We start from the raw sequence: 71,189 nt of genomic DNA, 5'->3' as shown, positions 1-71,189 counted from the left end.
GATTCGATTAATGGGATTAGGTATGAGAACGATGATCTCGATGATATTGATATTCTATGGACAATTACTTAGAAGTACATTTTGTGATAGAACCCTTCCTATCTGATAGAAAAGGATCCCATGATCCTGAACCAATCTTACCTCGGATCGCAAATCCCAAGTTTGTCTATGAACAACAGATCAAATTGTATTAGTGTCTATAATTAATTTCTTCTATGTAATACTAATCGATAGGACCTCATTGATTTTTTTTTCAAATATGAAAAAAGAATTAATTTTTTTCTTTTAAAGTTACCCTTTGAGTAAAGAGTCTCGAATATATTTTCAATAAATATATTAAAGATATAGTAAATATTAATATGGTCAATTTTATTGTTAATTAATAGAGAAAGTGATAATGTATAGCCTCTCTCAAAACAATAGCCGAAAAAATGTATATTTTTTTATATATACATATTCTGTATGTTATATACAAAAATTATACAAATATAAATAGTTTGTGATAAGGATTAAAAGTGATAATACCCCTAATAAATATTAAAAAGTGAATATTTTAATAAGTATGAAAAAACCAAAAAAATCAATTAGAGTGAACTCGTGGGAATATTCATTTAACTCACCTAGGTATATACGTCATTGCCAATTAGTTATTGATAATAGTCGGCACGAGAAAGACAAAACTTATAAAAGAAATTAATTAAAAATATGATGATGTATAAAAATGTGAAAACCATTTGCTAATAATATATTTGAGGAAGATCGAGTTGGATTAATCACTATGATGTTGAAAAAGAGGTTCCATCATCTTCAACTATATATGGTCCCTTCTCGCTTGGCATCTATATTGAACACACAATTAACTTTTCCAACTAATATTTGCCTTATCCTAAAGAAAAATAACATCATATTCTTCGAAAATAGGAGTCACATATTATCATAGTCAATTTAATAATTAAGTTTCTAATTTATTGTAATTAAATTTATTATTTCTCTTAATAATGTAATTAATATAAGAAATTATTTAGCTCTTTAAATAATAAAATTGCAGTGTCAAAGTATTGTCATACTTTTTACGTAAATATTAACGAAGGGATGGCGGCGAAGTGGGAACTGCCAGAGAATATATCTTATTCGTATATATCCGCATCATCTTTTGTAATCCACAGAAAACAACTAAAGAACGCAGTTCATCCTTAATTAGAGATTTCGAATTCAAGTTCTAATTAGGAATAAATCGCTTTTGATTGCAAGCGTTTTATTGCCTAAAATAAAAGAATTCAGTCTGAATCCAAATTAATTAACTTTAAATTGAGTATCAGACAATAAAAAAAGCAATTTAATGCATAAAGAATTTTACGCTCATATAGGATCTGGAAAAGAATCGTACCTCAAGGATTGTAGTGTAAATAGTCTACTTTTATATAGGGATAGGCGTTCTAGCAGTTCAGATTGAATATGAGAATTTCGGTTTGAATTTTTTATTTCTGGATTGAAGAGATGACAATCCAAATCCAATCTAAATAAATTTGGATTAGATCGGATTTTTTAAGTTCGGTTTCGGATTAATCGGTTTGGATATTATGGATTTTCGATTTTGAACGTATAAGTTGAGACGTGTCTATTTAACAAAAACAAATATACAAATGAAATACTCATGTTAAATTGCCTGAAAAGTTCCTCATTCTTGTCGCAATCATCCAAATAAAGTATTCAAATAATGAAAATTATTTTTAGAAAAATACAACAAAGACATTAATACGGCTGATAAGAAGTAACAATAGTAAAATTATGTTCAAATAGAAAGTATTCTGATAGTAAATTAGTAATTAATATTAAAAGTATAAGATAATATCCAATGAGTACGGTGTTGAACTTATTATTATTGACTTATGGATAATCGACCAAATATAACATATAAAAATTTCAAATTCTCGGATATCCAAAATCCAAAAATTTTAAAAGTTAAATCCAAAATTAAATCCGTAATTCGAAAATCCAAACCAAACATTTACAAAATTCGAATTTCAGTTTTGATTTTAAATTTGCCCAAACTACGTTCACCTCTATTTTTATACAGATATTAACGATTGCTTTCACGACTCGAACTCAAATACAACTTTACTACTGCTCCGTGGCCCTGCATGGGGCACATAATACGGCTGAGGAGGGCAGGAGGCTATGAGGTGGTGCTACAGTTTCCACGTGGACTTCTCCTATGCCATGCAATGCAATTTCATATATCTTCCACGAGAGCGCCACATACACTACATGCTCACGCAAGACTTGAGATCTTATCTTTGGATTTCCTTTCATTCATCTTTTTATTAACTTTTTAATTTAATAAAAATGATTTATACTATTTATAGCTTGTTTGGCCCAAGCTTCTAAAATTAATTTTCGAAAAGTATTTTTTCATAAGTATTTTTTAAAAAGGTATCTTTACAATAATAACAACAATTCAGTAATAATTTCACTAGTAAAATTTAAGAAGGATAGAATGTACGTAGATCTTACCTCTACTCCTGAAGGTAAAGAGGTTGTCTTCCGAAGACCCTCGGCTCAAAGACAAAAGATATGTAACAACAACAACAAAAAATATACAAATAAGATGAGCACCGTAAGTGACAACAAATAAGTGGGAAGGACAATAATTATGGCAATAATAAAAATTATTACTGAATTATAAAATAAAAGTAAAAAATAATAAACAAAAAATAGAAAGTGTGATGGAACAATAACCGCTAGCAGTCCTATATAAACACTATCAGACTAGCCAGAATAATGAGGAAAAATGCTCAACTACCCCTAACCTACAATCCTAATGCTCGACCTCCACACTTCCCTATCCATGGTCATGTCCTCAGAAATCTGAAGCTGCGTCATGTCCTACTTGATCACCTCGCCCCAATGTTTCTTAGGCCACCCTCTGCCTCTCCTCGTACCTGTCAAAGCCAACCGTTCACACCTTCTAACCAGGGCATCTAGGCTCCTCCTCCGCACATGCCCGAACCATCTAAGCCTCGCTTCTCGCATCTTGTCGTCCATGGGAGCCACGTCCACCTTCTCCTGAATATTTTCATTCCTCATCTTATCCAGTCTAGTGTGTCTGCACATCCATCTCAACATCCTCATTTCGATTACTTTCATAAAAAATCTTTTTAAAAAGTACCTTTAATGAAAAGTATTTTATATTTGTTTAATTAATTTACAAATTATTTTTGATCAGTAATTAGTGTTTGGCTAATCTTTTTAAAAATGCTTCTGATTAAGTATATTTTTCTCAATAAAAAAATATTGTGAGAAGTTACTTTTTTTTGCTTCTCAAAAGCTATTTCTACTTCTACTAATTATTTATTTTTCTTTCTAAAAGATTGATCAAACACCTTGACATTGGAAAAAAACCCTTTTGACCAAAAAAGATACTTTTAGCCGAATTCTTTTTAGACAAACAGGCAGTGGCAGACCCACTTTTATCCAATGTCAACTGACACTCCTTCATCGGAAAAAATCCACTGTATAGCTCGAAATTAGCTCGGTAACTTTTATTTGTTATGTATATATTACTATATGTTGACTCCCCTTAATTTCTTTGTGTTCTTTATATTTTGACACTCTTTAACAAAAATTTTAGCTCCGCCACTGCAAACACGCTATCAGTATTTGCAATATATATGTGCTTCGCTTAGCTTTTTAATAAAACATGAGTTAGCTTGATAATCTTGAATTTGTCTGTGTAAAGAGTGAATAGTGAACCATGGGCGCTATCCAATGTCAAATAACGCCAATGGTTCAAAATTATTCTGCAATTGTTGGCTGTTGAACCAAGTTTCTATGTATATTACGAGGAAAAGATCGTCTATAACCAACTACCATTCGAACAGAAGAAAATAACCTACAAATATGTCATACCTTTTTTTTTATTGATCTTTTATATAATATTTTACCAATCTCTTAAAAAAGAAAGAGATGAAACTTCTTGAATATGTGTATTTATAACTTTAATATAACATTTGTAATGAGCCAAAAAAAATAGATGAAGCCAATTTTGTTTTTCTCATCCGGTGTTCGGTAACCGCATTGGAGCTCGATTATATTCGGATTCGCGTTGCATAGGGTCCTATTCGGGGAGAAGCGTTCTCTACCAAGAATTTTTTCATACCGAGGGCTCGAACTCGAGGCATCTGGTTAAGAGAAAAGGTCTCATCCACTGCACCATATCTTTTGGCGGTGACGAAGCCAAAATTGACCATGCATGTTATGATGGGTTCATTTGTTCAGTTTCACAGTTGAAGCCTCCCCTTCTCCACCAGTAAACTAAGTAAATTGAAAGGAAACTCAACTGAACAAGTTCAGATAAGGAAGCCATCACTTTCGGCAGGTAAGATTGACTTACGAGAAAAGCTTTTTTCCACGTAAGTTTTTTAAAAAGGAATAATTTAATTCTAAACAAAGAAGAATGTGTTGAGAGCATTAATGGCAGTAAGTTAATTACTGTGTTTCCTCAGTGGCCACAAAGATTAAAAAAAATTATAAATAAAAAAGCCAATATGAATTTGCCACTTATAACTTCTTTGGATGGTTATTCGGGAGAAGGTGCATGTTGCACCCATTGATGACAAGATGTGTGAAGCGAGTCTCAGATGGTTCGGGCATGTTCAGAGGATAAGCTCGGATGCTCCGGTGAGGAGGTGTGAGCGGCTGGTTGTGGAGGGCACGAAAAAAGTAGAGAGCGGCTTAAGAAATATTGGGGAGAGGTGATCAGACAGAATATGACGAGGTTTCAGATTTCCGAGGACATGACACTTGATAGGGAGATGTGTGATCGAATATTAGGGTTGTAGGTTAGAAGGTACTTGAGTCTTGCCTTACTTCGTACCATTGTGAGACTAGTCTGGTAGGATTTTGTCTAAGATAGCTAGTGACAATGTTGTGTCTTACTATTTCGCTTTTTAGTGCCGGACCTATTTAGTAGCTATTGTTTTTTGCTTTGCATCTTTCTTCTGGATTTCATGTTGTTCCTATTTTTCCTATGATTTCTATGGTGATACTGATATTGTCTCCTTTTGTCTTTTTGTTTTCTTGAGCCGAGAGTCTTTAGGAATCAATCTCTTTACTCCTTCGGGATAGGGGTAAGGTCTGCGTACACATTACCCTCCCTAGACCTCACTATTGGAATTTTACTGGGTTATTGTTGTTGTTGTTGTTGTTGTTGTTGTTGTAGCTTGTTTGGATGGTTAATGTATCAATAATATTATATTATATTGTACTGCATTATTTTGAGGTCGATAGGAAATAGAGTCCATCTATAAGGGGTGCTCTTAGGGTCTACTAAGGTAAAGCACAGTAATTTAAATAATTATTGTACCCCTAGTATTCTCTATATAAGTACATTACTGTATACAATAAAGAAAGATATTCTGCGGTATTTTCTCACGCCTAGTCTTATCTTAAAGCTAGACTAGGGTTTAGACTGTGGAATAGAGGGTTGCTCTAACACACCCTGACAACCATCACTGACCAGTGATTCCAGTCGCGGTTCGTTTCAGATTTTTGCTTCCGCTTCACGAAGAATAAGTAAGTTCTCGTTTCATAATTTACACGTCATCTAATGCGTTTAGATTAACTTGTTCCTTCATATGCATACAATAATTTGATAAATTGTATTGTTTGTTATCGTTTCCCATGATGTCATGCATCAATAATATGAAGAATAAACTTGCAAAAGTACCAAGAAAAAGTAAGATACGAGGTTGAATTATTAGACAAAAATGTAGGATAAAAGAAAAAATAGAATTATTTAATAATAAGAAGGGCAAGATAAGAGGGGGGAAAAATAACGACGCGATCACACCAAATCGATCGTTTTATAAAGTGACAGCTTTTTGTTGTTTCATAACGACAAATTTAATGATACGACACAATAAAATTTAGGTAACAATCAAAACAAATATTATATTTAACATACAATACGATAAAAAATAATATGTAACAACCATCCAAACAGTTGGTGACACGTTTGAAAAGCTAACAAATTACAAAGAACTCATATTACAAATACTTCTTGCTTAATTTTACTATCTTAATACCTATTTATTTATTTATTTATTTATTTTCTCGTCAATGTATGCCTCACATGCTAGTAATTTGGGTTTTACGCATAATTTACTAATTTTTCCAACGTGTCCTCCACCGGGGGCCTTTCTGCTATATTTATTTGCAATATTGTTATTTTCCCTTCTTCTTTTTTCCCTTCTTATTACTATATTTTTTTTATTTCTCGTCCGGTATCCGGTACTCACATTGGGGTGCGACTAATCCGGATTCGCTCCGAGAAGTCCCACATTGGGGGTAATGCGTTTCCTAATAAAGACGACTCATACCCGGAGGCTTGAACTCGAGACCTCTGGTTAAAGATAAAAGAGTACTTACCACTCCACCACAAACCTTGTTGGTTTTTATTACTATACTTTTATTGCAATTTGCACATTGTACAACAAATTAATTAGTTGGCCATGTCGAATTTCCAGTTTCTAAGGGCTGCTCCATTGTCTTTTTCAAATACCTTTTCAAAGGGAGGCCTACCACCTTTTATTTGTCTTGGTTTATAGGCTAATTCCAAAACCACATTGGGCCACAAAATATATGTCTCTAGATTTACTTGTACGATAGTCAAAAATTTAGGATTAAATTCACAATTATAATAACTAAAAATCATTGATTACATCTCTTATCCTTCCTATTAATCACAAAATGGAGGTTTTGATTCTCAACATAATCCCTTTTCGACGTTTAATAGTATATAATCCTAACATTCAGAGGAGGATTTAGGGGAGGAATGGTGTTCATCCGAACCAGAGGCGGAGCTAGAGTGTCCCGAGCGGGTGCGGTCGAATCTAATAGTTTTGGTTCGAACACTATATTTATCTTGGGAAATTCATTGAATATATATTAAGTTATTAATTTAGAACCCAGTAGCTTAAAATCATTAAATCATTAAAATTCTGATCCCATAAACTTAAAATCCTGACTCCGCCTCTGATCCGAACCACCTTTACCGGAAAATTACAATGTACATAATTCGGTTGCACCTCTATATATTATATTTTGAATTCCCTTGACATAACCTTAAAGCATAGCTTAATGGTCAAGGTGGTTCAAAAATATTTGTTAATAAGTTACTGGCTCAATTCCTATTGGCAGTAGTTTCTTCTAATTTTTTAATTTTTTTTTTTTAAATTCCTTAGTGAAAATTCTGCCGTCGCGACTAACATTACGAGTAAACTAATGTTTTATCGAGTAATACAAAGGTATAGCAAAAGGCTTGCATCAATTCTCCCAACTAATATGTTCTATGTTATAAGTTTCCTGTAACAAAAATTCACTAATAACTAATTCATATTCGCATCACGTAAAATCACTAGATAGATAAAACGTTTCATACCAAGAGATATTGTTTGTTATTATTAAGGAATAATTAAAGAAAGTCCATTTAATTATAACTCGTTAATTAATAAGCCTGACAAATAGGATAATGTGGAACTAGAATAACATCGAATTACACTAACAGTTTGTTATGTATCGTTTTACATGTACCGTATAGTATAATATTGTATTATATTGTATCGTTTTGATGTATATAATGTTTGGATAAATTTTATTATTTGCAGTCGTTTCATGGTGTCAACTATCATACACTAACAATGCGACAATATAGAAGAAGAAAAAAAGATACGAAGTAGAATTATTATATAAAATATAGGGTAAATGATAATATATATATATATATATATATATATATATATATATATATATATATTGAAGGATTGTATATAGGTATTCGTAACACGTAGCGGAAGACAATAACAATCCTAGGCAGATTCTTTTGTGTTTAAAATTTATTTACATGTCAAAGATCGGATTTAAGACGTACCTAGTGAAGAGAGTCTCGTTTCAAAATTCTTCGATAGTGCGAAGACTCTATGCGTATCCATACCGAGATCGATCCTTGCTATCAACTCTTTGATCAACGAAACCCGTGAACAAATTGAACGAAATATTGTGTTGAAATTTTTCTCAAAAATCTCAACTCAATGTTAGAAGAACAAGAAACACTTTTCTTGTAATTGTATTTTCTCTTTTTGTTCCATCACCCTTTATATAGCATCATCTATAAACTTTTTTCCTATTTGATTGAGGTAATGATTTACTTAGGATAAAAGTTTATTCCAAAAATAAACTTATCGAAAAATTAGAATCTCATCTCAATGGGAAGATGCCGACACGTCCTTATGGACTTTCACGTGAATGATGCTAGCGTCCAATTCCAAATTGGACTTTTGGTAAAATTACCAATCCCATTTCTTATGGGTTTGAAGTCAACTTTCATGTCAATCCAATTAAGATTTTGGATTGATCAAATTAAATTTTTCATTAATATTATATATAAATATTTGTTATATATATGTCATACATATATTTCAACCAAGAGATATAATTTAATTTTCTATTTAAAATAGAAAACTTCAATTTGTTCACAATATTAATTATATCCTCTGTGCTAGCAAAGAATATAATAATATTTCACTTGGACTAACAACTAAATGAATTTGACTAATTAAATTCCTTAATTTAATTATAAAATAATAAGTTAATTAATCCTTTAGCAAAGATCAGAACACTCGTTAGTGTGTGATCCCATAGGTTCAATACTAAGCCGGTAGTAAATTGACCACATCAATATACTAATCAAGGGTGGCGTCTAGGAACACTCCTTAACGACCGGATAGCATGAAGTATACAATTTACTCTCAAGAACCAGTAGAAGAATAATGTAGTAATTCCTTCTGTGCTTATAGCTCTGGATCACCCTAGGATATGGTTCAACTGTCAAATCCTAATAGGCGACCAACTATGTGTTCATGTCAAATATAATCGACCATTGAATGACCTAAGAAACTTTTTTTCTTCTTTCATTCAATTGCCCTGGCCAAGGTCTTAATTTGGTCGTTTATAATTCATGACAACATGGAGCTTAAACTCATTACCAAGAGTTGACAGATTCCATCTTGATCAATCACTAATTCTACAAGTATTTACTCGTACCCAATATCCTTTCAACTATCGCCCTAGGGCCATAGGTGTCTAGTATCAAAGCACAACAAATAACTTGTCAATTACTATGACGATCTCAGGTCAAAGGAAATTCTTACATCACATTCTTCAAGAGAATATCCTATTGACAGTTTATGGTAATTCTAACCATTAGGAATTATCCAATGAGTCGGTTCAATGATCATATCTCTATATGCATCATCTATCTATGTGATTTAGTTAATGAGATCAACTAATATTTATCCCATAAAGACGATCACATAAATATTGACCTAACCGGATTACTAATGTCCAAATTAATAATCCTATGATCAAGAACAAATTTAGATTAAATTGTAAGAGACTTTGCTCTCATTATCATGATCTCTATCACGATGATAAGTCTCAAAATTTAATCAAGGACCTTATCAAATTAATCAAACAATTAATAATAACTATGATAAAAGAATACCATATATTTTTATATCGAATAACGTTCGCATATATATATATATATATATATATATATATATATATATATATATATATATATATATATATATATATATATATATATATATATATATATATATATATATATATATATATATATATATATATATATATATATATATATATATATATATATATATATATATATATAGTTGTTACATTGGGTCTAGCTCTAGAGTCCAAATGAGCTAGCGATTATAAATAACTATACTTGATTAAATAAAACTTTTGACAATTTGACCAAAAAATAATAAGGAAGGATAAAAGGAGAGGAAAAAAAATAAGATGACGACGCGACCACATTAAATCAGTCATTTCATTAAATGACACTACTCATCATTACGTAACAACATATTTAACAATACGATACAATAAAATTTAACAACAAATTTTTTGTGTTGTATATTTAGTCTACACGAGACTAAAATGTAGGGTTTAATTTATTTTTTTTATGACCTATTTCATTTGCTTATGTATAAATTAAAACAACTCAAAATACTTGATCAAATTACGTTACAATATCATAAATTAACAAGTAGACGTGAATTTAAAGTTAAATAATACTACATTTAAGAAGGTTATCACACAAATATTAGTAGCAAACTTAAGAAAATGTTAAATAAATAGCACTGTGAATATTTTTCTTTTTGGAAAAGAGAAAGATCTGGTTGACAGTGGATTAGTGGGCATAGCAACTTGAAGTTTTATAATTCATTTTTCTCTTCTTGAAATTCACAAATAAAATATATTAAACATATTTCATATTATTATTTTATATAAGTTCTACCAATAGTAGGACCACCAAGGGGTTGGGGTAGAATATATCTTCCATGAAAGAATCAATGTTGTTTATCAAATTGGCATCCAACTACTTTTAAATATCAAAAATTAAAATTTCTTCTGACTTCTTCCTGAAGAAAACAAATTATTAACAAAAAAAACAACAAATAATATGATATTTTCTCCCTCCCTCTATTTTGGAAGTCTTACTTAATTCATACTATTAATCTTTTGCTATTTCAATTGAAGAAGTCTATAGAATCCATGCTTATCTCTAAGTATTATTTTACTAATATATATATATATATATGTCAACTTGACTATTGAAATAAAATTTCGAAACGTGATATCATTGTTTTATGAATGATGGCGATGAAGTTTAATTTTTAATGTCTTAGAGTAAATTTCTCATATTTAATAGGAGTATTATCACTTTTAGCTCGCGGCAGAAACTATTTATATTCGGTAGCCAAAAAAGTGCACAAAATTTATATAACATACATAATGTACATATATATAAAAATATATTTTTCGGCTATTAAGAGCGGCTATAATATCATTTTTTCTATTTTTTATTTTGTTATACATGGGTAATTTATGACACCGTAACTTTAAGATTAATTTAATTGAATTGGTCGGTAGTTAATTATAAATAATCAAAGTGGTTGAACTTTAATTAGTGCGTCACCACATCACTGGCAGGTTATTATTATGATATTAATGGGAAAGCTGGCATTTTGGGCAATATATTTTTTATAGTCAACCTATTTATTTCTAAAAATGTTGGCTGATTATGAATCTTGATTTTTTTAATAATTGTGTTAATCATTAGTCTCATGGCAAAGTGGAGTTGGCGGCTGGCCTGATGAAACAATGACAATAGCCAAACATATCTTTTAATTATACACGTTATATATTTCATTTTTAAATGTGATTTTTCTCGTCGTTCTTTTTAATTGAGATCATGCAAAACATAAGTTAGACAAGCGGTACATTAAAATCAGAACACCAAATTAATCGTGAGAAAAAATTATTATAACTATAAAAACTATAATAACATTCGTCGTGAACAGACGCTTCAGTTAATTTTTTATATTGCTTCAATTCAATAATTAAGAAAATATGTTTAAAAGGTTGCTGAAGTGTTTTTAATTATGAATTGTGCGAGAATTTTTATGGAAGTCTTTTCGGAATTCATTAAGGGATTATTAATTATAGTATTATAATCCTGGTATAATTAGTCTAAAACCACACGGCTCATACACTCATGGAAAAATGAGTAGAAATGACACTAGGTAGCCACTTTAATAAAGGGCTGCTATTTAAAAATTAGCCAGTCCGTTTTAAATTTCAGTTTTTTTAGTTCAATTTTTCAGGACAAAAATGTTCTGAATTGTCCTAAAGTTAAGTTTTTTAGTTTGAAATTTCAGGACAAAATAAGTACTGGCTAATTTTTAAATAGCATCCCTGAGAATGACTATCTGTGCACTTGACCCGAAAAGCCGCTCTCAAAATATTTGTATATATAAAATACAAATTTTATACGCTTTTTCGACTACCAAATATATTTCGTTTCTAGCGCGAGCTAAAAGAGAAAACCCCCTTATTTTAAGAGCGACTATACAACGACATTTTCGCTTATTTTTAGCTTTCCATCCCTTGGAACAACCCTTCAAAATGAAGTTGGGTTAATCAACTTGATTTGCTCGAAAGGTGAAGTTTCTAAATATGTGACAACTTGGGTGTTAGAACTAGCAATTTGGAAAACAATCAAAGGACTCCAATGGGTACTTGACCCTTTATTATTTTACGCAAAAGATTGTTAGTTGTAAGTAATAATCAAACATATTTAACTATATCATAATCGACCATCTCACTTAATTTTGATTAAGAAATATTTTTTGAACGAAATTTACTATAAGAAAGTTTTTGTTTGTATGTACAAATAATAATAATTCCAAGAGATTGACCTCAACAGTCAAGAGGTCATAATCAAAACTGTATTCTCGACAGTTTAAATTTTAATGATATCGTGATTATTGCTTAGTTGCCAAATAACTGGAAAATTTTGAGAAAATGACATTATATAGTCACTTTTAAAATAATAGCCGAAAAATATATAATTTTTGTATATATATATATTAATCTCTATGTACGTGCCTCGCATGTAATTCTCTGACACTAAGAAAATAAAAACGTAAAAATAAAAATGTTACACAAGAGAGTAAATATTAAAAGTGTGTAACAATAACTTCTCAAATAGATGAATCACCTAGTCATAACATCACTAGAAATAATATTTATAAATTCTAAAAAAACTTGATAAAACTCCTAAAAAATAATTTGATAAAAAAAAGACAACAAAAAAGGGAGGTGATTGTATAATGTAAAGTCCTCAAGCGAGACAGTATGATCTATTATTTCGTATAAGGGTGTACATAGGCCGGGTTGGTTCGGATTTGACAATTATCAAACCAAACTAATTGTATCGGGTTATTAAATCTAAAGACCAAACCAAACCAATAAAATTCGGGTTTTTCAATCTCGATTTTTCTCGGATTTTCTCAGATTTTCGGGTTTTTTCGGGGGTTTTCCGATAAAATCATTGTAGAACAAAACGTATAATATTTGCTCAAAATATTTCTTTAATCCTAGTAAGATACAACTATATAAAGTATTTTCTAAGAAAATAATACAAAATATGAGATGTGTCATGGCATTATCCTAAAATATTCAACAATAAAGATAATAAAATTATGTAATAATTAAATATTGCTAATTGAAAAGTCATAATAAAAATAAACATAATCTAAAAGTACTAAGTCATGGTAAAATAAATAGACTAATAAGGGAATATTAATTACATGGCTAAACACTAAAGAAAAAGAAAAATAGATTATGCATTTTTATCTAAATTGTTGCAAAATAAAAAATAGATATTTAATAAATTCACGTTCGTAATATTGAATTGAATGTCTTTTGTTAACATTAGTATTGATTTGATTTTGGTTTGAACTTTTATTAGCATTAGTTAACTAACTAATATTAATGGCTATAAAATTTATTGAAGCATTCAAAAGTTCTAAGTCCAACCTTGAAATAATACCTTAAAAGATAAAATTATGAAAAATTTTAAAAAATATTTATAAATTACATCACAATAAGTATATTTATATATTAAATATATCTAAAATTTCTATATATGTAATGTCGGGTTGGTTTGGTTTCAATTTGACTTTCTTTAGTTAAAATCAAACCAAACCAATTATGATCGATTTTTTTTTTTCCCAACACCAAATTATAGTCGGATTTTTTTTCTCGGTTCCACACTTCATGGAAATCTCACTAAATTCTTCTCTCTATGTCCTCCCTTGATCAATTCTCTTCCGTACTCAAATTATATATCATATCTGAATAATTAGCCTAAAAAGACTATATTTTATCTCAGACAAATAATGTACAAAGTGTGAATGACCGACAAATTTTTTAGAACTTGCCTAAACTTAAGACATTTAGGAGACATTAAAAATTAATTCAATCAAAATAAATCTGAAGATGCACTTAAGAAAAAGTCTAAAGAATGCACGACATAGTTTTATCACCATATACACGTAGCATCAAATATGCATATACACAAGATATATATAGTAGCAACTAATACTTATCAGATGAAATTAATAATTGGACAACCAAAATATTAAATAAATCTCTACAGAAGCTACTCTAAAGGAAAATAAAAGAAAATTTAGAAGAATTTATGCACTAAATATTTATTCCTTGGCTAAAGTTCATACCTGCAATTTTTATTGCAAAAATCCTATCAAAATTTATATAAAGAACTTAACACATTCCTACTCAAATTCTATGGCCACGCAAGTTGATCCTATCAATTTTAGACTCCTATATATTTTGTATGTTATATATAAAAATTATATAAATTTGACACACTTTTTCGGCTATCGAATGTAAATAGTTTCTGGCGCGGCCTAAAAGTGATAATATAGGCCAATCTTTTCTAACCTTGAGGAAAACGTCTAAATTTGTTCCTACGCTATCTGAAATTGCTTAACTTTAAGCTCATTACACTTTTAGTCCGTTCATATCCTTGGTGTTAACAAATTACATCATATTTTGTCTGGCTATTAATGAATTTCAGTTTTAGCCATATTATAGTTTAAAAGTACCTTCACGTTAAAACTCCAATAATAGTTAAAGGAATATTTTGTTTCCGTCTAATATCGAGATAATTCAAAATTGTAGTCTCACGTCCTTGAACTGTAATGATATCTTAGCTATTGCTATTTGCAACTTAGTTGGACCTTATTTACTCATTGATTTGTGGGGGAAGTGCACGGTTAGCCACTAATAATATATGTATTCACTTTTAAGCTACTGTTTAGAATGTTTTTAATCTTTAGCCACTGCTTTAATAAATTATACCTGCTCGGACGAAAACATCCTTCTGCTCATAAAAGTTCAGGACCAAGTGTCCTTAACTTTTGAACTTGCAACTCTAAGTTCAGGATTTCAGGACTGCATGTCCTTAAATTTTGAACTTGCAACTCTAAGTTCAGGACTTCAGGACTACATGTACTTAACTTTTGAACTTGGAACTCGAAGTTCAGGACCACCTGTCCTTAATTTCTGTGTTGTAACTCTAAGTTAAGGACTACTTGTCCTTAACTTTTGAACTTGTAAGTCTAAGTTCAGGACCTATTATCTTTAACTTTTGAGCTTGTTAGTCTAAGTTGAGGACCAAGTGTCCTTAACTTTTAAACTTGTAACTGTAAGTTCAGGACCAAGTGTCCTTTACTTTTGAGTTTGTTAGTCTAAGTTCACGACCTATTGTCCTTAACTTTTGAGCTTGTTAGTCTAAGTTCAGGACTTCATGCCCTATTGTCCTTAACTTTTGAACTTGTAACTGTAAATTCAGGACCTATTGTCCTTAACTTCATTTTGAAATTTAGGAAACTTCTCGTTCTTAATTAAGATCTCTTGTTTACCTTATTTCTTTTTTTAATTGCTACTAATTAAGACTTTACTTTAGAGTCTGTTCTAGACCAAAGAAAACATAAAATACAAACCAAGTAGCAAACCAGGTAGAAAAGCTTGAGATTTCTTAAGAATGCAGTATCTCTCATTTGGTCAATATTGAATGTATAGTCTGTCACCTAATCCCCAAGAAAGAGAGAGAGAGAGAGGGAATTGGGTTGGCTAGTGAGATAAGCTCACCCGGTCGATCTCGAGGAGGAGAAAAGGAACAAAGAGCAAGCACTTTTGACACTGAAGCGAAGAAGATGTGCTGGGCCAAGGCGGGGTCAAGAGATAGAAGAAAAGGTAACACCGTCTTTTCATATTAATATTAATAGATCAGTGACTAATTTTGCTTAGCATTAAAAATGGTGGATAAAAAGTAAATATCATGTTAAAAAGTGGCTACCTCACGCAATTTTTGTAAAAATAGCACGGGCTAGCCAGTTTTTGGACTGGTCACTCAAAAATAGTCAGCGTTTGCAAAATTATTGAAAAATAGCCATTATTTTGCTGCAACACGGAAAGTTCCATCATAATATACTGGAGTTCCAGTATAATACACTGGTCCAGCATAATATGTTGGAACTCCAATACACGGAAAGTTCCAGCATATACTGGAAATTGAAGCACCTATGTGTGAACTTCCAGCATATTATGCTGGACCGGTGTATTATACTGGAACTCCGGTATATTATGCTGGAAGTCCAGTATATTATACTGGAGTTCCAGTATACTTATGCTGGAACTCCAGTATATTATACTAGAGGATTTTTCGGATTTTGGTCTCATATATTCCGTTGCTATTAATGGATTTCCAATGCGATATAGGTAATTTAACGCGTCTAAATTTTGCTAGAAAAAATGTTCAAATTTACCCATCAACTATTGTTTATGGTTTAAAATTAGGGATACCTTCATGTTGGAACTCTATTAATGCTTAAGGATTTTTTTTTATTTTTTTCTAATATCAAGATAATATATAGAAGTTTAATGAGGACTAATACAGCAAATTTGACCTCCCTCCCGAAATAAACGGGACCGTATACCTCTCTGATGAATTAACCCAAATAGCCCGCCCACTAATCTCTCAAAATAAAATAATCAGCGGGTGTATAATTCATGTGTAATATATATATTATATCGTATAATCAATATATAATCTGTGTATACCGGCTAGCAAAAGTAAATAATAATTTTGGCCGGCTATTTATATTATAATTCCTCCATCTCTCCAATTAACAGAGTTGGACTACAACTCAAACAATTGGACTTAAAATAAAAAGGCCCAAATTCCATCATTTCGGGTAAAAATAGCATAGGCTAATTAGTTTTCGGATTGGTAATTGTAAAAATAGTCACATTTGTAAAATTATTGAAAAATAATCACTATTTTGGTGCAATACGAAAAGTTCCGGCATAATATAATATACTGGAGATTGGAGCACCTGTGTATGAATTTTCAGCATATTATGTTGGACCAGTATATTATACTGAAACTCTAGTATATTATGCTGGAACATTTTTCGGATTTTGAATAATATTTTCGTTTAGATTTATCTTTACATAAAAAGTGACTAAATTTTGATTACTTTTAAAACTGTGACTATATTTTAATTACCGCCTGTAAATCTGGCTATTTTTGAATTTCACCCTCATTTATGTAATAATAAGAAGAAAAAAAAAGGGCCCTAAAACTCAGCCCAGTTCACCAAACAAAACCGAATTCTGCAAATCCCCGTTCTCATTCGATCCGATCAACAGTTTCAATCTTCAATTCTCTCCTTTTATCAAAGGTACATTTTTTCACCTTAATTCCAATTTCAATCAATTTTACGGTAAATACTATTGTTAATCATAATTTAATTTACCCATTTTTTAAAAAATAATTCTAATTTATTGGTGCTTTTTGGGTAGAGATCAGAAAGATGGATAGTGAAATTAAGAATATCAAGAAGTGGAACATAATGTATCCAATTTATATAAATTCAAAGAAGACAATAGCTGAAGGAAGGAGAATTTGCGTGACAAAAGCTTGTGAAAACCCTACTGTTACTGAGATTAGTGATTGCTGCAATTACCTCAAAATCCCTTGTGCTATCGAGGTTTGTTTCTTCGTCGATCTTTCGGTTGTTTCATTTATTATATAATTTGTATGATTATGTGTATGGGTATATGTATGTTTTATTGAGATGTGTAATCATCTCATCTAAAAGGTTAAGCTGTTAGAGAGAGCATATTTTTATTTATTGAATTATATCTTCGACGTGTTTGAGTGGATACTTGGTTGTATGTGGATAATTGGGCAACAGAAGATATATATAACAATCACTCAACTATGCCTTGATCATGAGATAATTGGGTCGGTGATATGAATCCTCTGTATTTATCTGCCCTAAGCAGACTTATTTTGTTGGATTACTAAAATAATTCATCTTTTAAGGCAAATTAGAGTTCCCACTTCCCTAGACTATTTAAATCTCGCAGTTCTACATACGGACACCTAATAGACCAATATGAACGAATGTAAGTGTAATAATAACAACTTAATCTTAATTGCAACTAGTTTAATAATTCATAATCACTTATATGAATTATTTGGTTTTTGGTGTTACAAGTTTTATTTCATTAGGGCAACAGAAGAGGGGGGGGGGGGTTGTTCAGGTAATGGAATTTAAATAACAGCTGGAATTAACGGACTCTTACTTAGTTTACCAAATCTCCCCAACCCCAGTAAAGACGTTCATCACCGGATGATTGGCTGGGTGAAAATTTACTTGTGGAAGCAAATTTCTGAATAGGATTTACTAGCATTTTTCAGTCTAATGCTCCCATGGAAAAGATGGTAAGCTGTTTAAAAACAAAGTATTCTTGTTACTTATGAGAAAGAAGTTAATTGTGGTGATGTGTCGAGCACCCTTGGTCTATAAGGATGAAATGTGCCATTAAGAAAAAGATGGCAATTGTGAACAATACTGTTTTATTAATGTTTTTTAAACTTTTGAATCAGCAAACTTATAAGATTGAGAAAGAATTTGTTTGTAATTATATTCTTGATTGGTTGTAACAGCTCGATAAGGCATATCCTCGAGATTTCATGCAAAGAGGAAGAGTGAGAGTTTTGTTGAAGAAGGAAGATGGAACCCCTTACAATCCTGCCATTTCTTCCCGTAAGTTTTTTTTTTTTTTTTGGGCCATTGTTCTGTCCTCTTATCTTGTTAAAAACTTTGGCAAAGCATTATAGTTTCACAATATGTTGAGTGACTTCATGCTACTTTTAGCTTTCTTTAAGCTTTAACAATGTGTTTGACATGGAGTGGTTTGTGGTTTTCTATGCTCTTAAATTGTGGAAGAAAGTCTTATGGATAAAAAAGCTAAATATTTCAAACATTAATGATAATTGGGAAGTGACCATCATTAATCTATGGCCTAAAAGTGTTCTATACCATTCTTGTGAAGCTATATCCACCATTCACAATTGATGTTATCTTTGGCAACTCTATATAGAAAGTCGTAGGCTATGATTTTGTAGGAGGGTCTTGGAAACAACTTGAATAGGAGTATATGTTTTCTCTTCCATGTGTTCATTAAGGATTGGAATTTGGAGTTGGGGTGTATTCATTTTCTATAAGGCCCTCTTTGGGAAATGCTTATCAAGATTTGGTTGATGGATTCCTTTCTTCTTTGGCCCCGGAAAGTTGGAATAGAAATGGTTGTTTGTCCAGGTTAAGTTTATTTAATTACAAGAAAAATAGTGAGGAATGTAAACTCCAAGTTTTTACAAACCCAAACAGAAGAAATTAGATCCTCGGTATGATTGATTTTCCTTTGCATGAGGATAAACATGGCCGTGAAGTGTATCTGGGGGAAGACATATTGTGAGAAGTCCATATAAGTAGGAGGATGAACAAAAGTGTGTCGTGAGTATATATCAGGATTTGTGTCATTGGATTTCCATGAAGTTGAGGATAGTAAACAGGGTCTAGTTTCAGTAAAATTTCTAGTGTATCAGTACTTAACTAAAGGACAAGCTCAATCAGTCCACGACAACCTAGCATCATAATTTTTCCTCTTCAGAGAATGGAGACAGTGGTTTTGATGTCCTTGTTCTGCAGAAAACGCTGGGTTAACTAGAAACTATGCTGCAGGTATTGGTATGTGATATGAGAAATAGAAGTGGGGAAATAGAGGTGTATCCGAACCCAAATAGATAAGGGCCTGTTTAATTCATATGAAACCTACTGCAAATACGGCTGCGCCATTTGAGATTTTATTGATCTTTTCTACTGCAGTTTGTGTATCTATCAATTGCGGACATTAGCAGCATAACAAGAAATTTGTTGGACTGTTTTTCCCTGCCAGAAATTGGGAAATGCTTTCTTAATTTTTGGCTTAAGATTCTAAATTGGCTGTGAAGGAGCTTCTGTGATACTGGTGTAATTCGGGTCTCAGGCATTAAAAGTATTTCAATGTGAAAGCATGAGAAAGATATAATAACCTTTATCCTTGGGGAGTATCCCAGCAACTCCTACTTGTATAAATTCAATTGAGAGCCACATGCACTTCTTGTACATGTTCTTTTTTCTTCTTTATTTTTTTCCTTGACATCAACTTGGTTTCTTATTCATGAATCTTTTTGGCTTATCTAAAATAATTGACATCCTCTAGTTATGTGAGGCATTGCGCACGTATGGAGGTTGTTTTTAATTATGACAGATGTCATCGTGTTCTGAAAGAAATCGAGTAACATCACTAACACGGTTGTGCTCGTCAGAAAAAGTACATGTGATACAGTTAGCTTTTATTGATGTTTGTGGTATTTAAGGATATCCAGTAATTTGTTTTTGTTAAAGCTAATTTCAACCAGCTTTAATACTTGTATTGTTGTATATTGCAGGGAAACAGCTGATGATCCATGTTGCAGAGTTGGTCCGGAGACATCCTAATAGGACTAAGAAGCAGGAGCCTGCATCCTCTTCTGCAGCTGGTTCTTCAAAATCTGGGAAGGGGGGTAAAAAGAAGAGATAGTTTCAGGAGGTAATGTTTCAATTTCTTCAGACCGTTTGAATATCTTAGATCTGTTTTTTTCTCGGAATGTTGTAGTTCTTTCTTCGACTTGATTTTGCGAGATGTTGCAAAGACTTGCAAAGTAAGAAGAAGAAGAAGAAGGGACAAATGAGCTATCCAAGAATGTGTCAAATGTACTTGTACCATCGATTGAGAATTTTGAGACATTTTTGTTGGTTTTTTTGCCGAACTTAGCCATATGATGATTGTTAATATTTGTGTTAGATTACAACTATGCTTTAATCCCAAATTAGTTGGGGAATGACAATATGCGTCTATCTCAAACTAGTTGGTACTGATGATTTGAATGCTCATTATACCTTGGCCTACTGGTTTCTCAAACTAGTTGGCACCGATGATCTGAGTTAGGGGTGGCAAACGGCGCGGGTCGGGTTGGATATAGACGTGTTGAAATGTGTAATGCAAAAAACGGGTGAAATTTAAAAATAGCCAGATTTATAAGTGGTTGTTCAAAAATAGCTCAATTTTAAAAGTAGTCGAAATTTAGCCACTTTTCATGTAAAGATAAATCTGAACGAAACACTGTTCAAAATCCGGAAAAATACTCCAACATAATATATTGGAGTTTCAGTATAATATAGGAAAAATTTCACATTAGACCAAGTGGGCTCCCTACTTTTCAATTTTATAGCCCATATTTCAATTTACAACCAACAAACCCAAAAATAATAGGTTAAGATCCAATTCCAATAGGTTCTCATAAAAAAGATTTCTCAACTTTTTAAATTAATTTTCAAATCAGTAACTGTAACTCAAATATTAGTATAACAAACCAAATTCATTTGGACGGTGAAAATTAGATTTTTAACAAGGTTAAATATGTGGGTTTAAATTCCGAATTTGATTTTGTGAGAAATTTGAAGTGAGTGTTATTTAGACTTGTTAGAAATAGTATAAGGAGGTTGTATATAAAATTTGAAGTCATTTAATGGAGATTTGGACTGGTTTTGAACAAGAATTGCAACTGAAAATTGTGGAAGAAGTTCGTCAACACGCGCTTGTATAAAGGTGTATAAAAATGTATAATAGTGTATAAGGTATGTTTCTACGCTCATATACACTAAACACAAAATTATACATAATTATACAAAAAACTGACTTCATCTTCTTCATTGCGTCTTTTCTGAAATTTAACTTAAATCTTGCTCAAATCTACTCCAAATAACTTCAAATTTAAATTCTGAACTCCTTTTGATATTTTCAATCAATTGGAACAACACTCAATCCAAACAACTAACAAATTTTAAAAAAAAAATTATTTTTGAAAGTAAAGCTTTGAATGGTCTTCAATGGTGGACTTATACTCTTCAATTTTCTTACATTACAAGCAGGTGACACAAGAGGAGAAGCAGAAAATACACGGCCCCTTGAAGCATATGTAGAAGATGTGAGAAGAAGTGAGAGCGAAAGCAATGGTTGTGAGAACATAGATTTAACTCCATAGTTTTTAGAAGCAATGGTTGTAAGAACACATATTTTGAATTTGCTAATGCTTTCAAAATATGTACAATGTGAGCTAGGTCGGGTAAAACTTAAAAACATGGGGCATTTCTTGTTATGGTGTGAAGTCATGTGTATTTTCTTGTAATTATTTCTATAATATACTGGTCCAGCATAATATACTGGAGTTTGGAGCACCGGTGCTCCACTTTCCAGTATCTTATACTGGAGCCAGCAAAGTATATCGGTCCAGCATAATATGCTGGAAGTTCATACACAGTGCACCGAACTCCAATATATTATGCTGAACCGGTCTCAGTTGCAGCAAAATAGTGACTATTTTTTATTGACTTGGTAAATGCTGGCTATTTTTGAATGACCAGTCCGAAAACTGGCTAGACCGTGCTATTTTTACGCAAAAACGGGTAAATTATCCGACCCGACACCTGTTTAATACGGATAAAAAACGGATTAACCGACGGATAATAAGAATATCCATATTACCTATGGCTTCTTGAATATGATCACTTTTGGGAGAATTTCAAGTCTTACAAACTTGAGAAAACCCCAATTTGAGGCTTTACAAATGTAAAGTTAAACCATTATACAATAGTTATCCACTTGGTTATCCATTTTCTAAGTGGATAATATGGTTCTTATTCATATTTGATCCGTTTTTAAAAGGTTCATTATCCAACCCATTTTTTAATGGATAATATGTGTATAACAATTTTCTTTTAACCATTTTGCCACCACTAATCTGAGTGCTCATTATCCATTCTCTATCTTGGCCTAGGGATTTAAGCAATGGCGTTATCTTTCCCTCTTTATCGAGGTTCAAGCCAGTTTTTAGCACAGTTTTACAAAATTTCTATGACCAAAATGAGGTGCATTTATCATATTTTTACAAATACAGCTTTATACGACGTTTAAAATGAAGGGGGGGAAAAACACCAAACAAGACAACCATGTATATATAATGTTGTCGACGACCACAGGCGCACAAATCAATCAGCTGTGGATCAATATAAACGAAAAGAATTGGGTAATCACATCCAAGTAATCTAACTGTGAATAGAGGAAAAACTGAGATCAGAATCCTGGACCCAACACGTTCCTTGTTAAAGACAACCCAACAGGATAAGATCTGTGAATCCTCATTTTGCTAGCAACTGGACCTTTAGCAGAATTGTCACTAAGAACTTTTCCTTCTGTATCAGTAACCGATTTTGGTGGCACGCTTGATTCATTAGATTCAGCAATGAACTCAAGCCCCTGAATTATAATAAATCGTTTGATTAGACCTTGTGAACCATTGAATGGACAACAAACCCAGTTAATCTCGTTCCAGAGAGTCAATGTACCTTCACCCAGTTTTCCTTGGGAGTCACCTTTGAATGCTCTATCAGTTTAGCCTCGATGCCCTTTTCGGAATTCCAATTGCCAAAATAAGAATACATGTTTACATTTTGAACAAATATGAACAATGAAGGACAAGTAGAATATTTTCCCACAAAGAAAGAGACAGCAAAACTGCAGTTCTATTTTAATGCATAGCCAGCAAAAAGTAGGGAGTAATAAACATCAAAAATTTCCAAGAGATTGTTTTTATTTCAACCAATAACATCAGATATCATGCAAAGACGCCAAAGTTATTCTTAGCAGTGCATAATTACAGTCTTTATGGTTTAGATCAATTACAAAGACCTTTCGAGTAATCTAACAGGATAATTTTCCAAGCACCAAAGGAGAAAGTCAATGGTCGGCAGAATGGAAAAGACAGTGATAACCAGAGATCACAACAGTAATCGGAAATGCAAACACTCATTCAAAATGCGATAGAAACATGCAAGCAAGCATTCAAAACGCAATGGAGAAAAGACAAGAAAAGCCTCAAGATGCTCCTTGTTTTCCTTGTGGGAGGAAAAAGAGAACAAAGAGGAAGAACAACAATAATCAAAAGGCTTTCATATATGAACACAAAAATACCTGAATAACTTTAGGATTTTCACCATCCTTAATGCCCCCAGCAACTTGGCACAAGTACCACAAACCAGAATTAGTCACATCCTGTGGGGTGGGGCAAGATAAACGAGCACAACTTGTGAAGCAACTGCAATAACAATAGACAGAACATAGGAAAAGGGGCAAATAGCATGTTACAAACACATCCAGATATTCACCTGCTTACTCTCAAGAAGCTCAATCTTCCCTTCCTGCCAAATTGAGCAACAACTGAAAAATTACAAAATGACTAGCCAGCAGATTTTTTACTAGCACTTCCATATTGATACAATTTGTCAAGCAATGTACTTACCAGTCCAGACACCATCTCATAGATTAAGTTTATATCAAAACCAATTTGATTCAGATTAGCCTTAACGTCACTCACCTGCATAAAGAAACATCTGATGTTGAGCATTGACAAACAAAGTCTCCACGTGCCTCGATACACAAAATCTATTACTAAGATATTCAAGCAAGTTGCCGGTGATAGTTATTCTGTGACCTCTATTTTGACATACAACCAACAAAGTTCAGGTCTTGCGGCAAGTTTCTCCCAGTAATTTTCTGTTATACGTCTCTCAAGTTTTACAAAGGAGTTGATTCCTACCTCATTCCCCTCAAAAAAAAATCTTCATTACAACCGAGAAAAGGGCAGCCCGGTGCACCGAGCTCTCGCTATGCGCGGGGTCCGGGGAAGGGCTGGACCAGAAGGGTCTATCGTATACAACCTTACCCTGCATTTATGCAAGAGGTTGTTTCCACGGCTCGAACCCGTGACCTCCTGGTCACATAGCAGCAACTTTACCAATTACAACCGAGAGAGAACCAAATATCTTTTTTCCTTTGGCATGTTGGTGAGAAAACAGGAGTTATGCGAAACTACTTTACCCATAAGATAAAAGAATCCATCCTAATACATCAATATTAAAAGGAGAATGGGAAGAAATGTTTTCTCCTTACATCATTAGCAATAAGTTTTGATGTCTCAATTTGCTCATCTAGCTTCCAGTCTAAATTTTCCAGCCTCTTCGTCAGATGTCTTTTTGTAGACTACAAAAGAAATAGAAGTGAAAGAAGAATGAGAACAGCTGTTAGCATATATAACACAGATAATCCACGAAATTGTTGACAAATTCTTGACTCACAGCCAACGCCTCAGATACATTCTCCAACTGCTTAGACACAGATGCAACAGCATTCGCCATATTATGCTTTGTGACATACATTACATCAGAAAATGACCAACCCTGTGGAAGATTAGCAAGAACACATGTGATTTATAACAACTATATAAAGAATGTAACAAACCTCAAAAATAAATCCTTGGGGTGACAATAGATACAAACTGCAGCAGTGAACACTTGCCTTCCACTTCATGTAACAATATCCCATCGCCCCAACTGCCGCAGCTGGAAGAATGTAAGAAGCATAGCTCCCTAAAAAAACAAAGGCCCATAACCATGTCAGCTCTATTTCAACTGGATCGTCCATAAAGGACATTTAGGGTATTTATATTCCTAGTATTCTAGCTCCAACTGGTGCAGGTGTGCTCTTTGGTACGTGATAAAAAAGAACAATATTGCAGAAAAGGAAACTAAAATGTAAGGAAAGATTCCTCTTGACTAAGGAAGACTACAAACAAACAGGGCCTAAAGAACTTCCACTTTTCATGTTGAAAACAGGAACCGTAGTTACATAATTCAAAACTTAACCATCAGGGTACATTTAAGAAGTTACAGATCTCCATTCTAGAGAATTCAGCATTTGCAGTAAGATGGGTAACACAATTTAAAATGAACATAAAAAGACAAAAGCATACCACTGGAGGAAGAATCCTTATAAATAGTAATTGGATTTGATATGCTCATCTCCCGAATGTCCTGTGCTAATTGTCGTATCTGAAGGCAATATCAGAACCAAGAAAGGCTTGGATGAGGTAACAAAGTGTAGTTGTATAAGAAACATGCTGGTACTTGTTAATTGTAACATTACATTAACATATAGCACAGCCCCTTCTTTCTTTTTTAGATAAGCAACATACATAGAGGATGCATATCGCCAAACCATAGTGATTGATTGAAATGTCATTTAAGAGGAGCTCTATCACTTACCACTATTTAAGTTGCATAATTGTTTTTTTCCCTCTTTGGGGCGTGGGTGTGGGGGGGGGGGTAGCATGGTTAATATGTTCACCTACGGTGTATAAATGAGATTTGATGTTACGATGTAAAACACTATATCAAAGAAGTTAGGCAGGCCTCAAAATTTCAACATCATGGAAGACCAGGCAAAAAGTTTTTGCATATTCCACTTTTTATCAGTAAAATTTTTGCGAATTCTAAATCAAACAACAACTCCAAGCTTTGCATTTGCTTCCAGAAGAAGGCTACCAATTCAGTAAAAGAACCTTTCCACCAAGTATCAACCATATTGGCTCCATCTTATAAAGTGTAAATCAGGAGTTGTTTGAATGTGACAAGAAAAAGAAAGAAGTAATCAAGCTACAGCGTGTGAATTCAGAACTAAAATTACGTTCTATCTATGTTTCGCACACAATGAACTCTGAAGTAAGGAGAACATATAAATGCCATGCACATTAACAAGCAGAAATCAAGTTCTTTGGTGAAGCATATTTTGTGAGAGTAATGCTTCAAAGCTGTTGATTGTATTGACCACTGACCAGCTCGTTTAAAAGCTTAAGTCATTAGAAGTAAGACTTTTTTATTTAGTTATTTATTTATCAATGTTGCCAATATGCCCTCTATTCTGATTGTTTTTCTTGAGTCAAGAGTGTGTAAATTTTATTTGCTGATGGATGGAGGCGAAACTCAAACCCAGGACTTCTGCGTACTATGCTACCATCTTGAATTGTGTGAATGCCTTATTAAAAGCTTAAACTATTATAAAGAGGAATCTTTTCTTTATTAGTTTTATTTATTTCAGGTCAACAAAATAATATGCTCTTCTATTTCGAGGAACGAGATGGTACCAACAAGTTTTGAAGTATACTTTATGCTAAAAGCTTTTGACATGGCTAAATGGCTTTCCGTGATCATGTGATTAGTCCCCCCCCCTCCCCCCCTCTATGTGACTAAATCTGAAGTAACACATTACATAATGTCTTGAATAAAATTGTATGTTTCTTCTCTTTATCTTGCTTTATATGCTTTACCTTCAAAACATCTGATGAATCTACTTCGAAAAGCACAAGATCAATGTAACAAAACCATAAATGTATACCTGAGCTGCTAGAAGAGCAGTATCATATCTACCAGGTGATGTCTCAGCCGCATTCACTCCATTTATCACCTCCTGAAGTTGTGAGATAAGATCAGATAATCTTCCACTCTTCAATATGACGGACCCAGTCAAACCTACACCACAACCAAATTTGTCACGTCCCAAAAAGAACCTATAAAATTTGAAGGAACTATTAACTCCGATCAAAAACTGCGACAAAAATTTGAAGATGCTAATAATCTAAGACTGCTTTTCTTCCCCAAATCCAATATTATATCGAGTCGTAACGAAATTTCTGCTCTACGGTACAATTAGAGGTAACTCCTCTAGAAAATGTAAAGGTTGGATATAAAGGAGGGTTTGGATAGCTTAACGACCAATGTAATACTCAAAGATATAGCGTAGTGGTCAATAAAGTGGGAGGAGAACCACGAGATCTCAGGTTCAAGTCTCACCGGATGCAAAAACAGTAGGTGATTATCTTTCCATCTACCAAAACCTTGATGGGCAGAGTTACTTGGTACCTCCGTACGTTGGAAGGTAGCAGTTACCAAGTGTAATAGTAGAGGTGCGCGCAAGTTGGCCCAAAGACCACTGTCATAAAAAAGAAAACACTAGGTGATCATCTTCCCATCTGCCTAAGCATTGATAGACAGAGTTACCCAATACCGGATGAAATAGGTCGAAATGCATGCAAGTTGGCCTGGAGGCCACCGTCATAAAGAAAATTCTCTGAGTACTCAATTAACTCAATAGAGCAGAATGAATATAGAAAATTCATATAGTCCCCCTTAACTATGAACAAAGCGAAGTTGCTTGATTAATTTCCTATTAGATCAAGGTTCCAAGTTATCAGCTAAATTAAGCTAATTTCATCAAGCTTCAGAACTAAAACGAATCTCTCTCTTTTTTCCTCCTTTCAATTGACTACTAAAAATAAAGCAACTATAAATGGAATATAAAGCTATACAGTTATGAACTTTGTATGTTTTTGGAGAAATTACCTGCGCCGACGAGTATCAGTACTTTAGAAGTGGCGACGCCGGTTTGCATCGCCATGTTTCGGTGTGGTGGCGCTACCGGCGGTGGAGCGAATTTATTGAATTTTCAATATCTCCGGCGAACTTATTAGACCTTTTATTTAAGGCTTGCCTTAATTTGGAAAGTAGCGTGTTATGCGATGGCTTAATTACACAAATTTACTTTTGTCTGAACCCAATTTTACAGTTTACAGTTGGTTGATGAAAGAAATAAAATTAACTGTTGACTGCTGGTCCACGTTACCCTTTGACTTCCGTACTTGCTTTTATTTTATTTTATTTTATGCAGACGTGTCATTGGTTCAGTTCGACTTATTATTTTAGAAAATATATACCGTATTAATTTTTCGATTATTCAATAATATATAATAAAAATTAGATTTTGAAACCGTCTCAATCATATCAATTTCTCTTCGGTACCAGTACGATTTGATTAATTTTCGATTTTTTTACTATATGTAAAAGTTATTAGTAGGAGTAGAATGCAATAAGATATATACTTTTATAGGACTTAGCAAAAGTGTCTAAATATTTTTATTGTTTAAAGGGTGATGAATTATAAAAATATGAAAGATGGCTAGAGTATAGATCCATCAATTATTCTACAACACCGAAACTAAGCAAAGACAAAATATATATATATATATAAATCAACCGAGTAAAAATATATTAACCAAGTTGAGACTCAAGAATAAAATCTATAGAAGATTAAATATTCAAAAAGATAAATCTAAATCATACGAAAGTAAACATATTCAATACATTGTAATTTGCTACTCATAATTGTTAGAATACTTCTAGAAAATTTTTAGTGTCAGTAGGAGTAGCATAATAGGTTTGAGAATTGGGATTTGAGTTTAGTTACTTATTGACTTATAACAACTTTCATAATTCCAAAACCAAAGAAAAAATTTAATGCTTTATTATTTTTAAACTTAATATATATATATATATATTATACACATAAATTTATTCGGTGTGATTAGGTATTTTTCGATTAATTTTTATAAAATAAAAAACCTACTCTAATTATCGGTACGGTTATATATTTATATAAAAACCTACGGTTTTATTTAAAAAAAAAAACTAAAAATCGGCTCGGTACGGTACTTTTCGATCGGTTTTTAAATATCAATTGTCACCCCTAATTTTACGTATCTATCTTAGGTCCGACTAATTTGAATTAGTATCAGAAAATTTCACTTTAGAAGATGAAACGCACGGTTTGAAATTGTGAATCCGAGTGCTGATTGATCTACGATCAATATTAATACGACAGAATGTAACATCAAGTTACTGCATTTATTAATTTTCTTTTTGCTATAAAAATGAACGCACACTTTAGCTATAAAGTAAAATCCACTTAAAATTATTTCTTAGCGTTTGAATATTCAGCTACGTACCATACAACGTTACACAAGTAGGACTAATAATTTAATAATATTTCAGCATAATTATCCTTTTGTTTTAGGTGGTTAATAGGATACAATAACTGGTTATTTGGTCACTATTTTAATTAATTACCATAATGGGATCAAATATTTAATAATTGGTAAGATCTTTCTTTATTTAGCATTAAGTTGAGTTTTTAGTTTTGAAGATAGTAACATCTAAAATTAAAACCATGTTTTAAATTGTAATGCCCTCGTTACTGTGTCTTAGGTATGTTGAACCAAACTAAAATTGATTTTAATGATCAACAATCATTGACGAGCTAGGGCCCTTGATGATAATTGGTGTTACTAATAAATTATTCTGACGATCAGAAACTGTATGTAATAATTGATCAAGAGCTGCAAATACATTTTTAATGTAGAATTCTTTAGCAATATTTATGGAAGGATTGATTTCTTGGGCTACAAGAAATTTTACTAGCCGAAATAAATCGTATTCAATAAGAATTTAATTTATGGAAACATTAGCATGAGAAGAAAGATGTTTGAAGTAGGGATTTAATTTAAGGAAAGACATTTTAGGAATATTGATTTTCCTACGAGAGTTCTTCCAGATTTTGGTGCAAAAATTGGAGGAGTATTTCGGCCAATCGTCACGCCTATATAAAGCATCGTATTATTGTTGTTGCTCACACTATTTCAGAATCGTTGACGGCAAATAGCGATCATAGCAAAAAGATGTTTTCACCCCACAATTGAAGAAGCGGATGATCTGAAGATGATGATGTTAATCTATAATTGTTGAGTCTTGATTCATTATTCATAAATAATAACTTATTTTGCTTTTGAGAAGTATTTTCGTAGGTAAACGATTCTAGAAAGTTAGAGTTGCTTTATAGGTTAGAGTTCAAAGTCTTGAAAGTTTAGCTACAGACCACAGTCTAGTTGGTTGTAGGGTTTAAGTCTTTGTAGTCTACGCACATTCTAAGTTTATTTTCTTTCTTGGGACTACGACTACGTTTGCTAACCATTCGGGATATTTACTTCCTGGATGGATCCTATTTTGAGAAGTTTGGTTACCTCATCTTTGATGAATGCATGTTTTACCTCGGATTGTGGTCTTCTCTTTTGTCTAAGTAGTCTGAACTTTGGAACCAAGCTCAATCGATGAGTGGTAATCTCCAGTGGGATCCATGTCATGTCAAAATGGGACCAAGCAAAACAATCTATATTTTTAATAAAGAATTTAATGAGTTTATCCCTGAGCTCGGGAATTAACCTCGTGCCTAAGTATACTTTTTGACCGGGCAAATGCTCGATCAGTATAACTTATTCCAGCTCTTCAACCGTTGACTTTGTGGCGTCAAAATCGTCGGGGATTACGAAGGTTCGAGGTATCATACAATCATCATCCTCGATAATTTCCTGCAGTTCTGATATGGTCGAGGACGGCGACTATGGTTGCTATTTGACTTCCCTCTTTTCCGTTGATTTGGGTCCTTTGTTGATGTTATTGCCGATACTAGTATTACTTCGTCAATTGCAAATATCTCTTTGGTTGCTGGTTGTTCGCCATACACCGTTTTGATTCCTTCCGGTGTTGGGAATTTCAAGGCTTGATGAAGCGTTGAATGTATCGCCCTCATATTATGGATCCAAGGTCTTCCGAGTAGCGCATTGTACCTTATATCACCTTCGATCACGTGGAACTACGTTTCCTGGATAGTTCCGGCCACATTTACTGGCAACATGATTTCCCCTTTGGTAGTTTCACTCGTCATGTTGAAGTTGTTGAGTACTCGAGTTGCAGGCACGATTTGACCCTAGAGAACGAGCTACTCTACGACCCTCGATCGAATAATGTTTGCCGAGCTACCTAGATCGACCAATACACGTTTCACTTGAATTTTATTCATGAGTATAAAAATTACTAGTGTGTCGTTATGAGGCTATTCGATGCCTTCTGCATCCTCTCATTGAAAGATAAGGTATCTTTTGGTAAGTAGTCTCGGGTACGCTTCTCCTCGTGATTGTAATTTTGGTGCGTTTAAATATCTGGCCCTGAGGAATATCGACCCCACCAATGATTATATGATGAATCACGTGTTGCGGTTCCTCCTGTTCATTTTTCCTGTTTGCATCCCTGTCTCTGAAATGATTTTTAGCTCGGTCACTCAAGAACTCTCGAAGATGACCTTCGTTGAATAAACGAGCTACTTCCTCCCTCAATTGCCTGTAGTTTTCGGTTTTGTGACCACCGATTCCATGGTATTTGCATATTTGATTAGGGTTTCTTTGAGCCGGGTCGGATTGTAGGGGTCTGTTCTATCTAGTATATTTGATTCGTACAATGGCTGATACAATACCCGATGCATCGATGTTGAAGTTGTATTCCGATAACCGTGGCGCTTCGTTGGCTCGACATGTTTATCGAAGCCACTTTTACTCATGAGTCCTCGGGAGTTTTGCCCTCGATCATTACGAACGGGAATACGTCCTGATCCACTATTTATACGATATGCGTTGTATGGTTGGTACTGATCTCTGTTTGATTGGGGCTCTCTATCGATGTCTCTTGGAATCCTGCCTTCGGATCTGTTCGGATAAACGGCCAGAAAGGGCTCCCAACTGATCATCCTCGACTATGATTTTTGACTTATATTGATTATGTATATCGGCCCAGGTCACAACTGGATATTCAATCAAATTATGTTTAAGTTGTCGTGATGCTATCGAACTCCGCTCGTTCAACCAATGAGTGAAGGCTTGGACAACTCAATCATCGGTGACCGGGGTAGGTCCATGTGTTTCATCTAGAACCGAGATACGAATTCCCTTAGTATTTTGTTGTCCTTTTGTCTCACTTTGAAGAGGTCTGATTTCCTAGTCGCGACCTTTATTGCTCCGGCATGTGCCTTTACGAACGAATCAACAAACATGGCGAAGGACAGATTGTGGTAGCATATCATTGCCCCATTCGATAAAGTTTCTCCAAAATTTTTCAACATAACAGATTCAATTTCATCATCTTCTAACTCATTCCCCTTTATCGCGCACGTGTAAGAAGTGACATGCTCATTAGGATCAGTGGTTCAATTGTACTTGGAAATTTCTGGCATGCGAAATTTCTTCAAAATGGGCTTCGAAGCCGCACTTGGTGGGAAAGGCTTCTGTACGAACTTCTTTGAATCCAAATCCTTTAAAATTGGAGGTGCCCCAGGTATTTGGTCAACCCGTGAGTTGTATGTTTCTACCTTTTTATCGTTAGCCTCATTTTTCTTTTCTCCTGGTTTGATCCGTTTAGTGAGCTCCTCGAGCATTTTCATAATGGTGGGGTCAGTTCCTGATTCGTTATCATTCGATTTGTCCGGTATACGCTCGACCCTATGAATCACTTCTTGAGATGCATCAAGTTCGATTTTGCTTGGCGCTCGATCTGATTTTGGAGCTGCGCTATCGCAACTTGCTGAGTCTGCAACATTTCAAATTATTCGAAGGCTAATCCCGCCTTCTTCACCACTTTGTGCATTCTGATTGGCTGGCCGGGCGTCTATGTGGACACTATTTTCAGGGTCGGCGCCTAAATTTTCATGAATTGCAACACGAGAATTGACAACAACTGGATCTACAATCTGTGGTCCATCGGGATTAATTGACTGGAGGTACTCCGTTTCCTGGGGCGACTATATGCTCGTTTTCACCATGAAGTCCAAGGTCGGTGTCTGTGTGGGTAGGCACTGCTTGAGAGTTTGACATGTTGATTCCTGAAATCAAAGATACTCGAGAACAAGTGTAAAAACAATGTGTTTATGAGGATTAATACTAGGCAATCACTATTATCCTTAGCCCCATGGTTGACGCCAAACTGTTTACCCTAAAAATTGGATAACAATTAAACTTATAATGTGATTTTAAGGATATGTGATTTCACCTAATACCAATTGATAAACGTAAAGATAAGTGATGCAAATTGACAATAATATAAAGCAAACCAGCGTTCGGACAGAGCTTTGAGCTCGAACACCCTCAAGCTAATTATGCAAGGATAATTAAAGACACAATAAGCTGATGAACAAGAATGTAAGCTAAAAAATGTTGTATTACTTTTATATTCGTGAATGTAAGGTGTCTACAAATGAATGAGACTCCTCTTTATATAGTAGAGAATTCTAATTATGGTAAAATTCTAATTACAAAAGTAAATCACATGATTAGGCTAAACAATCGCCTTTAATCTGATCTGTTCCCGAATTTCCGCTGTGATCTTCGATCGGTTACGGATATCTCGCCTTTCCGTTATTGCGCTTCGCTCGAAGTCTTTCATATGTGGTCCCGATCGCTGTTGGCCTTGATCTCGACGAGCATCTCGATTCTCGAGCTTGATACTTTATCTTCGTGTTCTGATATGATGCATTACGAAATCGACCCTCAACGTGATTCCCTGGTTTCGATAAAACGGCAAAATGGGGCAAGCCAACCGAATACAGAATTCAAGAAATCATTCAAAACCACTCAATACCGGGTTCATCAAAACACAGGTACAAAAAGTTTTGCTACACCATCCTACCAAAAAAAAAAAAAAGGAGAAAAGAAAAGAAATCCAACATAATAAACAAGATAAAATCCATTAAAAAAACAAAGTTCAAGATAAATCTCTCAATCTTATGTTAAAGAACAGATTTAGCACTTCTCCGAGCTTGCCTTGTACGATGGGATCTCTTCTTTTTAAGTCGAGAATGGACCCTTTTTATCCCATTTTATAGGCACAGTTTATTATTCGATCAATTAATTCCAATTAGATGACCACTTGTATATAAAATCAAATATGATCAAAGGACGTGGTGCAGTGGATTGAGCTGCTCTTGGCCTCTGGTTCGAGTCTTGAGTATGAAAAAATTCTTGGTAGGGAGCGTTACCCTCGAATGGAGCCCTACCAGCGCGAATCCGGCTATAATCGGTATCCAATGCGGGTACCGAATACCGAGTGGAAAACCCAAAAAAGAAAAACCATAAGACTTCGAGGGGTAGTCAAGTCATTGAAGAATAAAATATAATAATCAATTATAATAAATTTGAACTTTAATATAGATGATACAACAACAACCCAGTATAATTCCACTTAGTGGGGTCTGGGGAGGTTAGTGTGTACGCAGACCTTACCCCTACCCTAGGGTAGAGAAACTGTTTCCAAAATAGAAACCCGACATCCTTCCCTCCAAGAACTTCCCACCTTGATCTTGGGGAGACTCGAACTCACAACCTCTCAGTTGAAAGTGGGAGTTGCTTACCATCAGAGCAACCCCTCTTGTCTCAATATAGATGATATTAAGTGAATTCTTTTTATTGGCGCATATTCTATAGGAATTAAATATATATGATAAAATAATATATGAACTGAATCTTTCGATGTTAGGGAGTTACTTTTGATGTCTTAATGCAGTGGATAATATGAAGTTCATAACAAAGATGAGTTTTTGGGTTCTATATCAAAGATGCAGTCAAATCTATTGCATAAAGATTGTTTCCTTGTCTATCCTCATAAATAACAAAAGAAAAAAGGTCCTTAGTGTAAATATTTTTTTCCCTTATGTGTATTTATAAGAAAGTAAAGAGATTAAGATGTAACAATAATAAGTTACCTTTCGTTTCAAAAAGATTAAAAGTATAATATTAAAACCGGGTTGTTAGTGGCCCGGCCCGGCCCGATTAACACTTATTAGTGGCGCAAATACCCTTCCATAAAAACAATAAAAGAAATTAGAAAAAGCTTCTAATTGAAATCTACATCTTTTTTTGTCCCTTTTTATTTTCCCGCCTAAATTTCGCACCAAAAGGTCACTAATTCTCCCCAAGTTTCTAGAACCATCCGCAGTATCACGAGGAAAAATCGCCGATTTGCTATCTGCTGTGCGACAATGGGAGATGTGAAGAAATGGAGCGTGACGTACACGAAGCATCTCAAGCAGAAGCGAAAAGTTTATCACGATGGCTTCTTAGAGCTTCAATCCTCAAACCACAAGGTATATTTTCATATATCCGTACTTAGGTATTCTATTTTCTCCATTTTCTCGTTTATACAGCTCGAAATATCATGTTTCAAGTGACTTGAAGGAAAAAAAAGCGTAAATTAGTTTAGGTGTTAATAGATGATTCAATTTGACTTGAGATCAGGAGGCTGATTTAGGATTTGAAGTTAGTGAATCCGATTAGCACTGTGCTTACTGCTCCTTTCTGACTATGAGTCTGGGCTTATTATATATTCCTACATACACATGTGCGCACAGACTGTTCCAGGATTTAAGATTGATAGGTTGAACCTTTAAGGTTTCTAGCATTGAACCCATTATATTTTTAAAATTCTAGATTTAGACTTTAGATATAGTATTTGTTGCAATTTAGTGAAATTTTATATAAATTCTTGTTCAACATCTAACGTACTGGGTTTAGATGAACCCGGTGTCGGAAGATTACATCCGACCTTGTATGTGCGTATGTGTGTGGGGGCTTGGTGCACATACAGACATAGAAGGGCGGATACACATGGTTACAAGCGGTGTCACGCGGCACCTCTTCAACAATAACAACAACGGCCCAGTAAAATCCCACAAAGTGGGGTCTGGGGAGAGTATTGTGTATGCTGACCTTACCGCTACCCCGATAGGGAAGAGAGGCTGTTTCCAATAGACCCTCGGCTCAGGAAGATGGAAATAAAATAAGAAGAGACAATTCATCAGTATCGTCAACATTAACCATAGAAATAGTGACAACATCCTAAAAATCATAAAGTAGATGACATGCAATAACAATAACTAGCAAATAAGGTCCGGAGCTATATAACCAACAATTCATCACGTGACACCGCTTCGCGGAAAAAAATTTTCACTAAATATATCTATAATGATAAATTAAAAACTGAATAACGCTTAAATGCTAGTACAGTGACACCACTTGAACAAGTGTGGTGTTCCAGTCCAACGGTAACACAGTTCAGTTATGTTGGTGAGTGTTGTGGGTTCAAATCTCTGCACATGTTGAGTTTTAGGCACATTTCTTACCTTTTTGTTATAATTAAGAAGAGTCCTAATCCTAATGACATGTGATTAAGAAGAGTCCCTTGGACATGCAGACGCATTTTAGTGGAAATCCAAGACAGAACTAAGAAGAAAAAAAGAGACAAATTACAATAGTGACTCTAAAAAATTCAATATTAAGGATAAAATATTAAAAATAAAAAATCTGTTTTTTAAATAAATTCTTAACAAATATTCTAATACGCCAAAGGTTTCCCCAAGACATAGTTTATCCTCTGAGTTTGGTATTATAGTAATAAAAGTTTATTTGTTCACTTTACGTGTGACACCGCTTATACAAAATTCAGCGTAAGCCACTGCATACATACATATATACATACATGCAGGGGCGAATCTACAGTGTAAATTGGGGTTCACGTGAACCCATGGTCTTCCCAGCAAATCAATTTTTCCATGTACATAATTTAAAGAAAGGGTCTAATATTAACTTTGGGAACCCATGCTCTATAAAGCTAAGTGGTTCACTGGTTGTCCGGTTGTTTTACTTTCCCAACAACAAAGGATCGAATCCCTCTTGGGATTTTCTCATCCTGCTGTTCTCTATTTGTTTTTTTCTTTCTTTCATTCGTTTTCCCCCCTAAAATCTATTAGTCTTCCTACTCCGAATTTATGCTAACCTCGATCTTAATTGCAGTCTCTCAATTAATTTTCTCTTTATCCTTTTTGCTTTTTACTGAATATTAAATTACACAATAACTTGCTTGAATATTTTTGTTTCAATAAAATTTTTTGGACTTTTGTCTACAATGTTTTATTGCAACATATAGTTTATTTTGTAAGTAATTCACATACATAGAATTAGTCATATGTTAAGATTTTTTTTGTGTTTCTTTTTGCACTAAAATTTGCACAAGTTTTAAATTTTACGGTATTAAATTGTTATTAGCATTTTATTTTTCCTCTTTGTTTTGAATTTTGATTGTAAGAACTGAATGGTTTAAGAAGTGTATAAGTTATCTCTTTAAATAATATTTAAAATTGACAATAAGTCATAAAACACTAAATGTTCCATATCTATTGACATTGTTGACCAAAAAAAAGTTGACACTATTTACAAGTATCAAATTTGGTTAAAGTCGGTAGTGCACCCATGGACTTAAAAACCTGGATTCGCCTCCGCATACATGCATAGTGTGTGTGTATGTGTGTGATCCTGTATATATACATATGGGCTTGATACACATACATATGTATGTATGTATGTATTGCATGCATGTTTATGTGTGTGCGAGAGAGAGAGAAATGAGAGAAAGAGATTTCATTGACGAGCTTAAATTATGTGCAATTTCAATTCCATATACTGTTTTATGCACGTTTAATTCAAATTGATCTCTAATCTTAAGGTAGAAGGCTTGCAGTCAAGCAAACTCTTGTTATCTTGTGCAGTTTTATCTAGAGATTTATGGGTCAATCTTCATAGACATTAGCGACATGAGAATATGTATTAACTTTTATGAGCTGCTTGTAAATAAAACCTCAGTAAGACAATGCCAGCCTCTCTAGCAAGGCAGATCCAATTAGCAGTGGGTGCACAATCTTTATAGAGCATGTCCTGTATAAGCTGCCTGAGTTCTGTTAGTGCTCCTATCAAGGAGTCCACTGATACACAAACAGATATGTTTGGAAGGGGGTTTGCGGACTAGTTTTGACTGTTGAATAGAAAAGGGCTTTCATGTTCTGCAGTGAATACATTGTCAAGAAATTATGTATAACATCAAAATATTCTGGTTCTTTACAGGCCATGCTCTATGATGATTGTGAGAAGCTGTTAGGCATCAAGATTTTGAAGAACGATGATGATGTCAAAACAGGCGAAACACTGCCATTTGATTCTTACCTTGTTGATATTGGTGATCCTCACGGCGATTACAAACCTATACCTAAATTAAATACTAAACTGATGAATAAGAAAGTTCCGGTGGAATCTGGGTTACTGCATTCTGGGAAAAGTTCAGCTGCTGTTGGTACCACTCAACTTTCTTTCTTTTGTTCTTGGCAGTTGTTTATAATTTGATGTTGTTCTTCCTTTTTGTAATTTGCACATGATTATTATTTTTCTTCTTTACTTTTCAGATAATAGGAAATCTAATCTGGGGAAAAGGAAAGCACCACCAAGTAATCTAAGCCCATCACAAAAGATTATTAGAGGTTAGTCAGATGATTCCTGTCCTGCTTTTTCCGTGAAGTGCAGTAATGGGTTATTTTTTCTTGCTTTTATTAGAGGTTCTGACATTATGGGATTCACCGCATGAGTTCATGAGGGACTGTACAAAGATATGATGTCCATTGGTTGTCTCGGATTGTGAGATTATGGTCCTTATGGGTCTAATATGAGTCTGAAAGTTCAAGCGAACCTTTAGTAACCTAATTTATGTCTTTTGTCTGTTACTGTTACAAGGGTGAAATATATCAATAACTAATTTCAACTTGCAGAATTCAAGAAAAGTGAAGCTTGCAAATATGGTTCTTCTCCAGGCTATCTCGATACAACAAAGTCTAGCACAGAAGGTAGATAAGTACTTTGTGCAGCGATTATATTTATTACTTTTATGCATTTTATGGTAAATAATTTTCTTGTTTCAACTTTAGAAGCTTCTATATTTTTTCTGCATCTAGTCTAAATTTAGTAGATCTAATTTCTCTTTTGGTTCATCCAATTTCCTGAACTGAACTGCTTAAACGCTTTCAAAGCATTTATCTAGTACTTTCTCTTGGTACACCCACTGCCTGTGGAAGTAAGAGGACATTTGGAGCTATAAAGTCAAAACAAGAAAATCACTTTAGAGTGGTTCTTTTGTTGACTTTATCATCTTATGGTCACTCTTCATAATCTTATGTTCACTCTTTCAGAAGGGCTGCATCCCTCCCATTTCATTTTCAAACCATTGCATTGCTGGATGTTTCTTTATATACCTGCACACAACCAGTCTTTCATAGAGACACCTTCTTTTGTAAAGAGATGAGCTTGTTCATCTTTTCATTGGGTTATGAAGAGGTCGGATTCTATGTTCCTCTCCTTCATGTGTTCACCTTTTGGATTTTGAGATACAGAGGGATGTTGGCGACACTCCTCTCTCTCTCCCCCTCCCACCTCTAGGCGATTTTATTTTAAAAATTGCAGTAAAGTCATCCAAATTTGAGGTGTTTTATTTGAGGTGTGACATATTCTAAACAAAAGTCCTTTCTCATATCTGAACTATAATCTGGACCAATCTCTATCCGCAAATTACTATTAAAAACATTCTGTCATCTTCTTCTCTTAGTTAAATAAACCGGCTAAATAGAGATGATAATGCAAGTGCTGCTGGCTATCATGTTTCCACTTCTGCATTTGAAAAATCTGTTCTCCTAGATTGCATTTCCTCTCCATTTTCTGTATTTTGTGAGAATGAGTTTCTATTTTGATTGTTAATTCAGAATGGCAGGTATTGTACACCACACAAATAACTCAAAAGGCAAAGAAGTTCCATGATGGGTATTTGCGACTTGTGATGTCTGGCTCACATGGCAAGCAGGTTGCTTTCTGCATTATTTCTTGTCTAACTTGCATGGGGAACACCTTCACTGTTCAGCATCATCTTGTCATTAACATCTGTGTGCTTGGACCTTCTCAAAGTATGATGTTGCTCCAGTTTTTTTTGTCTAATTTAAAATCTGTGTTAGAATTATTTCACCAATCTTGCGCTCCCCCTCCCCAGGCCAAAGCAAAAAGCTTGCTGTTGCTTGCGTATGAGAGCAATATAAAAAATTAACCTGTTGAGCCAATGTAATTCCTTTATACAGTCTTGCTAATGCAAGAGTCAATGCTGTATTCTGAATATTTGAGAACTTACTAGCTTACACGTATTTGATAGCAACACTGGATATTGCCTCCGTATATCTGGAGAGTTTCAACCTTGAAGGTGAATATGACCTCACGCTTCATACTTCTGGTCAAGGCATGAATTAGAAGAATAACATTTTTGATCTTTAACGAAAATTTATTACTCCTATCTGTTCACTGTTGAACTTCCAAATAAGGAGGCATGCCAAGAGCCAAGAAGGTATTGCCAGGGAACTAGATGTGGAGCAAAAGGAAGGGGGAATGAGAAAGAGAAGAATAATATATGTTAGAGTCGGCTGTTATGAGGAGGTTACAAAGAAGACATGTTTGAGCTAAAATATGAAGGATAGCAAACAAGCAGTAGGGCATCTCCTTTATATTTTCATGTTCTGTTGTCCCAAAATCTCACACGTTAATCTCACAGTTCTCACACCTGAAGCCAGGTCTAAGTAAGTTGCTTTCAGTAGCTTGAATGCATCTAGTTCTTAAGATTGAAAACATTGGATGATAGTAGAGAGGATTCCCAGATTTGGATGGCCAGTAGAGATAAGAAATACTCCGTTAAAAGCTGCTATAATCTTCTTCAACAACAAACTGGGCAGTGGGAGGAATCATGGCCATGGAAGATGCTTTGTGTCACGACCCTAAACCCGAACCTGGTCGTGATGGCGCCTCTCGTGAAGACAAGGCCAGCCAACTAAACCCAATTCACTAGTTAAACCAGTTAAACAATATAAAAGCAGTCTAAAACATGCTTTACTGATAATAAGTAGCGGAAATACAACCCGACACAGCCCTAACCGGGGTGTCACAAGTCACGAGCATCTAACAATACTGAAACCTCAAATGTAACTACAGAGTTTTGAATACTGAACTAAGAACATAAAGGAAATAAATAGGGAGGAGCTCCAGGTTGCGAACGCCAACAACTACCTAAAGACTCCTCGAAGATCCGCTTGAAGCTGGAATGAATCAGCACTTCGGAGCGGGACCAACTACGCCTGAATCTCCACACGGGGTGCAGGGAGTAAAGTGAGTACTCCAACTCAGTGAGTAACAAATGTAAATAACGACTGAAAGTAAGAAAACACGTAGGGCACAAGACATTCTATAATGAAACAGAAAAATCATTTAAAAACAGTAAACCAGTGAAAAATCAAGTAAAATCCTCTTTCAACAAGTAAACAAGTAATTGACAGGTAATTAATGTAAGGTAAACAAATAGAAGTTCACCCCTCGGGCACAATATCAATAAATCTGCCCCTCGGGCAACATCTCAGAACAATACCAGCCCCTCGGGCTCAATCTCACATCACAATGGGTACCCGCACTCACTGGTAGTGTGCAGACTCCTGGAGGGGCCCCTTACTGCCCAAATGCAATAACAAGCCATCTCGTGGCATCAAATCTAGGCCATCGGCCTCATATCAATCAAGCTACCTAGTGACGTACATATCTCAGGCCCTCGGCCTCAAATCAGTATCAGTGTTTCCTCACAATGTAGGCCCCCGACCTTACTCAGTCAAAAATCATCACAAGCCTCCCGGGCAATAGTAAAACAGTGTTTCTCAGCCCAAACATCATTTAAAATATCATTTGTCTTAAAAAAACTGAGTAAACATGGTTGAATAGTAAAATAGTGGAAATTAACATGACCGAGTTCAAGTATAAAGTCAAAATAGTGAAAAAATAGCAATGAAAATCCCCGAAGGGTTCAAATAGTTGGCACGAAACCCAAATATGGCATTCAACCCAAATAATGATGATAGCAAATAGTTTTCAGTCAAATACGCGGTAAAATTATCAACCGAGACGGACCAAGTCACAATCCCCAATAGTATACGACCCCACGCTCGTCATCAAGCGTGTGTCTCACCTCAACATAGCGCTACGATGTGTAATCCGGGGTTTCAAACCCTCAGAACATCATTTACAATCATTACTCACCTCGAACCGGCTAAATCTCTAGCTCGCGATGCCTTTGCCCCTTGAATCGGCCTCCACGCGCGTCGAATCTACCCAAAATCAGAACGAGGACGTCAAAATATGCTAAGGGAACGAAACCCAAGCGAAAACAATCAATAAAGGGCACAAATCCCGAAATTACCAAAACCCGACCCCCGGGCCCACGTCTCGAAATTCAGAAATTTTTACATCAACGGATTCCTCATCTCCCCACGAGTCTATGCATATCAAGAACTCTAATATTAGAGTCCAAATGACCCCTTTAAAGGCCTCTTAAACTCGAGCCCTAATCCTCTATTTTTTAGCCCTTTAATTCCTTTAATTACAGCCTTAACCCATGAAATACTACCATAAAAATGTGTTTTAGGTCCAAAATCCTTACCTTAATGAAGTCTCCTTGATTTCTCTCTTCAAAATCGCCCAAAGCTCCCGAATCCGTGTTCAAAAATGGTGAAAACCTTCAAAAATCGCGAAGGAAGACTTATATACCTTCTGCCCAGGGATACCCGCATCTGCGGTCCAAAACCCGCTTCTGCGGAATTCACTTAAGAGCCCAACTCGCATCTGCGATACGCCTTTCGCATCTGCGACTCCGTTGATGCGGCCAACCTGACCGCTTCTGCGGTCCCAGACAAATCCTCACAATCCGCTTCTGCGGCCATCCCTCGCACATGCGGCGCCGCACCTGCGGTCCCCAAAGCGCAGGTGCGAAAACACCAGAAGCACCAAATTTCAGCTGCTGCAATAATATTTCAACTTCTCCGTTAACCATCCGAAATCACCCCGAGGCCCCCGGAGCCTCAACCAAAAGCACAAACATAACCCAATATCTTATTCAAACTTGCTCCAATCATCAAAACACCTCAAACAACATCAATTCAACCAAAACACCTCGGATTCAAGCATAAGTTTAAAAAATCTTCCGAATTCCGCTTTTGATCAAAAACCCAATCAAACCACGTCCGAATGACCTGAAAATTTGCACACACATCCCAAATGACACCACATAGCTACTGCAACTCTCGGAATTCCATTCCGACCCCTATATCAAAATCTCGCCTATCAACCAGAAATCGCCAAAATATCAAGCCTAAAACTACTCCAACCCTCCAAAACCCATTCCGATCACACTCCTAAGCCATAAATCACCTCCCAAAGCTAACCGAACCATCGGAACTCGCATCCGAGCCCTCTAATACATAAGTCAACATCCGGTTGACTTTTTCAACTTAAACTTCCTTAAAAGAGACTAAGTGTCTCAAACCTTACCAAAATTATTCCGGGCTCGATCCGACCAACCTGATACCATAAAACACGGATAACGAAGCATAAAGAAGCAGAGATGGGGAAACGGAACGGTAACTCATGAGACGACTGGTCGGGTCCGTCACACTTTGGAAGACCAAAGCACCAACAAAAGTTGCTGGATTTGGATGGACTGTAGCCTGGAATAGATGTCTTACCCAAGATATGCTGCAAAGAAGAGGTTTTGCCTTATGCAATAGATGTTTTTTCTGTGAAGAAAGCCTGGAGTCTGTAAATCATTTGTTCCTTCATTGCCGGCAGACCAGACAGATTTGGGACCTATTCCTTAACATCTATGGTGTGAAGTGGGCAATGCCAAACAGTGTTAGAAGCCTGCTGGAAAGTTGGCAGGGTCAATCAGTAGGCAAAAGGAAGAAAAAGATGTGGATGACCATTCCCTTATGCATCATGTGGACCATCTGGCTAGAAAGGAATAAAAGATGCTTTGAAGATCAGAGGACCCAGATTCCTATGCTGAAAAATAATTGTTTGCAGAATCTATATTTTTGGTGTAAGGAAAGGGTAGTAGGAGACTTGGTGCAGCTGTTAGATTTTATGGAATTGTAGAATCTTTATTTGTAGTTTTTTCCTATGATGTTTTGCTTGTACTTTGAAAGTACCCCCTTGGTACTTTTTTGAAGCTTCTTAATAAAAGTTACCTTGCCTGATCAAAAAGGTTATGCTCAATATTATGTTCTTATATTGCTGATTTCTCGTTTGAATAAAAAGTTTTGCTGATTATTTCCAGATCATGCTGTATGATGCAACCAGGAGACTCCTAGATAATAGGTTTCTGAAAAAGGATGAAAGTATCATGTCTGGCCAATCGGTAACATTTGATGGTCACTTAGTGGAGATAGGAGAATCTGAGGAAGAGCAAAAGCCTCCAAAGGACATTAGACCTCAAGGAAAGCATATCACAGAACTTGAAAAAAGAGAGCCAGTACACGGGGATGTCGGTGTCCATAACAAGTTTCCAGCTGGTTGTCTAAATAAAATTCAGTTAGGTAAAGATCGTATTATAGTATTTGATGCTTGTATAGGGAGTCTTCCTTACAATATATGATTCTTTTTTGTTTTATGACTATCTAGTTTGTCACGTCCTATTATATTGGACTTACAAATGATGAAGGTCTTGGTTGGTTGGGCCTTAAAATTTCACAAAATAATGCAATGTTTGGTTTGCAACGTTAAACTTTGGTGTAATCTGTGCTTCACCAGTGAAATGCTTGATTTTCTGTACAAAACTTATGCAACATGTTTAAACTCAACATTACTAATATTGGCATTAACTTGTGCGGGAATGTTTGCATTATTTATGTGGGATAAAATCTGAAATAAGAATACGTTCATAGCAATAACTGGATAAGAGCATCTAATGACAAAAATGCCATTAAAATAAGCAATTCTGCTCGACAATCCCTATAATATTACTATCATATGACAATAACTACAGTATCATTCACTGCATTACTGGTCCATGAATCAAACAACCCTAAAGGTTTTGCAATGTGGTAACAATCCTAATTTCATTTGTGACATACGCATATCTTTGTGACTTAGTGCATCAAAACAGGAATTGTCAATCATTGTTCTAAGCTCATATCTTGGTCTCATGTTCTATTTCCCTAACACTCCTTTGCTTTTGTTAATGGGTGTACCCTTTGTTATTAAATTGAATTTTCAGAAATTCTTTGTGGGACAGAAGCTATTCAGGAGTACTTTGTAAAATGCTGTATATTGCTTTGTCAGATGGTTTAGGGTCGTGGCATCCTTAACCTAAAATATTTTGAATCAAGTAGAACTAACTACTCTGAAGATCTGAAGCTTTTCATGCGAATCTAATTATTTGAAGTGACCTTCAAGTTAAAAAACACATGTAAATTGTAGGAAAGCTATGCGGATTCTTCTACGCTGACAAGCTTGGGGAACCTTTTTCCTCCATATTTTCTAGCAATTGCTTCTGAATTTCCCGCACAAATTTGAAATTTCATGTCTTCAGTTTTGGATAAGCCAGGTTATGTGAATCTAGATTGTGTTTCCGAAGTTTTTTTTTTGTATGTCTGGAATTTGACAATCATGGTTCACTCGTTAGGGCTTTGTAACAAGTTGTCCACCATCTTAAAATGGATTTATTATGAGTCTCAAGCTAACTTTTATTAATCTTTCTAATGGCTTTTGTCTGTTACTGTTCTGGGGCTGAAGTGTAGCAATTACAACTTTCAACTTGCAGAGTTCAAGAAGAGTGAAGTTCGCAAATATAGTTCTTCACCGGGTTCCCTTGACATGACAAAATCAGGCACAGAAGGTAGGAACGTACTTTTGCAGCAACTTTGCTAACTATTATTTTTGTGCATTTATTGTAAATTATTTTCATGTTTCTTGTTTAATTTGTTTTTGTATTTTTACTCCCTCTAGTCCAAATTTAGTAGGCCTAATTTCTCTTTTTGTACATCCAACTTCCTAAACTGACTTGTAGAACCTCTTTCTAATTGTGTATTGTCTTCAGCATTTTCCCATTGCTTTTTCTTGGTTCACTCGCTACCTGTGGAAGTAAGAGGACATCTGAAGCTTGATAAGTTGCAACTACCATCTCATAAAAGTAAAGCAAAACAAGAAAGTCACATCAGCATGGTCTTTTGTTCACTTTAAAATCTTATGTTCACTCTTTGAGAAGGTCTATGCCCCTCCCATTTCATTTTCAACCATTGCATAGTGAATATTCCTTCATGTACCCGCACATAACTGGTCTTCTTAGAGACTCATCTTGTAAAAAGATGAGGTTGCTTATCTTTTCATTAGGTTATGAAGAGGTCGGATTCTATGTTCATCTCCTTCATGTATTTATTTTTTGGGTTTTGAGAATATACAGGGGGACGTTTGTCAAACCCCTCACTGCCTCTAGATGGATTTATAAGAATTGCAGTAAAGTAATTCAACCTTAAATTGCTTTGTCGTGGTGTTACATACTTTTAACAAAATCCATGCTTTCTCATATCTGAACTACAATTTGAACAGATCTCTAACACAGACTACTATTAGAAATGTAAGAGTACCTTTTTTCCTACAATGCGGTCTAGTCAAATGAAAACCGATTAAATTGAGATGACAAGATAAGTAAGCTGGCTATCATTTTTCCGTTAGTGGATTTGAAAGATCAGTTTTCACAGATTGCAATTCTTGACATCTCTATGTATTTTCTGAGAATGAGTTTCTACTTTATTTCTAAATTCAGAATGGCAGGTACTGTACACCACACAAATAACTCAAAAGGCAAAGAAGTTCCATGATGGGATTTTGCGGCTGGTGATGTCTGGCTCACATGGCAAGCAGGTTGGTTTCTGCTATTATTTCTTGTCTAACTTATCAATAGTCAACATCTTCCACTGTTCAGCATCAGCTTGTCATTAACAATTGTGAGCTTGGACCTTCTCAAAATCTGATGTTGATCCTTTCTTTTTGTCTAATTTTACTGTGTTTGAACTGCATCACCTACCTAATCTGCTCCCTCCCCAGGCCAAAATCAAAAAGCTTGCTGTTGCCTGCTTATGAGAGAAATATAAAAGATTAACCCGTTTAGGCTAATGTAATTCCTTTGTAAGTCTTGCTAGCGCAAGAGCCAGGGCTGCATGCTGAATTTGAGAACTTATTAGCTTACATCTATTGATAGCAACATCAGATTTAGTATCTGTGGCTCTGGATAGTTTAAACTCGGATGGTGAATATGACCTTATGTTCATACTTCTCATCAGGCATGCATTGGAAGAGAACCTTTTTTTTTTTAATAATCTTTACCAAGAATTTATTATCTGTCAACTTTTGAACTTCCAAAGAGGGAACATACCGAGAGCCAAGAAGGTATTGCCAGGGAATTAGGGGTGGAGCAAGAGAAGGGGGAATGAGAAAGAGAAGAATGATAGATTTTAGAGCCCATTGTAATAGGGAGACAGCTACCTTTGAGCTAAAATATGAAGAATAGTAAATCAGCAGTAAAGCATCTCTTTTCTGTTTTCATATTCTTTTGACCCAACGTCCCACTCGTTAACACATAACTCTCTGATCCAACGCCTAAGTAAGTTGCTTTCAGCAGCTAGGATGCATCTTGTTCTTAAGATTGAAGACATTGGTTTCTATGCTTAGCTTATCTGAACGGTAACTGTACAACTTTTGTGAAAGAACAGTTCCTATCTTTTTCTAAGTATTCAAATAAAGTGCATAGTTATGCTAAATATTATGTCCATATATTGTTTGCTTCTTGCTTGATAAAAAGTTTTGCTGATTGTTTCCAGATCATGCTGTATGATGCGACCAGGAGACTCCTAGTTAGCAGGTTTCTGAAAAAGAATGAGAGCATCAGTTCTGGTGAATCGGTAACATTTGATGGTTACTTGGTGGATATTGGAGAATGTGAGGGAGACCAAAAGCCTCTAAAGGATATTAGTCCTCGAGAAAAGCATATCAAGGAACTTGGAAAAAGAGGACCGGTACAGGGGGAAGTTGCTGTCCTCAATAAGTTGCTTGCTGGTACGCCTGACTTTGCCTAAAAAAACTCTAGTATGGTAATGGTAGTATTATGGTGCTTGATGCTCTTGTAGGAAGTCCACCTTACCATAGATGATTCTTTTATTTTTTTTATGACTATCCAGTTTGTCACGTCCTTTAATCTTGGACTTATAACTGATGAGCTTGTTGGGTTGACCCGTAAAATTCCACATAATTATACAATGTTTAGTTTGCAACACAAAACTTTGCATTACTAGTATAATTTTTGCATAACGAATGATATGTTTGATTTTTCATATAAAACTCTGCATTATGCAACATGTTGTTTCTGACTAAAATTAACCGGCACAATTTTTTTGAGAATTTGTGTATTATTCTATGTTGGTTAGAACATGAAATAAGAATATGCATGTTTGCAATCTCTGGATAAGAGCATCTAAAGACAAAAATGCCATTAATGTAGGTGATTCCTGCATAAATATCCCTCTAATATTACTCATCATATAAGAATCCAGTATTATTTAAGACATAACAATTCTTACATTATTATTCATTGAATAACTAGTCCATGAATCAAATGAACCCTAAGGTTTTTGTAGTTTGGGATCCTAAAATTCATCTATAACATCTATATAGGTCTGTGGCTGAATTACCGAATCATTCTTCTAAGCTGATATAGCTTTGTGGCTTAGAACTTCAAATCAGGAATAACCAATCATTATTTTAAGCTCATAACCTCTGTCGGGTAGTTATTGGGCATCCTCTTGGACTTGTTCATAAACTACTATTATTGTACTTCGATTACAGAATGGGATGCCATGTATACAACTCAGATAACTCAGAAAGCAAAAAAATACAATAATGGAATCCTTAGACTTTCATCTTTTGGTTCCCACCAATCTCAGGTTAGTTCTATGTCCATCCATTCCATGCTACTGTAGTTCAGTTCATCGTTGTCGAGTTTGCGAAGGATTTGGTTGATAGAAATGATTGTGCTTATCTTAGCAGTTTATCTGCCTAGTATTTCTATGATTGCAAAGATTATCGGAAGCTAATCATTCAGGTATTTAGATGGTTGCATCAATAATTGATTCAGACTTTCAACATTAACTGACTGGCTTTGTTTTGATTTTCCTAATTTGGATTATTCCAAATATTTTAGTTGGTGATATTACAGATCTCAAACTTATGATTTGGTTCTAACATAAACTCACTCCATAAACAAGTCAGGTTACTCTACTTACAGAAGAAGGGAACATACTATGCCGAAAGTTCCTCAAGTTATCAGAACATGTCACAACTGGAACTACATTGAATCTGTCAAATTATTTGGTTGAAGTTGGTGACATGAGGACAAGTCCAGAAGGTAATTTCTACACCACATGGCTAATATTCCTGCTTTCTTCAATCAGTAAGGTAAGGTTGATCATTTAGCTATCACATGCTTTCATTGTCTTGACATAAGCTTAGTTTGAGAAATTCTAAATGCTCTTATGGACTGGATTTCATTATGTGCAGGAAAACCTCAAACTGGTGCTTCTTCCCGAGAGCATGCACAATCTGATTTTAAAATATCTGGACTCGACCATATCAAATTAAGTAGGAGAATCTCCTCTGACAAGCCACTTCCTAATAGTAAGTCTGTTGGCAATTTAGTGTATAGAATAACGTTTGATTTCTAGAAACAAAACAGTCTTGCCTTTCCTTTCCTTAGTTCAATTTTATGTGCACTTTTGTTTTGTTTGTGCCATCAAAATTTCTTGCTTTTAACAAGTATATAAATCTGGATATATTTCGCCCCTCTAGTTTTTATAGCCTGTTGTAACGTAGCATCACACACGACTACAGCATCAGAAAGAATTATTAGCACTCATGATCTTACTTCCTACATCCAGAACCTTCATTACGTTTCTCTTTTCCTGCTCCCAATTGGTGTTGCTTAACAGGTGAACCTCAAAATGTAGCTTTTTCGGTGGAACATATGGACTCAAAGACTGCAAGCTGTTCTGTTGACAAAACAATGAATTGTAGGATTTCCAGAACAAACTCTGTTCGTGCAGGTAAGCTGTCTGCCTTTTCCTTATTTAAGCAGCAGAATTTTACTTTTCTCCAGACGATCTTGTCGAGATCATTCAATTGTGAATTTCATTCGTTGTTCGTAATCAGTGGAACTCTTAACTCTTAAATTAAGACAATAAATTGTAATATTTCAACCATATTGAGTTGTATGTGTCACAGTACTTAGGCTGGAACAAAAGAGGCTTTCAAAGGGTAAACCTATGCGGAACTTCTGAAGGCTCTTGGTTTTGTTCCTTCACCAACTCAACAAGCACCTGTACTCGAGTTTGTGGAAATAGATTTTGTTTTAAAGCTGCTGAGCCTCCTTTCCTAAGATAATGCATAGATTAGTTTCTGAAAATCTAACAGTACACGTGGGGAACTGGCTAATTGTTTGCATAAATTTAGAAGTGTTTTTTCTATTCGAAAAGGTGGACATGCAGGTTACAAGAAAATTCATTATGATTAACTTCTAAAATAAGTTCTCTAATTTCTTTCAGTTACGTCTGCTTCTGTTCCGTTAGCCTTAGTCGTTCAGTCAAAAGCCGTACATATGCCCCTTTCTAATCGTTCTATCATTCGATAAGTGAAGAAAACAGAATGAAATGTTAAACTACATATGGGTTTAGGACAAAAGTGGGGGAGAGACGGAGCAAACAAAGAAAAAGGAACAAGATGAGCAAAAAAGAATGTGGGGGTAAAAAGTGGCAGTGAGGTTAAAAACATTACTGTGTAAATCATATGTGATGTTTGATTGGGGTAAAAAAGGAATGGTGGGACGGGGGAAGAAAATAAGGATTACCAATTGTTTCTCTCGTTGGTTAAGGATGTAAAAATGGAGGGATTTGAAATTTGGATCCTCTGAAGAAAAATTGTTGGGGTTGAATTTCTGGACACTTAGAAATACAAGTGCAGGGGTTTGAATCCGTTATATTAGCTTTTTCAACCCCTCCAAAAAATTGGATGGAAGGAGGAAGCTTATCTCTTTTACTTCCTTTAAGTCGAATCGGTAAACTGCAATGTATTGCTTTTCACTAAGCAAGTCATAAGGTTATTTCGCGGAACAAATTTGATAGGATGTTGTCAAAATGTAATAACAAAGCTGATATCCTTCCATAAACTAAGGATAGATAAATATAATCAGATATGACATGCTATCTTTCTTCTTATGCAAATGAACATGTTAAAGATAATACTCTGTTTTAGCTTCAACAAAGAAGCCAGGCAAAATGGTTTTTCCTTCCGGTGTTGTATGTTTGTATTGTTGAAACCAGGGGCGAAGCCACATTGTCCTAACGGTGGTCAATTGACCACTCTTTGTTAAAAAATTACATTGTATATATAGGTAAAACATTAGGTTTTAGAGGTATATAACATATATTGAACACCCTTTGTCAGTGAATTTTTTCACTTCTTTCAAGTTTGAACACCGTTGGGGAAATTCCTGGCTTCGCCACTGGTTGAAACTAAATGAGTTTCATCGATTTTCTTGGGAATGGGGCTGCCTTTGGCTTAATGTTAGTGTATGAGGCCACTTAGCTTGATTTTTAAATCAGCCATTGATCTCCAAGTCCATAATTTGTAAAGATGAATATCAAGGACTGCAAATGCTATACATCAAGTTAGTTAAACATGGAATTACACGAAACTTTAGTTTTCTTCTTCTTTTTGGCTATGTAAGGTCCATAGAGTTTTCTTTTCGCTAATCTAGTCAATTGCTAAATATATCTATTAATTTCTGATGCTATTTCCCTCATGACAGCCCATGAAATCTTGTCCATTCTTAAAAAACCTATCACTTCGAAAGGCGCTGGCACAGTAAGGGACATCACATTTGCAGAGGAATGCCAAGTATTGCAGTCATCAAGTCTTGTTTGCAGTGACATTAAGAGTCAAACAGAGGAACATCTCTTGCAAGACTTCGATGTTAAAGGTAGTTCACCACTGCATAGGGAAGAACAAACTACCATGACGCATAGCAGTGGCAGGAACATTTCAGAAATAAAAGTTACTGATGCATCCCATTTGGATGACATTTCCCAGTCTTCGGATTGCACCGGCCAAAGAGTATCTCATACTCGGTCATTAAGCTTGTCTACAGTGTATGTATTGACTTCATGCCATGAATAAAAAATGAAAACATAACTGCTAAGCACACTTCCATTTGTCAGCTTTATCTGTTGGCTTATTGGGTAAAACACACCTAAAAGTGGCTTATATATGTGATTATTCTTTGACTGTGTAACTAGTATTTGGCAAATTATATTTGGTTTGAATTAATTCTTTCCAGATTAGGAGAGATGGATATATGCTTGCGTGATGTAGAATGCATTGTCACAGAGAGGCCTCCAACTGCAAAGCTGAAGCATTTGGTTATTCCTGAGTCAGACTATAAGATTCAAGCAGTTGAAACACTCTGCCACGACAGGTCTAATAAAATTTCAGAAACTGAGGATGCATCTGAATCTGTCTCCCAGCAAGGCAAGCATCCTCTAGAACACTTACCAGCATATCAATTTTGCTATTAACTACATTTACTGTCATTTGCTTCTACTTGTGCAGATAATCCTAGTGGCTCAGTGGCTCCATTAACTGATGTCTGCACCTTGACTCATGCATCCAACAAGGTAAGACATTAAACTCTCTATTTCCTTTTTGAGCTTTCCGTTTATATTATGATATTACCCACCCTCATATGGTGAATGTATTGAGTCAAATATGAAGAGGAAAATGTCGTTTCCTTCTCCCATGTAACAAAGGAGAAAAAAGAAAAAAGAAGCCAAGAGGGAATAGGGGATGAAAACTAGGGGAAGTAAAGGGTTCCTGGAAAAAAGCAGGGGAGAGGAACATTGAAGTTAGAATTTTTTTTTATGGAAGTTATTATGAAAATTATATGCATGCCAATCAGCTGTAACAGTAGAAGATTGGAATATCAATTTGTCATCCACTATTTACTCAAAATCCATTATCTAATGCCGATTATAACATTACTGTACGACTTTGCCACCAAAACTTGTATTTCATGATGAAAATTATTGTATGACTGCCCCCAGTACTTGTTTTCTGACAGTATCTGCTGTTTTCTTTAGCCTGCTGCAGATAATAAGCAGATGTATACTCAATGGCAAGAGGGATTTTCTGGTGTCATCGCAGATGCTTCAAATGACTTCCTTCCACAGTTCCCTTGCCACTCAACTGAGATGAATTCTGTGCATGATATCAGTACATACAAAATGGACGATTTGCCTAGTTTTGATCTTGGATTTTAGACAAGGATTATTGTCATGTTGTATTGTTCTTTTCCACGCAACAGTAAAGTACAGTCACTGAGACTTTTTTCCCCTAGATGTTCGCAAACTCGCCAATTGTGGGCATGCTCAGAGAAGAATGGATCATAGTGGTTCTAGTTCATTCATACTTACTGTTGAGTGGAAGGATAAATGGTGAAGTATTGACAATAGAAGCTAACAATTTTTGTATGAACTGGAAGAGGACATGTGCCAGGCATATGCATATTATGGAATAGTAAGACCTCAAAATATATTTTTCATTTCGAGTTCAAAATGCTGTTGTTCATTAAATTACGCTATTTTGCTTGAGCCGAGGGTCTATCGGGACAACCACTCTACCTTCCAGGTAGGGATAAGGTCTGTGTACACACTACCGTCCCCAGATCCCACTTGTGAGATTACACTAGGTTTGTTGTTGTTGTTGTTAGACTGTATGTTTTATAATGTACTACACAGTTTCTACAGGATATACTTATTTGACAGGATCATCGCAATATTAAACAGAAAATTGATATATTTGCCAGACAATAATATTGGAGACATAATAACAGGTATGAACTTACAAATTGCATGTACAAGAGAAGTTCCAATTTGTATGGTTACAAGACGAAGGCAATGAACTCTCAATTACATTGCTCTTACTTCATTCAAATATTCTTTGATTAAGCACCGTTGTACATTCAGTCTTTTGTTTTTCTTTCTCTTTATTCAAATGATTTAATCTCATTTCTGAAAGGAGATGTTGGCATTACCCTGCAAATGGCATAGTAGTTTACATTTTACACAGTTTTTGAACTTTCTTTTATTGGGATTTTCATTTCTTTGCCATGAAGTAAGCCAGTTCCTATTTCCATGATTCCATCCTCATTTCCCATGCTTATTCATGCTTAACCATCTATTGATCAAAGCATTGCCTTTTAGCTGTAGAAGAAGGCTAACACACCCTTTATGCATCCAAAATTCCAAATTACTTGAATATATCTTTATTTTCTGATTTCATCATCTGTCGTCGTGGTATCTGGAAGGTATATTTCCCTTTCTTGATCCATGACTATGAAGGCTGAGGAATGCTGTAAGTAACTTTTTACTCTTTCTACTGTAGTCTTGAACATCCTTTGCACCATTTCTTTCTGGATTTATTGATAATGAAACTGCCCGCCGCGGCTCAGATGGACACTGTAATATTATCCAAGAACATATAATACAATCATTTAGTATAAACAGACACAACCTTTCTTTGCCACAAACATAATGTACTTAGTTGCATGCTAAAAGTCCTTACCCTCACTTTATTACTGGAAGTGCTGGGAGAAATTGATCTACTGATGACGGATCCAAAACGCATGAGAGGAGAAACTGATCTATTGACAGATCCAGAGCGCTTGAGAGCAAATTTAAGTGGTGAAACTGGTCTTTTCCCTGTTTCATTATTGAATGTGTTAATTGAGTGCACTACGCTCCCGATATGCGCGAAGTTTGGGGAAGGACTGGACCACAAGGATCTAATATACGCAGCCTTACCCTGCATTTCTGCAAGAGGCAGTTTCCACGGCTCGAACGTGTGACCTCCTGGTCACATGGCAGCAACTTTACCAGTTACGCCAAGACTCCCATTCTTGAGCTGTACTGTGTATAACTAGAATTTAATTTGGTACTTACCAACTTCTTTGGTGGATGCAACCCTTGTGAACGAGAAGTTGAGAGAATTTGGAGAAGCATCTGTCCATGAAATCTTGGAATGCCTTTTCCTGTGGCAATGTGTTATATGAAAAGGCAAACTAACAAAAAAAAACTTATCAAGAGTATCCTCATTTATCCAAAACTTACATGTACTGTGGTTTAGATGGATGAGGCTTTGATGGTAGAGCTTGAAAAGGATGAGGAAAACAATCACCTAATGGCAGAGAGAAGAATCAAAGAAAGTTAAGAAGAAAAAGAACTACAAAAGCAAAGGTTAAAAGAACTTGGTAAATTACATGACTATCTTATCTAAAAGCTTAAGCTGTTTGAGAGATCACACATTAATTAGTTAATTACGTTATGTTTTAACCCACCCCTTGTTAAATTGTATGATCATCTTATATAAAAGTTTAGGTTGTTAAAGATATAATTAAGTGAATAAAAAGTGTATTCTCGCTAATGGCTTAAACTTTTTGATGAGATGGTTATACAATTCAACAGAGTTCAAAGGCACGAAATGAACAAGAATATGTCAAATAAGGTACCTTGCTTAGGCAGCCGCAAGTCATCTTGAGGACACAGGTTTTGTTCCTTATGTCTTTGTCGAGGTTTTATAACTGCAGGTTGTGTCTCTGCAGCTGCAAAATGTGAACACTTAGAGAGTAAAATTGAAGCAAAACACATTTATTTGTGTTATTAAAGTATTGAATATAAAAATAATACTCTTTCCGTTTTAAAAAGATTATCTTAGTACACAAATTTTAATAAAGGGAAGACTTTTAAGATATGTGGTCTTCAATAAACAATTACATTTGTGTGGTTGTAAAACTTTTGGTTTGAAATCTGCCTTAGCATTTGTGTGTCTATTAAGGAAATACTAAAAGGTACTATGAATCTTTTTAGAACAAACGAATAAAGAAATAGTGCCAATCTTTTTGAAACAAAGGAATACTGAAGAGGAGGGAAAAAGATCATTACCTGAAATCATGTACCGCTTATGTTGCTTTGGAGTCAGAACTACAAAGGATTGTTGCAAAAGGCCACTGCGATCAACAACTTCTTGGCATGTTTGCAATTTCTAATTAAGAGTAACCAAATGGAAAATGGTAAGACAGGAGACTCATGATTTTTACTCTACAAATATTCATTTCATTAATTTTTTTTCCACAAGATATGAGGTGAAAGTAACACAATTCTGTAAATTGTATTAAACTATAAGGAAAAAAAGGGGACTTAGTGCCTAAGGCAATCTCAAAAACTAACACGTGAAGTGAGGATTGTCCACAGCTATACAAGGAGACAACAACTCATTCCCTCGACCTATGTGATACTCTAACACCCCCTACCCCTCCCTACATACCCATGGCTAGACATTAGGATGTGGACAACATAGCATGACGGCCCGACTAGAGGCTGATCCAAGATTTTAAGTTTATGAGTTCCTGTATGATCTCATATTAATATATAATAATAATTGGACCAATGAACTGGCTTCCAAACTAAATATTCTTATAGAATTATATAGACTTTTTAATACGAGAATAGAATATTGTTAAAAATTACTAAGTTCACGCGAACCCATATCTATCGCACTAGATCCGCCCCTGGGCCCAACACTCAGTACACCAAGAACATGGATAAACATGACTTGAAAGCATGTAAACAAATTTACTTCCGGCCTGTGAGGTGAAGATTGCTAAGACCATATAAAATGATAACAATACATTTTCTCAAACATTGCGAGATACTCAAACGTAAATGAACTAGACAAGAGGGGTTGCTCTGATGGTAAACAACCTCCACTTCCAACCAAGAGGTTGTGAATTCGAGTCACCCCAAGAGCAAGGTGGGAAGTTTTTGGAGGGAAGGATACCGAGGGTCTATTTGGAAACAGCCTCTCTAACCCAGGGTAGGGGTAAGGTCTGCATGCACACTACCCTCCCCAGGCCTCACTAAATGGGATTATACTGGGTTGTTGTTGTCGTTGTTGTATTATAAAATAAACCAGCTATGTTTTCTAGTGTGTGTGTAGAGGGGAGGGGATGGGGAGGGGAAGATTGGTAAATGTTACCTGTTCCATGCATGAAAAACGAAGCTTGGTTGTAGAAAATTCATCAACTTTTTCATCCAAGAAGCTGTTTAATTTACATGCCACTGAGCCCAAATGATCCACACTGCTAACTAGAGCATTACTCACATAATCTTTCAAAGTCTCTATCACTCTGTACCACATATTTTTCAAACAAAGAATTAGAAAAACTCCAATGAGTTAAAAAAGATTTTCCACCAAAAAATTAAATAAGAAAGGGAATGACTTTAGACTTACAATGTTTTGTGCTCATTTTCCCCATAAGAAGACTCAAAGTACTCTGCAGCTGAATACAACTGTTTCCTTAAATTCTTCAAGTCCTAATCGCCAAAAACCAAAGAGTTTATGTATTCTATACACTGATATTCTACGCGATAAAATTGATCTACAATAATAGGTAACTCTCCGTATAAGTAAACTAGATAATAGAATGAGAACCTGTTATAACCAGTAAAATTGCACAGATAGTGTAAAATTTATGTACTGTCATACAGGACAACAACAATAAATCCGGTGTAATCCCTCAGGTAGTGTCTGGGGAGTATAGTGTGTACGCACACCTTACTCCTAGCTTGTGTGAAGGTAGAGAGGCGGTTTCCGATAGATCCTCGGCTCAGGTGATCGTATATAGGAGAAAGCCAAAATTTCATATCTTATCAGATGAAAGCATAGAATTTGTAATGGAGAAATTAAAGCATCTACCTTTAAACTATCAGAGAACTGCAAACTATGCTGCATGAATATTTCATCATAGTTGGTACTTTTTTGAGGACCATTTGCTGTTGAAAATGATGGAAAATCATTTCCCATTGTTAGATAAAAAAACTGAATTTTTTTTCAAACCTGTCACCAATGAAAATTACCAATGTTAGTACTACTAATATTTTTCACTTTTCAGGAGTAAACGTGCAACTTTTTACTCAATAAAAGCAAGGACACAAAAAACATGTGATAGCTTTAAATATATCTTGATTCTTGACAATAACTCAAAAGAACAGAGCATACCCCTGAACTTATCTGAGCAAAACTGCAATATAAAGGATAAAAAAGTTTATGACCCTCTTATATTGTGACACCTCGGGCAAATCCCACATCGACAAAACACGGGAGGGATGCTGGATATATAAGTAAACAAGCTTTAGATTCTAGTGACGCATATTAAAACCCTGCAGGCTTAGGTCCAAAGCGGATAATATGACTAGTGAGCTGAGCTATTACATATGTGACACCCCGAGCGAATCCATCATCGACAAAACACGGGAGAGATGCTAGTTATATAAGTAAACAATCTTCAGAGCTGAGCTATACATAATACATATGTATCCTATAATCCCACAAAAAGTAAAATAAAGATTCAAACTTTTTGTTCAAACCTGCTATTCGAGAATGAAATGTTGTAACTGGGAAACTAAGGAGAAGAAGAAAGTGACAAACACTGTAAATAGAGAGCAGAAAAGGGACAAAAAATCAATAATACAAGTGGTGTGGGAGACAGGATTGTGGGGTATCAAGAATCTAAATTCTAAAAGGAATGGGTCATTATATATACATATAGTGAAATCTGAAAAGTGAGGCAAGAACCATTATCCTCCAATACGCTTTTAACATTTAGTGCCAAAATTCATGGTTGGAAATGTTTTACCTTGTTGTCAGGGTAGCTTATTTTTCTTTTTCTCTTTTCCACCCCACACAAAAGAATAGTGATTTATCGTCAACGTATGTATTGTTCACTTTTGCACAATGGGGCATATAGATTTGCCTCTTGAGCTACTTCACATTACCGTGCGTACCATGTAAATTTGTGTTTTCGTATATAACACCTCATTTTATTCCTAAAATATCATATTTACTTATTCTTTAAAAACTTATCGGTAGTACTCTACTAACAGTGGCGGAGACAAAGTTTTCGCTAAGGGGATTAAAAAAAAGTTAAAAAAGATTGTAGATAGTAGGAATTGAACAAATGACCTTACAAAGATTTTGTAAGGCCATATAAAACGCTAAACTATTTTTGGGCTATATCAAGTGGATTCAAAACATAATATATAGAGGTAAAAACTAGATTTTGCCTTGTATATACAGTATAAGTTTTCGACGAAGGGGGTTCAGATGAAACCCCTTCCGCCCCTTAATCCGTCCCTGTCTACTGATCCTACTTTACCTGCCTTTATTAGCTCACCCTCCATCATGAGCGTCACATACACCCTCCTTCTCCTCATTGATTTAGCATCCGCGCTGAGATTTGCTCCTGTCCGACTATTATCTTTGGGTAGCTTTTCTTTGAACTAGACACAATGCTCAACTAACATGATTTTGTTGTGATAGGATTAATCAAGCAAAGTTCATTTCTTAAGCTTTATTTACTTGAATTTTTCAGTTTAACAACATTGGGATGTTGTGGACATTTTGTATTTAGTTTAGTATAATCATACAACAATAACAACAACAACATACCCAATATTATCCCACACCGTGAGGTTTGATGAGGGTAGTGTGAACGCAACAGACCTTATCCCTACGTCTAAGGATAAAGAGACTATTTCTAATAGACCCTCGGCTCAGGAAAGCCGGTGTATACACTAAACTTTCTTCTATTTAGGTTTTGAGTTCTTTTTGGAACAGTTTAATATTGATGACGGATTTTGTGGTAATTAGTAAGGAAATAATATCTCCACTTATTACATGAGAAATTTGTTTTTTTTTTCTTTATGCTTTTTGTCTTTACTTTCTTAAAGAAGAAAATTTGCTGTCTAATTTGTCCATTTTGGAGGAAAAGTTCCAAAAAAGCTACGTAGGCTATGCTATCATTTGACATGTTTAAAATTTGTGGTTAGGTACGAAAATTTAAAATATATAATTATAGCATAATTATTATTATCTGGAGCTGCTCTTTAATTTAGCATAGAGGGAATGTTGGCTAATTAAAGTCCATAATTGATTCTATAACTACTACACCAAAATAATTGGGAAAAAAGCAGACTTTCATTAAAGGTTAAGCTGCTAAGGTTACAAGAATATAAATATAACATTAAATTACGTAGAAATAAGTCAATAATTCAGATGTGGAATTAAAGAGTATTGCTTTCTTATACTTTTTTTTTTATTTCCCATAGAGTGAATAGTACTGTGCCTACAAGGAAATGAAAGATTACGTATTAAATGGTATAACTCCAAACCTAACATAACCATAAGATAAAAGAGATTTTTACGCAAATAGCCGATCATATTTATTGTTCACTTTTTCTAATCATATACATAAATCATGCATTGATTATACACAACTATACATATATGATACATAAACTATACATATATTATACCTTCACCGGCTATTTTTAGTTTAATCGGTTGGATAGTCGATCGGCTATTTGGAAGAATTAACCCAAATAGCCATTCACTCAACCACTTAAATTAAAAATAGTCAGTGGAGGTATAATATCTGCAGAATTTATGTATTATATATGTATAATTGTGTATAATTAATGTATAAACTATGTATATGGCTAAAAAAATCCGGCTATTTGTGTACATAAGAGGAGAAATAATATAAAGTGTTAGGAGTGGATCTAGCCTTCATTACTTGTTTAAATCTATTAGTCATGGCGAAACCAACAATTTTTTCAATGGTGTTCAAATTTGAAAGGAGCGAAAAAAATTCTCCGATAAAGAGTGTTTAATATATGTTATATACCTCTAAAACATAATATTTTACCTACATACGCAGTGTAATTTTATGACGAAAGATGATCGGTTGACCACCTTTAGGACATGTAGTTTTGTCCCTGCACCAGTCATTTCAGACTATATATGTCAAAAAATAAAGGTTGTCACGGACTCACATACCTCAACGAAAAGGACAATGATACTATGATAGGATATGATTAGGTAATTGCAATTATTTGCAGCTGAGAATTCTTTAACGTATTGTTGTTATAGCTGTAAATATTTATTTATTAAAAAAAATTAATGTTTTCGTCGCGGCTAATAAGTGCATTTCAAATTTTCAATCCCCCTATTAAAGGCAATCTACAATATTTCCATGTTGAATAAGTCAAGTTTCTTTTTGGATTCATTTTCATATTATCTTCTTTGTGCTGCAATATTGACTAATTTGGCTAGTGATCGTATTACACTTAAATACGAAACCGACCGCACGTCAAAGAAAATCACGATTCTTAGTAGCTCAATTAATTGGCTGCTTAACTTTTACCTTGTGCCTAGAATTAGTAAAAATGGTACGGGCTAGCCAGTTTTCGGATCGGTCATTGAAAAATAATCACTATTTTGCTGCAACACGAAAAATTCCAGCATAATATACTGAAGATTGATGTACATGTATATGAACTTCCAGCATATTATGCTGGAACTCCAACACGCGAAAAGTTACAGCATAATATACTAGAAATTGGAACACCTGTATATGAACTTCCAACATATTAAACTGGAAGTCCGATATATTATATTAGAACTCCAGTATCATATACTGGAGTTCCAGTATATTATGCTGGAATATTTTTCGGAGTTTGTATTTTCGTTCAGATTTATCTTTACATAAAAAGTGGCTAAATTTCGATTACTTTTGGAACTATAGCTATTTTTCAACGACCACTTGTAAATCTGGCTATTTTTTAATTTCTCCCCTAGATTTAGTCAACCACAAATACAATGACTAATTCTTAAATATTAGGAAAATGATGCAACTTATACTCCTGTAGCAGTTGTTGCACATAAATCACCACTCCCGGCAGGAATGCAAATTCTGAAAAGGAAAAACACACAGAAATGTTGCAGTGACCCACGGCCGTATACGAGAGCAACAAATATATGCAGACACTGAAACTTCCTTATGAAGCAGGCAAAATGTTTTTCACTAAATGTGGAATGAAACAAGTAACAGATTTAGATATATCTGACTTCAAAATGCAGATTAAATACCAAAAAGAAAGGTGCACAATCAGTTAAGATACAAAAACTGGTCCCCGTAACACATCCTTTTCGTTATCATTAACTCGTAATGGAGGTTAAAGGCAATGAATTCAACCAGAGCAACGAAATGTCAACTACTAAGAGTTGAATATATGAAATGTTGAAGTGACAAAGGGAACAGAGAGGCATATCCTCTCAGACAATGCGCTCCAACTCCCTTGCATAGCTGAGTGTTTGAGTGATAAGCTGAAGGGATGGTATTTCCTTGCAAGGCACAGAATCTTTTACTTTTTGGAAGACGATAAACCCATCTTTGATCTCCCACTCAGGATGCTCCTGCACAACACCCTCTGATCAGATGATTTCAAGAAAAGGAAAACAAGCAGTGCTCATATTGATCAGCCTTACAGGCAAAGAAGAAATGGTTAAACTAGTTTAAGAAGCAGACTAGTGAGATATTAACATTAACAGAGAAGGATTCTAAGGCAAATAAGGCGCCATTTATCTACCGGTAGCTACACATCCAGAATATAAATATCTGATTAAACAAGCATGAGGCACCCAGCTTTTATTGCTTTGGTACTCAAAAAGGAAGGATCAGTGCATCACCAATATCAAAGATTTAACGCTTATTATCTTAGTAAATGCAACACCACTACCAAGCTACTATACTACAAAATGCTGAATAGTATTCTTGCACTATTTTTTCGTTTGAAATGCTGCCCAGTTTTTACTGGAATGGTATACTGCCCTTCCTCTTACTTTTATATCCTTTATTCTTAGTTCTTATTGCCCTTCCCTTCAGTATTTATTTTAATATTTTTCTTTTAAATTCCGCTTCACTTCAAAAAAGCGAGCGCTTCGCTTCTCGCTTTAAGCCAAAAGGGGGTTGTCGCTTTTCCTCGCTTCACGCTATTCACAACACTGGTAATGATAGGCCTTTTATGGTATAAGAGGTTCACGGCAAGAGGATCCCCTTTATCCCTGTGCATTTCACAGTTGTCCTTGAGGGATTGAGTAGGATAAGAAGGCCAAGGATAGGTAGGGGCTATCAGTGGCTTAAAGGAGAAGGGTGGTGGGGACAAATACACAGAAACTTAAGAAATACTCCAACTTTCAAGCAATCCTAAAATGAGGTTTGATCTTTAGATTATGAAAACTATTTTTCATTGAGGGGTAATTATATCGAGAGTTCATCACAGTTTATGGCTGCAAATTTAGTCAGTTCCCTACAACCATTTGGAGATGCCATTGTGGGCACGATAAAATGGTCTTTTTGTCGTAATATTAAAATATTCTAAAAAGGATTAGCATGATTGCAGACACAGTACTCATCAGAGGGGTATACTTATCCAACGTACTTCATCTACTCTCAGTCTACTAGCTGTCCTAGCTCCTTGTACACCACCTATTGCAGACATAATGGAGATGCAACACCAAAGGTACTTTGTGCTGGGCAAGAGAGCTATGAAAAAAATTCCATTGCATACATTGGTTTAACTGTTACTTCTCCAACTTTTTTTTTTTTTTTGGGGGGGGGGGGGGGGGTTGTTCACGAGTGCTTTCAGCAGACTTGAGGATTGTTCGTGGGTTGGACAAGCTTAGCCAATGAGATCTTCTTGGAAGCTATTTTAACAAAATTTGCTTCAATTACCAAAAAACTAAAGAACGGAGAGAGGGAGACAAGGGGACACAGTTTACCTCCCTAACATATTCAAGAAGTTCTTGATCCGAGGAGAACAGCAACATTTGCCGAGCATCACTAGTTGAAAGACGATCATAAGCTTTCTCACTGCATCCAGCTATCTCATCCCTACGAATGACAGGAGGAGTTGCACCATTTCAATCTAAAGACTAACATGTAACATGGCAATACATTTTGGTACAATAAGATTTATAAGGTGATTGGTTATTAATACACATTCAGAGAACACAGATATGCATATACTTTTGATGAGTACATACAATACATACGCGCGCGCACACACACACACAGAGATATATATATACACAAAGCCAGAGTTTCTTGACAATGCAGTAAAAAATTAAACAATACATGGGGTTTTAGGAGGCTTTAATATGGTTGTACTTTCAATATGTCCAGCTTCAAGCAGCCAGACTAACCGCTTTCTATTTGGTTTAAAACAAACTAGGCTTAAACCAGTTACTGTACCTTACTATAGGTAAAAATAAAAGTGCAGTTACGAAACAATATGTATGAATGTGTGTGTGCCTGCTCGCATGCATATCCCCAATAATATAAAATTTCAAATAAATAGAATAAATATCAGTGAAATTATCAATTAATGACAGTAAGTTAAAGATGTAATCAGAATTTCAATTCAGGCGGATTTCTTTTTCTCAACTTAGGATTTTCACTTTAACTAAGTAGTGCAAGGAATAAGGCAAATCCGGGAGGAGGAGAAAGATGAATTTCTATTCTTAATTAAGAGTCGTATATTTCTAACTTTCTTTATGTTGTTTGGAATTGAATAATTTCTTCAGAAAGTATTTCTGGTAGATCTAATTAATCTTTGAAAGATCTCACTTCATTAATCAAGCAATAAGTGACCCCTCTAACATGATTGCAGCTACACCAATGAACATATAAATATTAAGCTTAGGCAACAGTCCAACAAAATGTTCTCCCAAAAACTTCCAATCACCAGAGAGCAAAAATTGCAGTCATTATCTACAGCCTGTTCTGCCAAGTGCTACTATTAGTATAGAATGTGGGTGAAACGAATTAATTTACCTCACAGTCTTTGCAAGCAGATCCATGAAATAAGCATAGTTTGCATCTGGCACAGTCTGCCTTGCACTCAACACCCGGTGGTAGGCCCCTTCCATGAAAGATTGCTCCAATTCCACAGCATGCTTTATACATGGATTGTTCAAAGCATTTTGAGAAAGCAACTCAAGTTCAGTGTGGAATTCAGCAATCCTATTTTGTACAAGGAGTCTCAGAAGGTTGAGACCTAAGATTGGGTATTCCTGCGGGGAAGGTGGAAGACGACCACTGCATCATCACAAGAAAGAGAAGACGATAAGCACCTTCTTTTCAGTTCAATTGCTATGCATCTATAAAACAGACTCAACCAGCAGGTCTTAATATGACAAAAACAAAGATGTGACAAGAATAACTAGACCGCTACTAACATACACCAACCCAACTATGCTCTAAGGCATTTACCCCCCTTGTCCTAAAGCATATCCTAGTTGAAATCAGGGATTCAAACTAGCAGAAAAGCAATTTAAATATCTAACTCAGCCACCTCAGTTGATATATGTATTGCTCCCTTTTGTCAAACAAGCACAGAAGAATGAAATGGTATCTGGATCTAAAGCTTGAGTACATAGATACCGTGCATCTGTGTAATAAGACTTTAGCTGAAAAAAGTCCCTCTCAAAAGCATCTTGGTCCTCCATCTTCACAGATAAAACAACTGCATGCTCGTAAATATCTCCTGTGAATTGTTATACCATCGAATTCTATTAGTGTAGACAATTGAGAAAACCATAAAATTTCACCAAGCTCCAAATACACATGGCTGAAACTCAGGTAAATCACATAGTATTAGTAAGCCAAAAACAATCTCAACAATAAGCAAAACAGAAGAGTATAACAAGCTGAAATCACAGGCAATAAAGTTTTGCAATGTATTCCCGAGCATGAACTTGGTCACCCTTCACTTAAATTAACATTTCCATCTGAGAAAGAAACATAGTATTTAACTTTTCAAACAATAGTTGGTCTTTGGTTAAATTATAACTACAACGATAATGATACTAATAATAATCACAAGCAAACAACTTTCTGCCTTTCCTAGACTTCCAGACATGATCAGAAATAGCGATTCACCAAGCAAGGAGAAAAGCACTCTACATTCGGACGGCCTCATGGAATACATGCCCTGCATACTTTTTTGAAAAAGGTAGCTGATTTCATATATATATAAAAGAACTCAAGCATGCCTTGCATGCTTGGAGGACATTTTCTATTTAATTTTAATAAAGTAATAACTGTAACAAATTGTTCGGAGACACTGCTGCTCCTTCTCCTAGTGTGCTTTTTTATTTTTCAAACGGTTGGACTACATAACATTACACTTTCAATTTTAGAGCATATCACATAGTGGTGAAAGAATGTCGAAAAAGGGAAGGAAAAAAAACAAAATAGTGTCATCCTTGCGCAGGGGCCATGCTAATCTTCTATGTATCGTTCCAATTTTATCGGATGTCCCCGAAGGAGAATAACAGAACATTGTATCTCCAAAATAATGTACTTATAATCCATAGATACACAATCAACAACCAGACACCAGCATCTATAGAAGCAATTAGGCGAACATAATAAACAAAATAAGATGAAGAAGAGTGCAGAACATTACTTGCAATTGTCAACTCATGGATGGCATTAGGTGTTTCTTGGAATAGGGGAGGTAGGCTTTTGAATTCGGTCAACAGAACCTAAAACATCAATAAGAAAAATCATAGTTAACGGGAAAAAAGTGTTTACTAAAACTGATTTCAACAAGGTAAAGAAGTCCTTTATATTTTAAAAAACAACAAAACAAAGGTAAGAGAAGTCATTGCTAATATCTAGAATCGCACAAAAACAATATATATTTGGTACCTTATCTCCTCAATTGACCAACTATGCCCCAATCATAAACTAGTCGAGGTTGGCTATTATGACTCCCCTATGTAAATTCAGCTCTGTTTGGTGCATCTCATTCCAAATAGTCCATTCAGGATTTCCCTAAAACTAGAGGTTCTCTAAATCTCACACTTATCAGTGGATCAGTCTTTTGCCTAGAAGTGCTGGTTGTATCCAGCTCGTGACGATGGACTAAGTTACCGAATATCTCTAAGCCACCATTTCTCCCTTTTTAAATGTTCATTGGAAAATACGGGACAGAATGGACTGTGTAAGTTGATATGTCTCTCATTTGAAGCTTTTTTAGGTCCAAACATTCTATTTGAGATATTGCTACCTAATCTCCTATCAAAATAAACCTTGAAGCATAGTATCCTATGCTCTTTCACATTAATTGCATGTTAGACAGCTAAAAAACATGACACGATCATCAAAGCACAAACTAGAATATCATAAAGAAGATTATCTTAACAGAAGATTCTTTTTATAAGCAAGAAATTTCCTATGAGTTAGCTGGCCCACCCCTGTTGTGGCACAAGGTTCTGAAACTCGGGGTAGTATGTGCCCGTCTCTGTATTCCCCTCCCACTTAAATACCAGGATTTGGCCTCAACATGGTTCGGACTCGTAAAGTGCGCCTACCATACATTCGGGGCTATCATAAAGATACGTCTTCTAAGGCAACAGAATAGGAAGTGTTCAAGAACAAGAGCTAAATTATGACAACTACAGCTAAGGTTCTGTATGAGTTTGAGCTGCGGTAGTGATATCCACTACCTTGAGCTGAAAGATATCCTCTTGCAAGTATCAAAATCGTTCCTAACAGAAGTGTGGAATTTCACAATAAATGCAATCACAAAGAGAAGATTTTTAAGGCAGCATAAAAGTAAAATCTAAAAATAGCACATTTCATAAGAGGAGTAATATTATTACAAAAATAAAAGCTAGGGTCTTAGACGAGTTTGACTGCAAGCATCAAAATCGTTCCGCATAAAATCGGCATATATAATTATAATTATCACCACAAAGATAAGCATTTTAAGCTAATTGAAGAGAATACTTCTAATCATCGTACATTTCAGAAATTGAGCAAAATTATGAACAAAAAAGCTAGGGTTTTGAACGAGTTTAAGCAGTGGTAATGAATGATTGAAGCGATTACCTTGAGCTGAGAGAGTAGGGTGGTACAAACGCCGAAATCGTTACGCACAAAAGCGGCTTTGAATCGCTCGAAAAATTGTGAAACTTCCTTTAGCTTTGGATCCATCTCTGATCGGAGCTTTTCGAATGTAGATTTGGTTCTTCTGTAAAAGGATTCTCTTCTTTCTCTACAAGTAAACGGAAGAACAGGAAGGGACGATTTTTGCGAGTATTTATAAAAGGGGCCTCATAGCCCACGGGAGAAGAGTTTGTGGGCTGATCAATCTAATGGATATTGGGCCCAATAGGTTCTCCCCAGTCTTGTATTGACTTTTGAAGAATTAACCTAAATAGCTGATCCAATTGTTTAAATTTAATATAGTCAGTAGATGTGTAATGTATATATTATAAAAAGTGAACGGATGAAATATTATAATAATAAAAATTTAAAAAGGCAAAGGTTGATAAATTAAAGGGTAAAATAGATACTTGGCCATTAAAGGTTTGACAATTCTGTTGAGTGATCTTTTGAGCGCGTTATAGTCATAGTTAAGTGCTTTTTTCTGTTACAAGAAAAAAATAGTTTTACTAAGTAAATTCGGATAGTTAAATAATTATTTGATTAATTGACTCATCATAATGAGTTATGCTAAATTTTATAGGAAAAATTTCGCGACATAGCAAAAATATATACTATATTTACCATTCGTAGATATACTTTCAGAAAATTATCATTCGTATCTATATTTACATTTTATAGCAAATTCACCTGCAATCCAGAAATAAGAGATCAATTGTTTTAAACTGAAACAAGAGAACAACAAGCTCTCGTAGCCCAGTTGGTTAGAGCAGTCGCAAGCGGAGGTCTTCACTTTGACTCTCGACGAGAGCATTTTATTTATTTGTATGTGTGGCCAATGGTGGTTAATTGAACAGTATTTGCCGAAACATTATAATGTGTATAAGGTAATATACATATATATGTATATATATATATATATATATATATATATATATATATATATATATATATATATGTGTGTGTGTGTGTGTGTGTGTGTGTGTGTGTGTGTGTGTGTGTATGTATATATATAAAACTTTATATATCAATGTATAATCTGATATATATTGGCTAGGAAAAGTAAATAGTAAATTCGGTCGGCTATTTTTGTGAAGATACATTGACTTTTTCATCCATCTTTGTATAACTATTGTTTACTTCTAATTGCAATTACATGGATTTTTACCTAGCTATACTATATTAGAAACTTATTTACCTATGTTCTCTATATTTTTAGAGTTTTTAATAAGTATCTAAGTTTTTCTTACAAATTATATATATTACTTCTCAAAAGGCTCTCACCCCATTATTAGTGCCTTCAATTAAGAGATTCAATTATATCATTTCTTTTTTTTTTTCCTCTCATCTTCTCTCTCTCTCTTTTTTTACATCAAAATCCCTTAATCTACGCCTATAATCTCCATCTTCTCTCTTCCCACCATTTTTGACAACTTTTATATTATTAAAAAATATTCAGAAATTGTATGATAATTATATCATAACTGTATTCATAATTGTATTTGAATTATATCATATACATCAATGCCTAAAATATAAATGTATCATACTTGTATCATAATTGTATCTAATACATTAATACTCAAAATAATTCCTGATACAATACTAATAAATTAATATATAATTATCATATTTGTAATAGAAACTGTAAAATTCGTCACGAACTCACAACTACTCGTAATAATATACAGTAAATATACAATTATCATACATTGTAATATAATTCCTGCAACAATAATGATACATATACAATTATAATACAATCGAGATACATTTCTGAAAAATTGTGATACAATTATGATCTTCACCTTCTTCGAGTTTCAATCACAACTCTACACTAAAAATTTAATATAATCAAAATATAATTATATTAGTATTATATTGAGTATTGTTTTAGGTATTGATGTATCATATACAAGTTAAATATAATAAAAATTTTAGAAGAAAGAAAATAAGATTCAAAATTTACTCACAACTTGATTCTAGAGCAATATTTTGAATTTCATCTGCATTGTATCAATAAGAAATAGAGATTTTGGGTGATTAGTAAGAAAGAGAGAAATTGAATTTCAAAAGCTTTGGAAGAGGAAAAGAATCTACTATTTTGGGGGGATAACACTGGGTAAGCGAAATTTCTTACTGTGGGTAAGAACAATTTTGGGTAATTGTTAAGAAAGAGAGAAAATATTTTTATAATCCTTTGGAAAAGGAAAGAATCTTAAATGTACGGAGAATTATTGGAAATGGGGGTTGGGTGTCATGTAACTGATAGGCTAGAATTAAGGGATCTTGAATTCTTCTTTTTTATGGTTTTGTATATAACTAGTAAATATAGATATATAAAATAATTAATAAGAAACTTAATAAAGGTGGTAAACGGTTTCTATTATAGTATAGTTAGGTAAAAATTCCCATATTATATAAAGTTTCATTTATGGGTGTTTATAAATATCCGAAAAATCGAACCAAATCGAAAATCGAACCAATCCAACCAAGAAAATCGATACTTTTTTGCTTTGATTTGGTTTTGGTTTTGAATTTTAAAACCCGATAAAATTTGGTTTGTTTTTGGTTTTAATAAAAAAATACTGAAAAAATCGAACCAAACCGACTATAGAAGTTATTCAAAATCTATTATTACACTTTTATATATGTACTATTTTATACAATGTTTCTAAACTTTTATGGTACATTTTAATCGCTATTATAATAATCTAGTTTTTTGCCTTTATATTTTAATTTGATTGGTAGTTTTATTTACTAAGTACAGGAATATATTTCATGTTAAAAATAATCTATTTTTAATTGAGTCCTTAAATTATTCATTACTATTTGATTCAATTATCATCAATATATTTTGGTAAATGATGGATTTTTCAAAGAGCAATTGACTTGATAGCGTTACGTTGAAAATGTAATCGCCGGAATATGTGTTTGGTAATGTGTGTCTCATATTTA

The 71,189-nt window shown here is 34.7% G+C and overlaps 5 protein-coding genes, 1 long non-coding RNA gene and 1 other non-coding gene across 14 annotated transcripts; 2 read left to right on the top strand and 5 right to left on the bottom strand.

Moving 5' to 3' along the window:
• The first annotated feature begins 17,119 nt into the window (after positions 1 to 17,119).
• Positions 17,120 to 20,766, top strand: LOC104231426 (signal recognition particle 19 kDa protein). Of its 2 annotated transcripts, none has more exons than XM_009784423.2 (4): positions 17,120 to 17,210; positions 17,332 to 17,519; positions 18,485 to 18,584; positions 20,312 to 20,766. In XM_009784423.2, exons 2-4 carry the CDS (start codon positions 17,343 to 17,345, stop codon positions 20,440 to 20,442), a joined length of 408 nt encoding a protein of 135 aa, XP_009782725.1. In that variant the 5' UTR covers positions 17,120 to 17,210; positions 17,332 to 17,342; the 3' UTR covers positions 20,443 to 20,766. The 2 variants fall into 2 exon arrangements, with proteins under 2 accessions (XP_009782725.1, XP_009782727.1); XM_009784425.2 differs by having other exon boundaries at positions 17,121 to 17,210; positions 17,339 to 17,519.
• Positions 20,767 to 22,891: 2,125 nt separating this feature from the next.
• On the bottom strand, positions 22,892 to 28,368 carry LOC104231428 (uncharacterized). The gene is made up of 11 exons (XM_009784427.2): positions 28,194 to 28,368; positions 27,190 to 27,323; positions 25,769 to 25,847; positions 25,315 to 25,385; positions 25,095 to 25,196; positions 24,910 to 24,999; positions 24,260 to 24,334; positions 24,126 to 24,158; positions 23,932 to 24,012; positions 23,307 to 23,366; positions 22,892 to 23,217 (listed from the first exon to the last, which is right to left on the bottom strand). The coding sequence occupies exons 1-11, from the start codon at positions 28,246 to 28,248 to the stop codon at positions 23,035 to 23,037; spliced, it is 963 nt and encodes a 320-aa protein (XP_009782729.1). The 5' UTR covers positions 28,249 to 28,368; the 3' UTR covers positions 22,892 to 23,034.
• Positions 28,369 to 35,435: 7,067 nt separating this feature from the next.
• On the top strand, positions 35,436 to 53,916 carry LOC104249207 (uncharacterized). Of its 3 annotated transcripts, none has more exons than XM_070152815.1 (17): positions 35,436 to 35,643; positions 38,453 to 38,678; positions 38,788 to 38,862; positions 39,148 to 39,222; positions 40,132 to 40,229; positions 44,556 to 44,814; positions 46,041 to 46,115; positions 47,043 to 47,140; positions 48,097 to 48,331; positions 49,118 to 49,215; positions 49,541 to 49,676; positions 49,829 to 49,945; positions 50,275 to 50,370; positions 52,131 to 52,470; positions 52,659 to 52,849; positions 52,931 to 52,995; positions 53,458 to 53,916. In XM_070152815.1, exons 1-17 carry the CDS (start codon positions 35,539 to 35,541, stop codon positions 53,635 to 53,637), a joined length of 2,469 nt encoding a protein of 822 aa, XP_070008916.1. In that variant the 5' UTR covers positions 35,436 to 35,538; the 3' UTR covers positions 53,638 to 53,916. The 3 variants fall into 3 exon arrangements, with proteins under 3 accessions (XP_070008916.1, XP_070008915.1, XP_070008917.1); XM_070152814.1 differs by having other exon boundaries at positions 50,257 to 50,370; XM_070152816.1 differs by lacking the exons at positions 52,931 to 52,995; positions 53,458 to 53,916 and having other exon boundaries at positions 50,257 to 50,370; positions 52,131 to 52,301; positions 52,659 to 52,745.
• Positions 41,373 to 44,000, bottom strand: LOC138874426 (uncharacterized). The gene is made up of 2 exons (XR_011401407.1): positions 42,885 to 44,000; positions 41,373 to 42,552 (listed from the first exon to the last, which is right to left on the bottom strand). It is a non-coding gene; the product is annotated as an uncharacterized lncRNA (long non-coding RNA).
• Positions 53,917 to 54,191: 275 nt separating the features above from the next.
• On the bottom strand, positions 54,192 to 59,088 carry LOC104249206 (protein ABIL2-like). Of its 5 annotated transcripts, none has more exons than XM_070152819.1 (11): positions 59,070 to 59,088; positions 58,130 to 58,270; positions 57,665 to 57,747; positions 57,410 to 57,560; positions 56,317 to 56,416; positions 55,884 to 55,976; positions 55,486 to 55,552; positions 55,318 to 55,406; positions 55,180 to 55,227; positions 54,941 to 55,077; positions 54,192 to 54,834 (listed from the first exon to the last, which is right to left on the bottom strand). In XM_070152819.1, exons 2-11 carry the CDS (start codon positions 58,235 to 58,237, stop codon positions 54,658 to 54,660), a joined length of 1,053 nt encoding a protein of 350 aa, XP_070008920.1. In that variant the 5' UTR covers positions 58,238 to 58,270; positions 59,070 to 59,088; the 3' UTR covers positions 54,192 to 54,657. The 5 variants fall into 5 exon arrangements, with proteins under 5 accessions (XP_070008920.1, XP_070008919.1, XP_070008918.1 ...); XM_070152818.1 differs by lacking the exon at positions 59,070 to 59,088 and adding an exon at positions 58,433 to 58,951; XM_070152817.1 differs by lacking the exon at positions 59,070 to 59,088 and adding an exon at positions 58,801 to 58,951.
• Positions 59,089 to 62,337: 3,249 nt separating this feature from the next.
• On the bottom strand, positions 62,338 to 68,354 carry LOC104249205 (26S proteasome non-ATPase regulatory subunit 8 homolog A-like). The gene is made up of 6 exons (XM_009805582.2): positions 68,175 to 68,354; positions 66,745 to 66,823; positions 65,718 to 65,820; positions 65,109 to 65,372; positions 64,055 to 64,166; positions 62,338 to 62,689 (listed from the first exon to the last, which is right to left on the bottom strand). The coding sequence occupies exons 1-6, from the start codon at positions 68,277 to 68,279 to the stop codon at positions 62,549 to 62,551; spliced, it is 804 nt and encodes a 267-aa protein (XP_009803884.1). The 5' UTR covers positions 68,280 to 68,354; the 3' UTR covers positions 62,338 to 62,548.
• Positions 66,505 to 66,607, bottom strand: LOC138876584 (U6 spliceosomal RNA). The gene has a single exon (XR_011401930.1). It is a non-coding gene; the product is annotated as a U6 spliceosomal RNA (small nuclear RNA).
• Positions 68,355 to 71,189: the final 2,835 nt, after the last annotated feature.

Source organism: Nicotiana sylvestris, chromosome 8 (genome assembly GCF_000393655.2).
Source record: "Nicotiana sylvestris chromosome 8, ASM39365v2, whole genome shotgun sequence".
NCBI lineage: Eukaryota > Viridiplantae > Streptophyta > Magnoliopsida > Solanales > Solanaceae > Nicotiana > Nicotiana sylvestris.
The sequence above is the reverse complement of the archived record's forward strand: the minus strand, read 5'-3'. Positions and strand labels throughout refer to the sequence as shown.

Excerpts from the sequence above, each read along its gene's own strand:
- LOC104231428 (XM_009784427.2), bottom strand. The coding sequence starts at position 28,248 with ATGGCGATGCAAACCGGCGTCGCCACTTCTAAAGTACTGATACTCGTC. Across the intron at positions 27,324-28,193 it reads ACTGATACTCGTCGGCGCAG|GTTTGACTGGGTCCGTCATA; the intron begins GTAATTTCTCCA and ends GTTGTGGTGTAG. Across the intron at positions 23,218-23,306 it reads CCAAGGAAAACTGGGTGAAG|GGGCTTGAGTTCATTGCTGA; the intron begins GTACATTGACTC and ends ATTATAATTCAG.
- LOC104231426 (XM_009784423.2), top strand. The coding sequence starts at position 17,343 with ATGGATAGTGAAATTAAGAATATCAAGAAGTGGAACATAATGTATCCA. Across the intron at positions 17,520-18,484 it reads AAATCCCTTGTGCTATCGAG|CTCGATAAGGCATATCCTCG; the intron begins GTTTGTTTCTTC and ends TGGTTGTAACAG. Across the intron at positions 18,585-20,311 it reads CAATCCTGCCATTTCTTCCC|GGAAACAGCTGATGATCCAT; the intron begins GTAAGTTTTTTT and ends TGTATATTGCAG.
- LOC104249207 (XM_070152814.1), top strand. The coding sequence starts at position 35,539 with ATGGGAGATGTGAAGAAATGGAGCGTGACGTACACGAAGCATCTCAAG. Across the intron at positions 38,863-39,147 it reads ATCACAAAAGATTATTAGAG|AATTCAAGAAAAGTGAAGCT; the intron begins GTTAGTCAGATG and ends TTCAACTTGCAG. Across the intron at positions 52,850-52,930 it reads TGAATCTGTCTCCCAGCAAG|ATAATCCTAGTGGCTCAGTG; the intron begins GCAAGCATCCTC and ends CTACTTGTGCAG.
- LOC104249206 (XM_070152819.1), bottom strand. The coding sequence starts at position 58,237 with ATGGGAAATGATTTTCCATCATTTTCAACAGCAAATGGTCCTCAAAAA. Across the intron at positions 57,748-58,129 it reads AGTTCTCTGATAGTTTAAAG|GACTTGAAGAATTTAAGGAA; the intron begins GTAGATGCTTTA and ends TTTGGCGATTAG. Across the intron at positions 54,835-54,940 it reads CTTCCAGTAATAAAGTGAGG|TGTCCATCTGAGCCGCGGCG; the intron begins GTAAGGACTTTT and ends ATAATATTACAG.
- LOC104249205 (XM_009805582.2), bottom strand. The coding sequence starts at position 68,279 with ATGGATCCAAAGCTAAAGGAAGTTTCACAATTTTTCGAGCGATTCAAA. Across the intron at positions 65,821-66,744 it reads CCATGAGTTGACAATTGCAA|GAGATATTTACGAGCATGCA; the intron begins GTAATGTTCTGC and ends AACAATTCACAG. Across the intron at positions 62,690-64,054 it reads TTCTTGAATATGTTAGGGAG|GAGCATCCTGAGTGGGAGAT; the intron begins GTAAACTGTGTC and ends GGTGTTGTGCAG.